At 37.7% G+C, this 63727-nt stretch overlaps 7 non-coding genes across 7 annotated transcripts; 3 read left to right on the top strand and 4 right to left on the bottom strand.

The window, feature by feature from the left end:
- Positions 1 to 12245: 12245 nt before the first annotated feature.
- TRNAA-UGC (transfer RNA alanine (anticodon UGC)) lies at positions 12246 to 12317 on the bottom strand. The gene has a single exon. It is a non-coding gene; the product is annotated as a tRNA-Ala (tRNA).
- Positions 12318 to 12904: 587 nt separating this feature from the next.
- TRNAK-CUU (transfer RNA lysine (anticodon CUU)) lies at positions 12905 to 12977 on the top strand. Its single transcript has one exon. It is a non-coding gene; the product is annotated as a tRNA-Lys (tRNA).
- Positions 12978 to 18961: 5984 nt separating this feature from the next.
- TRNAF-GAA (transfer RNA phenylalanine (anticodon GAA)) lies at positions 18962 to 19034 on the bottom strand. The gene has a single exon. It is a non-coding gene; the product is annotated as a tRNA-Phe (tRNA).
- A 10142-nt stretch (positions 19035 to 29176) lies between these two features.
- On the top strand, positions 29177 to 29248 carry TRNAW-CCA (transfer RNA tryptophan (anticodon CCA)). The gene has a single exon. It is a non-coding gene; the product is annotated as a tRNA-Trp (tRNA).
- Positions 29249 to 35587: 6339 nt separating this feature from the next.
- Positions 35588 to 35669, bottom strand: TRNAS-AGA (transfer RNA serine (anticodon AGA)). Its single transcript has one exon. It is a non-coding gene; the product is annotated as a tRNA-Ser (tRNA).
- A 449-nt stretch (positions 35670 to 36118) lies between these two features.
- TRNAT-AGU (transfer RNA threonine (anticodon AGU)) lies at positions 36119 to 36192 on the top strand. Its single transcript has one exon. It is a non-coding gene; the product is annotated as a tRNA-Thr (tRNA).
- A 9650-nt stretch (positions 36193 to 45842) lies between these two features.
- Positions 45843 to 45913, bottom strand: TRNAG-GCC (transfer RNA glycine (anticodon GCC)). The gene has a single exon. It is a non-coding gene; the product is annotated as a tRNA-Gly (tRNA).
- Positions 45914 to 63727: the final 17814 nt, after the last annotated feature.

The following is a 63727-nucleotide window of genomic DNA, read 5'->3' as shown; positions in this document are numbered from 1 at the left end:
AATACGCATTAACCTGAAGAAGGAGGCAGTCTTGACCTCTGAAACGTTGTTTTGATCGACAAATCGTACTCACATACGTAAGTAATTGATCTTGGATCTTTTTAAAGTTCTTCATTATATGGGGATCTTGAGGCAATATATTTTTTAATGAAATTCCAGTTCTTCTTTTGAAATGCTAATTCATCAATGGGCTGTAATTAAATAATCAATTTTTGGTCAGGTGTTCGTTATGTTAGACTTTGTGATATTGGGTCCACCAACAAGCTCAAGTTCCCAGCAGCAGCTTGGTGTAGAGGTTTTAAGAGCCGCAGGTTACCAACCCCATAAAATTTCGTGATATGAGTTGGGGTCCTGCCATCAGTTTTATGTTTGTCAATTATTTATTATTTGTTTTCCCTTCAATGCTTTGTTGTTGGGTGTTCTTACCACAAAAATCTTACAAATTTGCTTTTACTTCTCATATCGTCCTGCATATTTTAGAAGTTGGCCTACATAGCATACACACTGAAAAGTTATTTGATTGTCTCAAGTAGCAAACATCCACAGAATGTTCAAAAGCAATGGAATTTACAACAGACAACAGGTCAGGTGGCTTGTGTCAGGTTCCTGTTCTCTCTCTCTCTCTCTCTCTCTCTCTCTCTCTCTCTCTCTCTCTCTCTCTCTCTTCTCTCTCTCTCTCTCTCTCTCTCTCTCTCTCTCTCTCTCTCTCTCTCTCTCTCTCTCTCTCTCTCTCTCTCTCTCTCTCTCTCTCTCTCTCTCTCTCTCTCTCTCTCTCTCTCTCTCTCTCTCTCTCTCTCTCTCTCTCTCTCTCTCTCTCTCTCTCTCTCTCTCTCTCTCTCTCTCTCTCTCTCTCTCTCTCTCTCTCTCTCTCTCTCTCTCTCTCTCTCTCTCTCTCTCTCTCTCTCTCTCTCTCTCTCTCTCTCTCTCTCTCTCTCTCTCTCTCTCTCTCTCTCTCTCTCTCTCTCTCTCTCTCTCTCTCTCTCTCTCTCTCTCTCTCTCTCTCTCTCTCTCCCCCCCCTACCTACCTTTCCCTGCCATGCCCAAATTTTTGACTTTTTCACTTTACTTCTGTAATAAAATATGTACACTTATGTTCCGTAACAACATTTTGCAAATATGAGATCGATCTTTATTAGAACAAATCCAAATTCTTGGTACTTGCTTTCCATAAATTTATTTTGTTGTAGTACTATACAATGCGAGTAAGCAATCATTGCTCCAATCATTTCCAATGGAAATAAAAGTGCTTTCAAGAGTTGCATTCATTTGCACTTGTGGTTCTACATTTAAACACCAGGTTGTGTATCAGTCAATTTGGTTTGAAACTATTTTAAGAGATGGCACACTGATCAATTTCCATGCTTCAGCATTGCCAGCTAGCTATTTTGAAATGCCATGTCGTGATTAGGTAACTAACTGTAGCTTATTTTTCATATTGAAAGATCCAGTGCTGGTTAAAACTGGTGATTATATCCAACTAACTACAGGGTGGTGCATATTGTATCTACCAATTTGAGTTGGCAACCCTGTCAGAATTCACGAGCACATGTGTGGCATACCTACATCTGCGGTGATCTCTCTCTCTCTCTCTACCTTTCCCTGCCATGCCCAAATTTTTGACTTTTTCACTTTACTTCTCTAATAAAATATGTACACTTATGTTCCGTAACAACATTTTGCAAATATGAGATCGATCTTTATTAGAACAAATCCAAATTCTTGGTACTTGCTTTCCATAAATTTATTTTGTTGTAGTACTATACAATGCGAGTAAGCAATCATTGCTCCAATCATTTCCAATGGAAATAAAAGTGCTTTCAAGAGTTGCATTCATTTGCACTTGGGTTCTACATTTAAACACCAGGTTGTGTATCAGTCAATTTGGTTTGAAACTATTTTAAGAGATGGCACACTGATCAATTTCCATGCTTCAGCATTGCCAGCTAGCTATTTTGAAATGCCATGTCGTGATTAGGTAACTAACTGTAGCTTATTTTCATATTGAAAGATCCAGTGCTGGTTAAAACTGGTGATTATATCCAACTAACTACAGGGTGTGCCATATTGTATCTACCAATTTGAGTTGGCAACCCTGTCAGAATTCACGAGCACATGTGTGGCATACCTACATCTGCGGTGAGTTGTGAGTCAGACAATTAGTATACCATGGAGCATTGGCTGGTGCACAAATTGATTCTGGTGGTGGAAGCCGTCATTGAAACAGGCACCGGACACTGCCGTGGAACAATGAAGATTGCCATGCACCTGTTCCAGAGACACACAGCATTCTGAGATGGGTTACACAGTGGAGAGCCAAGGGTGATGTGAACTGTTACTACAAGCACTCGCCGTCTTTTCGTTGTCATTTGAAGTTGGTAGATACAATATGAGTCAGCCTGTAATTAACAGAAAGATAACAAGATACAGTAAAACCTCGATATGCCGGACTTAGCTTAATCCGGACAGGCAAAAAAACAACAACAGAATGTAAGGTTTTAAATGTGGCTAGAAGTTAACAAGAGAACTTCCCAAAGAAAAGGCAGTCAACCACTGATGAAATTCTGTTTCCTGCAGACTTTGTACTGTACTGTATAGTGTATTTAGGCCTATGCCCTTCAAATACACCATAATAAACATGTTTTGTTGCTATAAACTGAGTTTTAATGTACTTTCTACTGTTGTTTTAGGTTATTTGAGTTAATCCGGACTTTCATTAACCTTTTGCTGCCCAAGCTTCTCGAACGAGATACCCAAATGTAACCCTCACTGTCCCAAGCATCTGGATCGAGATGCTGTGTCAAGGTCGTAGTTTTTACGTTATAACTTTTCTATTTTTGGCTAGAATTTCGATTTTATTTTTTTATATTGTTCCTAACACATGTATTTAACAGAAATGGTTTTTTGCATTTTTTTTTTTGTCTTCATGAAAATGGGAGGAAAAGGTACTTCTCATTTGCAGCTCTTTTCAACGTCAAATTTTTGCCGACAAAGGAAGACCGGCTTTGTTGTTCTAAAGCAATGCTTTTCACTCCCTCCTGCTAAGTGCATTCGAAGGAAGCTTGTTTATCAGTATCCGATGTCAAAATGAAAGTTTTCTGTGAGGGCACAAGCAGGGGGTGGGGGAGAGGGAAGACTGGTTGTTGAATCTGCGTTGTGAGAATGGAATTTCGAAGCGCGCTGAAGGAAACCTTTGTTTTTTTTTAGCACAAGTGTCCCCAAGTGGCAACAGCATTGTCTAAAAATAGAATTTCAAGCAGCTGCAAGAATTGGCGCACATTTTTCACTACGTTCTAGCTTTTCGTCCGTGAATGTTGTGTGTAGGTGTCATTTTGTGCCCAAGTGCAAGGACATTTTTTGGGTGAAGTGACAATTTTTTAAAATAATTTTTGGGGGTTTTCTCCCTTCCCCCTCCATATATACACACGCCAAATTTGCATAAATTTGGCATAAATTTTGCATTTTGACATTTTTTTCAGGGGGGAACACCATTTTTTTAAAGAAAAGTATTTTTGAGGGGATTTCCCCCCTTTCCCCTCCATATGTACGCCGAATGTGCATGAATTATATATCTTCTGAATCTGTGATTCATTCTGCGTACAACGGTATATCGTTCATATCTCCAGGGCAAATAGTCTCTGAGCTAAAGTCATTTCAAGGTACCGCTGCATTTTGAAGCTTGAATCAGTGGCTGCCGACCATTCCTTTTGGGGGTACAACTCAAGTTACATTGGTCATATGATAATAATGCAAATATTTTTGTGTTCCTTACATGTCAGCGATAATTTCTATGTGCATTTTGAACTTTTCATATCTTTTTTTCGGGGGTGGATGGGGGGGGGGAGAAACCCCATTTTTTTAAAAAAGTATTTTCAGGGGATTTACCCCCTTTCCCCCTCCATATATGCGCCGAATGTGCATGAATTATATATCTTCTGAATCTGTGATTCATTCTGCGTACAACGGTATATCGTTCATATCTCCAGGGCAAATAGTCTCTGAGCGAAAGTCATTTCAAGGTACCGCTGCATTTTGAAGCTTGAATCAGTGGCTGCCGACCATTCCTTTTGGAGGTACAACTCAAGTTACATTGGTCATATGATAATAATGCAAATATTCTTGTGTTCCTTACATGTCAGCGATAATTTCTATGTGCATTTTGAACTTTTCATATCCTTTTTTTCGGGGGGTGGGGGGGAGAAACCCAATTTTTTAAAATAAAATCCGGGGATTTCCCCTCTTTTCCCCTCCATATATGCGCCGAATGTGCATGAATTATATATCGTCTGAATCTGTGATTCATTCTGCGTACAACGGTATATCGTTCATATCTCCAGGGCAATAGTCTCTGAGCTAAAGTCATTTCAAGGTACCGCTGCATTTTGAAGCTTGAATCAGTGGCGTGCCGACAATTCCTTTTGGGGGTATAACTCAAGTTACATTGGTCATATGATGATAATGCAAATATTTTTGTGTTCCTTACATGTTAGCGATCATTTCCATGTGCATGTCGACACTGTCATGTACTTTTTGCTTGAGGGGAGGTTGGGGAACAAAATTTTTTCCCGAAATTTTGGAATTTTGAGAGTTAGCCCCCTCCCCCCACCACATATACGCCAAATTTGCAAAAATTTCATATAGTCTGAATCTCTGGTTCATTCCGCGTACAACGGTATATCACTCATCTCTCTAGGGCAATTAGCCTCCGATCTACACTCATTTAATTGAAGCTCTGCATTTTGCTCAAAATCGGCTCGGGACAAAGAGGCTTACATGTGAAAAAGGCCTTGGGCAGCAAAAGGTTAAACCAGTCAACTTATCCCCCCATTAATCTGGATTAATGAGGTTTTACTGTATTGAAAAACTGGCCCTCATTGTATTTGACAGGATGGGCAAAGTCAGTATTTTGTATGCAAATAACAAGTCTTAGTGATATTCAGTCAACTTACATTAGTTTTCTTGCTGCTGTGAAAATTGTGAGGAGGCCACAAGTTAGGCTGTCAGCTCTGTGGCTCAGCTCATTACCAAAGGCCCTGGTTGAGCCACACTTTTCACATAACTTTTCAGCAAGATATGATATGTACTTAATTTACTCTTTTCAGTTACAACCGAGACTGGCGGTATCACACGGAGGAGAAAGTGTGGATAACGAGGGCACCTGGAATGGCACTTGTAGAGAAAACAACAACGTACGAGCGGGGTACATATTATTTCTTCGATGCTCAGAACTGGCGGAAAGTGGCAAAGGAGTTTCATTTAGACTACAATAAGTTGGAAGACCGGCCTCATCTCCCTCCAACGTTCCATCACAATGCTGCCCCAGTGCCGGCAGTATGACGAGGATGGCTTGCAAGAGGGGAATGAATGAAGACTGAAACATCCACAGCCTTAGGACATGATATGGAGTATAGGAAGTCACCTAGAGTTGTGCCTCTGTAATGGAGATCTGGTGTGCTTTGCCCAAGTCAGTATTTTTTCTGCACAAACCATGTGGTTGTTTAGGTTGGGTGTGATTAAAAGACTATACACTCCAAGTCCGTTAAAGGGCTTATGGACTAAACTCTCTCATTGGGATGTAAGTGGATCCTCATTGTGTGAGGCTCACAACCTTGTTTTGAGATTTGTATGTAAGTGAGCTGAGCAAGGAAATCATCAGCCGTTGTATAAATGAATTTAAAAACAATTGAAAAAACCCAAAAATAATAAATGGTCTTTCTTTTAATTTCTATACTTATTCATTTTTCACTGCGCTATTGAGATGAAAATTGTCCACATTTATTGTGCTATTTTTATCCCTGAAACCATGGTGATATAGCAGAGTCACAAGCAATACCCGATGAAATTGTCATCGTCAGCGATGAGATTTTGCATATCGCTGGTGAACGTTTCCTGTAAAGTCCGCGCGTTCATTATATCCCCAGCGGTTAACAAAGGGAGCGGTACTCTTTGTTAAAAGAAACACCCAAGCTGGCGGTTTTCTTTTGAAGTAGAAGCAACAAACTGGAGTAGGAAAGCGATGTTGCCAAATTGAAGAGATAAATAGGAAAAGCAGAAGGAAATTGTAAGGAAAAAAGAAAAAGAAAGAGAAACAAGATTAAAGAATATGGAAAGAGAAAATAAATACAGATAAAGATTAAAAAGGAAGTGTTTAAGGGTATTATCGAAAGGGGGGGGGGGAATATCCAACTCTTACATATTGGGATTCTGAATTAAATGTGTTAAATACTCAAATTGAGTTTTATAAACCCACTCAAAAATACTATTTATATGCATATTCACATATTTTAATTTACTACATTTAACCAATCAATGTGCTAGCTTTAAGTTTTTTTGAAAATCGAACAATCAAAAAATATGGACAATGTAACATGGTATTTCATTCAAATAGACATCAACTATTACACATTCATCCAAACTATTTTCGGGGGTTTATGAACGATTTTAAGGGTGGTCTTGAGTGATGGGCACCCCTGTTTAGGGAATAAGGGCAGATCAAGTATAGAGTTCTGTAAAGCTAAGAGAAAGTTACTTTCGGTAGACACACTGTCGTAATTAAATACTTTGTGGGGATTACGATATGGTTTGAGGGCGCGAATGATGTTTTTGGGGGGCACATGATATAATCTGGGGGGACGCATGACATGATATTTGGGGGGAATGCGCCATTGGCTTTGAGGGGGGTGGGCACCTGTGCTCTCCATGAAGGAAATAATATTCTGCAGTATTGTCTTCATACTTAGGATTTTCACTAGCAGCCGTGAGTGATAACTTGCATTATGCAAAGTCTAAGAAAAAAACTAAAAGCACAACACTATAACAAAACAACAAAACAGCACCATAACGCAACACAACTAGTTAAAAAGAATCAACCCCGCACGTGGTTATGGAGCAAAAATAATGAGAGGCGCCTTTCAACTACAAGAAATGTAAGTAAAGAAAATGTGGCAACAACGTCTGAGTGCACGCGTTTGTCGGGAGCGGCTTGGCTATTGTTTGCTTTGTTGTCAGTGTTAAGTTTTATAAAAGGGTTGCCGATGGGGACATAATGAACGCGCGGACTTTACACGACGGTCGTTACATGTTTGCTTTTGATGCAGACTTAGGCGGTATGGTTTCATGTTTAGCCATTTTCGTAGAACACTCCATAATGTTGTCTTTGGAACGTTTCGTTCCTTGGATCCAGCAAGAATCCATTTTTTTCGGGCTCCATAGATAGGTTTCACGAACTCGCTCCACATCATGTTCCGACACTGATGGTCGACCACTGCTTTTGCCTTTGCAAATGCAACATTTTTCTTTGAACTGTGCATACCACCTTCTAATCGAATTGTCTGACGGTGCATCTTTTCGATATCGCGCAGAAAAATGTTGTTGCACAACTGTAACGGACCTCGTTGGGTGATATTCAAGTACACAGAATGCCTTCTCACTAGTAATATCCGCCATTTTGGAAAACTGCCATCTGGCGGCAGAATCGGGGAAACAGAGATCAAAACAAATAAGGAACAAAACATGAGTTTCTCAACAATATCGTGCATTTGTGTTCACCGTGTCATTCACCCAGATCGATTACAACAATGAGGAAACCCCGACAATCATTTACGAAAACCGGTATAATGTTTCTGAATTTTATTTTGTACACTATAATACCATTTGAAAACTCCCACAAAAAACTGTAATCTTAGTCCTTAATTATGTACACAAAGATAGCATTTCATTCTCAAATTAGCTTTGTTCTTGCTATCAGAAAGTAATAATAATAATAGTAATAATTACGAATGAACCGACATGAAATTTTTGCTGAAAATGATAAAATACAAAAACAAAATTGCAAATGTTCCTTGAAGAACATGTATGTATGTAACCAGGTGATTGCAATGCAAAGGAAATGCATATTTAGACATCTACGAGCAGGGTATCTACCAGTCAAGAATGTTAAGAAATCAACAGGTAGGTCAAGAAAGTCAAGAAATTATGCTTGTGGTCAAGAATTTTTCCTATTTTTTGCAGTATAGTGAATTTACGAGTACATTGTTATATACCTGTACTGGGATTTGATGAAATTGAATATTTGGAAATCTAAAATTGTATTGAGTTGTGGTTAAGATTTTTTCACTTTGTTTCTTAAGAGTTACATTCTTTCATGCGTGAGGTTAGTCTTAGTATTAAGTAAAGGAATGTGGCCATTCCCCATCCGGATGAAGTCTAAAGCATTATTTTTTACATGCATTAACAATTAAAGCAAGTCTGAATCTCTTGTTAAAGTGCAGCTTCAGTTTTCATCTTAACCAGCCTTGTAGGATTTTTCATTGAATAAAAGCATCTATTTTCTTAATTTCAAACTATACCTAAGTAAGGGGCGATTAAATACTTGTTAAGAAGAAGGGGGAAAAGGTCGAGAAAAAGTCAAGAATTTTGGATTTGTTATTTTGGTGTAGACAGCCTGACGAGGCACATCCCGAAAGAAGTACCATTTGAAATAATAAAAGAAGGTACTGAACAAAACCTTTTCTACTCTAAAAGTACATACTTTGAGCTGTTTTTGTAGCTCATGACATTGAGGCACTTATCGTACCAGGAGACAAGTTGTTGTATTGGACTAAATTACAAGCTACATTGTGCGCACAAAGAATGTGTACCCCGTATGTTATTAGAAAAGTAGAACTTATCTCTTAGGAATCCAAAATATTTGTATGTGTCCTTCTATAGCTCAATGCTCCGTTAATACTATCCAACATTCTTGGGGTCACTTTCTGGAAGACTCCATGCATCACATTTTTAAATTCATCGTTTGGTAAATAACGGTGTTAGTGAGTTATCTGGTGTGGTTAGATCAGGGCTTTGGAAGAGGAGTTGGATAATTGTCCAATCCAGCGAATCTTAAAGACTGTTTTCACCAGGCGTGGAACAGCCAATGCAAAGTGGGCCGGCATCCCATCGTGCTGAATTCAAACACAGTTCAGAATTTCCACGTCTCAGACTTGCGGGATGAGCACAAGTTCGATGATACATTTGTTTCATTTGGAGATAACTTACATTATCAATAGTATCAGCAAAAAAATATGGACCAGATACATTGCGATCATTCCAAGCCAGATGTAATGATTTAGTGTTTTTTTAAGTCCACTTTATGCACAGCAAGGCTAATCGGGACTGGACCTACAGTTTAAAGTGGAATCCGAACCACTATGTGCCTCCACCGGGTATCGAACCCGGGACCCCTTGATTACAAGGCGACGACGCTACCACTGCGCCATCGGGGAGGCCTGCCAGATGTAATGAGGTGGATGATGACGCTCACTTGCTTCGAAAAAAATTGGATTTTATTTTTCCCAAATCGCGCAGCTGATAATTTGATGCACATGAACCCACACAGCGGACACCAAAATGCTCCTCAATTTTGTGACTACTTGTGTCGGCCATAGCTTTCACTCCATTTGCTGTGACTGTCAGACAAACAATGAACTCAAAATTGTAGTGCATCAATAGAGGACAGCACCTATGTAGAAACATGTGTCAAGGTCATGTGAAAGTCAACAGCATGAAGGAGGCTGGTCTACACCTATATTACTCATGTGCACGCTGTACTTATAAAAAATATCAGATTGATAATATTACTGATAAAACCGATACACCATATTACTATATTGACCAATACCAAATACCGATTAATCTCACCCACTGCTACTAATAATAAAGAAGGTGTGTATTGTATAGGTATGAGGAAATGGAAAAGGCCATTGTAAAATATATTGAAAAGTAGGGCTAGCCAATACCACTGGGAACCGATACCGATGCTGATTCTCTTACCGATCCCGATACTTGAAATTTGCAATAATTAAAATTTGTTCAGAATATTGATTTATGTTGGTGTGTAAATATTCTCCATTTATGTGCATGAATTTGCCAAGAAATTTGCTTTAGAATATTCAAGAATTGTACAATAATAATGAAATAAATGTTATCTAATCAGAAAATACCATTTTTCTTGCAAAATTGGTGCAAGATAAAAATAAAGTTTGAATTGTGCATAATTTCCAGGATAAACATTTTTGCGGACTCCATGAAAGATCAATATGCCAGAAAAGTATTGGCTGGTATCGGTAGATGAATTCCAACCAATACTTTGTGATACCGATGCACCGGCATCGGCTCAGCTCTTTTAAAATTGTGATATACTCTGGAGAAAAGAGAGCATTCTGGAAAAACTCTGTGCAAATACATTTAAAGAGTCCATGGGGAACCTGATAATATGCTATGGGAAAACGCGTGTGTTGGTAATTAGAAGTAGAAGAAAATTTCTTTTTTTCAGTAAAAAATAATTTTTCTTCCTTTCCCCAATGGTACTGATGTATTCACATAGTAAAGTTTGTGTAAATTTTCCAAATGTCATACTAAAATCTCGAGTAAAACATCTAGTCTTGATATCAATTTTCATTTTGACTCGTAACACACCTGAAAGCTCATGAGTCAATACAAATGTGAATGTCAAGAACATTAATTGACTCATAATGTGGTGACAAAGTTGCACATGTCATTTTTCTCAGACTCTCCCTATTCCAATGTTTAACCTTTAGAGAAATAGCGGTAAACCTGTGTTACCCGCATATGTATTCCATTGCTACGTTTATATCCATTTATTAACAAACTCAATTTGATAATGTTGATTTATTTTAAATACGGTCCAGGGACCTTTTTCAGGATCAGTTTAAATAGGATCCAAGTTCCGTATTCAAATGAAACAATACGCAACTTGGAGCGAATTTAAATTGTGCGAGAAAAAAGGTTTTGGTCTTGTTAGGGAACCCATTAGGATGTATCGGTTCCTGGATCTTGAACAATTCTAAGGGGGGGGGGGAGTTAATGGTCCAGTAATTGTAAATAAATTCAATTCCCAAACAGGAGAGAAAATCAACAAGTATAAATGGGTTCTAGACCGTAAAGAACCTTTTTATGTTCAAAGTATTTCAATTCGGTCCAGGAACCTTTTCTCCTGATGAATTTAAATACGGTCTAGAAACCTTTTTTCTTGCTGAATTGAAATACAGTTCAGGAAACTTTTTTCCCACTCAGTTTATCACAGTATGGTGGCTTGAAACAGTGTGTGTGTGTGTGTGACTCGATTATTCTAAAAACTAAAATTTAAGTTCGATTAACAGGAATTTGTTAATAAAAAAAAAGATAAGCACACTTGAGTTATTTTAAACAAAGCATCATTATTCCTCTTGCAAATTACCTGCATACACATCTGACACTGAATAGAAATAAGTTAAAATGAAAAGGTAAAAGATTTCATAACCCTAACTGCTTGATATTTTATATAAGGCTGTATTTGGCAACACTGGAGCGAGGGAACTTGACTCATTGTATTTTTGTTCTGTAACAGTAGGTTGCATTAAATTGTTTAAATTGCCATAGTACCTAAGTGAGCATTTAAACAGTTCATCACTTTCAAGGTTACCTCAAGGAAACTGAAAATGAAGGCAAGAAGTGAGAAGGAAAATGTAGGTAATTATCAGCATTGCTGTTGTGCAGGTTACGTCCATGTGCATTTCAAGTCTGGTTGCAAATATTTGTTCTTTTGCACTGCACTCAATAAGTAAGATTCTATGTAGATCACAACATATGGGTCCATTACAATGTTGTGTATCATTTTGATTCTGGCAATGACATGTCGTGGGAGGCTGGGGGGTAAAAATCCTCCCTCCTGAACAACTTCCATAAAGTAAAACAGGCGCAAAAAAACAAAAACAAACAACATGGCTTGGCTGCTACAAAAATTGTGGCATCATAACTACGCCTCTTATGCTCTGTGCTCTATACCCTAGTGGCTGATTTAGGAATTATGTTTGGGAGGGGTGAAATGTAGATGAGATCTTATTTGCTTCAAGGATAGATAAATGCATCCAACAATGGTGAATATTAGACAACAGACCTACACATTATATATATATATATATATATATATATATATATATATATATATTTATTTATTCCTATGTTGCATGACTTTTATTACTACTACTTAATCTGCCCTGTGTGAAAGATGACATTTTTATAATTGACGTTTTCCATGCCCTTTCACCGAGGGTGTACGAAAAAAAAGATTTATATGGGGTTATGTTAAAGATGTATGAAATGAACAACTGTGTCGTCTTGTTTTCGAACGCTGTCTTTCATTTTCTTGCAGCAACTACCAGTGAGATTTGGTAGTTTCAATAATGAAGAAGACCAGCGAATATAAAAAGTGGAGATGCCGGGGATCGAACCCGGGGCCTTTCACATGCAAAGCGAACGCTCTACCACTGAGCTACATCCCCTTGATAACATATAATACCTTGTATGGTGTTACACCATTAGCTGCTATTTTAGTTGTATACACCTGGATAGAAATAACTGCTTCGGATCATTTTCTTTCCACCAAGAAAAGGAAACATGCTCTCACTTTCTAAACATGTCGTTAATATAATATCCCATCACATATTTTACAACACAGATGTAGAAAAATACAAGAGACTAGGAATGCAAATAAATCAAATCGCTGTATTACGCCAGCACTCCAGTTACTTGTTTGTGTTTAAGATAACTTGGAACATAAATTTAAAAACAAGACAATTCCTACCAGTTAGAGATAATAGAATATTATTCTCTATCCCGATGAAAGTATACTATCAGTACAGAGTGCTTTCAGCATTCGTGTCATCTCATCACATGCTTGAACTTCTTGAATTCATTCATGTTACCACAATATGAAAATAAACCACTGCATTATGGAATTTATTTCTGCACCATCACACATTTCATTTTGTAAATAACTAATTTAATCAAATCTCTGGAACGTGATACACCAAATTCAGCTTTCCAGGGAGCTAGTACAAATAACGTATTTTCGAAAAATTTCAACTCAGCCCGGCTAGCTCAGTCGGTAGAGCATGAGACTCTTAATCTCAGGGTCGTGGGTTCGAGCCCCACGTTGGGCGTACTTTTTTTTCTGTATATGGTAGTTTTTGTTTGTGTAACCAAAATCGAGTGGTAATTGAAATAATTGCTGTAATCTACTTATAAGAAATCACATGCCTTATTTGCATTTAACTTTCGTAACTTTATGGAACTCAATTAACAAATCCTTGTCCGAAAAAGACGATGATAGATGATACAGGATGCTTACGCACCCTATGGTTTTAATTTGGAACCCCTTTTTTCAAACACCATTATTAACACTTGTAGTGTCAAGGTATGTTATGACTTATTAAACCAAGTTTGTCATGTTGAGCGTATAATGTTAGGTATTGTTGGGGACCGCTATTAATGTGTACAACAGGCAAGCCTTTGATCCTAATCTGAAATTGAAGCCGCATTTGCTTCCCTGTAGTGACGTCGGTCTCTACAAGGATCAGCGACTTTTGTGTTTCTTTCGTAGTTATTCTTGTTAAGAATTGTTTCTTCATATGATTATTCAACTAGCCCTTTTATGGTTTTCGATAATTGTCTACAGCTTAGTGTAAGTTGTTTTATATTTTACTTTTTAAGCATTATTTGATAATGGCAAGGATGATCTACGTAATATTTTATGTTTTTACATTTCATTACGTAGTTCAATACGGTTGTAATTAGTGTGTGTACGCTTCAATTGTATGACCATTTTCTTGGAGTGTAAGACACAGTATATCATGCCATTGGCCTGCATTGAACAAGCCTTGTTCGTTTCAAATTACAAAACATGTGGTTCTTGGTTGTGGCAAGAGCAAGCTAAAATTAAGCTCCGGTTCGGTGTCCTCAGTCCTGAAAGTTTCCGGATTCGTGTCCCCTCCCTGGGCCAATGGCGGATCCTGAAGTTACAGTTGAGAGGGGCTAATTTCAGTCAGTTATCTCACCTCACCGATGATAATCAATTCTAAGCTACACTTATACTGTTTTATACAAACAATATGTGGTTTCGTTAGCACGAACCAACTATGTTGTAAAGATTAGCTGGGTTTTTTTTTTGTCAAAAATAGGGCCAGGGCTGGTAATAAGTGGTTATTATTGTATGTCGTCATTATCAAAATTTCTCCCATAGTCATGGTAAACTAAATGGTCAGATATTAGGAGTGAAATGAATGAACAAAGAAAGAAAGACACATTCTCTACATGGATCTTGGGTTCGATCCCCATTGAGGCATATTGCACAGTGGTTCGGATCCAAATTTAAACTAGGTCCAGTTCCGATTAGCCTATCATGAGCAAAAATTGGACTTAAATTAAACTTTAAAAAATTGTCTCGAGCCTCTTAAACTTGGCGATAGAAGACAGAACAATGAAGTCTTCAAAAATATTAGGCATAATAGTATATCCAAAAACCTGGCGGTTGGGAAGGGCGATCGCCTCGATCACCCTCCCCGCCTGGCAAGAGTGTTCTTTGTGAGTGCCCCTTCACATATGTCCTCCTCCGTCTAGGGCGCTTGCTTTGGACTCTGACTGCGGGGCGGCATGGGTTCGAGTCCACCTCGGTTCAGTCTCTGGATTTTCGGTTGTGTGTAAGACCGGTGGCAACCCACCATCGTGAGGAAGTGAGTAGCGTAAGTCGGTCTGGAAAATCTCCTATAACGGCTGAGGGTTCGACGTGCTGACCCCACGCCACTCCACACCTCTACGTAGGATTGTGGGGGGGAGACTGGCAGTTTCATGTTTTCTTTTTTCAACATCTCCCCCCCCCCAGCACCCCTAAACGATTAATCCCAGCGACGCCACTGGATACACTGGAATTTATTACTCATCATATTATTTAAATGTAGTACCCTTTGTACAGTCATGGAAAAAGTACCCCTTCCCCCCATAGAGCCTTAATACCAGTATGGCCATGCGGTCTAAGGCGCTATGCTTTGGACTCGACTGCGGGAGTCCACCTGGGTTCAGTCTCCCGGTTTTCGGCCTGTGTATACAATCGGTGGCAACCTACCGTCTTGAGGAAATTGGGGAGCTACGAGCAGTGATGTGCCGTACACTATAAGTTTACGTCTACATGCGTTGTCTACACCTAATCTACGCGTAGATTACATTGGGTTGTAGTTTACATAGACTACGTAGACAATCTAAAGTGCATTAAAATTAATTTTCAAGGCTTTCATGAAAGGCAAGTGACATTTTCAACTATATTGGTTCCTAACGAACTGAATACAGATCCTATTTACAACAAAATTTCTCTTCTCTTCTGTCATCAACTATGGAAAAAGATCAATAGTATGGAAAAAAAAAAACAACAGATGGCAGTCGTGAGGCAAAATTAGTCTTTTCCCATAAAACGCTAGAATATTTCCTATGTTAGGTTCTTTCCTAGGTGAGAAATTGTTGGAATTTGGAAGGGAGCGTTTGAAAAGCTCTCGACACACATCAGCAACTGATACGCAGTATAATTTTGTTTTACTTCCACGGCGCCCTTTGCTAAGTTATTACCTTTCGCCATGTTGTTTATATAGATTACGTCATCTACGTGTATAAAATAGTCTACGTGTAGAATGTAGACTATCGTTGTTTACGCGTAAACGCACACCACTGGCTACGAGTGAGTAGCGTAACCCGGCCACGGATATCTCCTATAACGGCTGGGGGTTCGACTTGCTGCCCCACGTCACCCAAAGATCCGTTACTAATCCCCCCAATTCATCCATTCCTCCATTCATGCAATCCATCTATTCCAATCCATCCTTTCAACCATCTGGTTGAAGATCTCCACACCTCTAGGTAGGATTCTGGGAGGGAGACTGGCAGTCGGGAGATAGGCCAAGGCCCTTCCAGGGCTGTCGAGCCACGGTTTATTATTATTAATATAATGGTTAACTGAAAAATTTGTAACGCGAGAGAAAAAGCTAACTTTGGCAACTCCTTTGCTAGACTATAGAGCCACGGGTTATTTATATATTATATTTATTATTACTTGTTTTCTGTGTCGTACGTACAATATGAAGTTGATTTAATTCCGCAGAACTTACATAAAGATAAGGTTTAGTTTGTGATTATACAGTGTTCCGTTGGCATCAACTGCGAAAATTTATGCGTACTGAACCTATACTAGTAATATGGAATCCTAATTTCAGGAGTACGAATGCTTATAATGTGCTCAGTGAAGCTGCCCTCACGGTGTTACCTACTAGGACAAACAGAATATCAGCAACACTGCATTTCCTCCAGGTTTGGAAATTTGTGGTGTGCCAGCATTTTTTCTAAGGATTGGTGCAGAGAGAAATCTATTGCATTACACATTCTGCATATTTTGTACGAAACATATACGAGTATTATCCTTTTTTTCTTCGACAAGAGTAAGTGAAATTCCTGACTTTCTTTTCTGGATAGAATGCTGATGGTCTTGTCGATTCATCCAACATCGTAGCGTAAACAGCAAGTCTAAAAAACTATATATGTAAAGTAAGTGTTCCTTGTCAAATTGTATGAATTAAAATGATGGTTACATGTTGTCTTTGTGAAATAGTTTTACAGTTTTACTTTCACTAGAAACGGAATTATTTATGTCTATCGTGGAGGGGGATTCCCTGGCTTCCCCTCTGTGAAAACTTGTCTGTCTAGGTAGTAAGGTGACTCGCCAGTTTCGGGGTCCTAAATCTGGTGTGATTCTTGTGTAGCTATCATATTTGCGAAGGAAAATGCCTGATTGGACTAGACAGCAAGATTTGATTGACTTCTTGCTCTCAAATTCGTTTTCACAGTGTTCGTTTGAATACTTATGTTTTATAGGCAAAAATGTGAATTTACAAGAGCTATACGAGACGAAGGTAAGGAAGTTTTTCTCTTAATGGTACTCTAAGTACAGTACAACTGGCTAACTGTGTACGATGAACGAATGTACTGTTTCGTGTGTAGTGTATTTTGTTTGGTGGTGAATCTCAGTAGACAAAGGAAGGTATAATTTTATTCGTGAAGCTAAGAAACGTCATCAGGCTTCTGAAAAGCAAATCAGAAACAATGAACGCTTTCATTTCCTAGGTAGCACGCCAAGAAAATGTGCTTTTTCTGAAAGCCTTCGTTTACAAATACTAAAAGTACAAGTTGTGTGCTTTCGTTACCAAGATATCGCGTTCGTTCTAAGATGACGATTCTGTCAACAAGGGGAATTACCTCGAGGTTCTGAACCTACTCTCTCAAGAGCAAACAGCTGAAGAGAGAGCATCTTGATTTTTATTGTTTTCAAGGGAAACAGCAGTGAAATTCAAAATGATTTGATTGAGCGTGTGATCTTTGTGCTAAACGAAAATATTAAATCAGAGCTGGCTCGAGCACAATTCTGCTGAGCGTTTAATCTGAGGCTATGCGTGGGCGACGCAGTGCAGAAAAAGTTTATGGGTTTCCATGATGTCTCGCGAGATGAAAAGGCCAGGGGGATATCAGCTGTTGTTTATTTATGAATGAATGGTGTGAAAAAATGCTCGTGTGTCAAACATATGGTGAGCTGTTGGTCTCCTCGTTACAAATATATGCACTGACGTAGAACAGTCGTTATTACGCCCTGTCTATTTGTTGTTTTGTCGTTATTATTATTATGCTCGTCATCATCCTTATCTTAGGAAAATGCTTATTACTTGAAACATCAGATAAAGAAAATTGGGTAGATAAGATGAGGAGGCGATGATCCAGGGCGACGAGGCAAGTGGAACGCCAAACGACCAAAAAGTTGGATAAATGTACATGTTGTCGCGGGATGGCCAAACGGATCCGGATCCGGATTCAAAAGTTACGGATCTGGATCCGGATCCGAAAAAGCCGGATCCGGATCCGAGAGTTTCGTATCTCAATCCCATTATAATATTACCACACCTTAAAAGGTATTATGATCTTCGATTACAAAGAAATTTTTCATTAGTTAGTCCTACAAGAATTTTTTCAAGTGTTGTTCCTAAAATATTTTGCTACGCATCGGCTATCACACTCGTGCACAAAAATAATCTTACTTGTTTAACATAAAATGTCAGAGGTGATTTTGTAAATGCCATTGAAACGAATATGTATTCATTCGAATGTATTGGAAATGAAAACACACATAAATGTGAGATATTTCATTCCAGGATGAAACCTTTAACACATATAACAAAATAAAAATGTTATACAAAAATTATACAATTGTTCTACAGTTACAGTTTTACAAATTAAAATAAAACATTATACAGGGTGGCTCAATAAGTCACTTAACACCCTCAGTACAAGGCCACTGCGGCATGGAATGTGAAAATGGCGATGACCAATCATTGCCTGGCCAAGGGGGAACCACATTGACGCCACCCACACGGTCGGCGGCCATCTTGATGTGGGTGGATCTGGATCTGGCCATCCCTAGACACCTTCATTTTGCAAAGAATTTCATCTTAAATGTTCTTACTTTTTTTTACTCCACCAACACCATCGTTTTAGTAAAAGTTACATCGACTTTACACTGATTGTCTAAAAATAGTTATATTCTAATACGATTTTTTATAATAATGTGATATGCAAAAGAATGCAAGATCACGGCTTACGACAAATTGCCCCGGAAAGATCATATAATCATGTCGCTTCGTTTTTATTGTTGTTTCTGTGCTCCAGTGGAAGATTTAGGACATAAGTCAAGTAAATCAGTGTCACACTAAAACCTATTCAGCCAGTTCATGATGAAAAGTATAATAATAATAATAATAATCCTTAGCGCGACAGCCCATGAAGGGCCTTGGCTTACCTACCGACTGCCGGTCTCCCTCCCACGATTTCCTTCGTCACCTCTAAGCGTGGAGATCTTCAACCAGTATTGGAATAGTTGGGGGGTCAGCCCGACGTATCCCCAGCCGTTATAGTAGGTCGTCTCGACCGGATTACGCTCACTCACTCGGAGCTCCCCAATTTCCTCACGATGGCAACAAGAAGAAAATGCGACATTAAAAATCAGAAATTGACAAAATGTGCAAACAAGAGGGATGAGATACGGGAAGAGAAAAATGAAAACTATTGCCGGAACCCGGGATCGAACCAGGGACCTTTAGATCTTCAGTCTAACGCTCTCCCAACTGAGCTATTCCGGCGGTGGGGGTTGGGGGATCGAATTAGTACATTTTGAAAGGGCCATGTTACATGCATTTTTTTCCGCCAGTTGTGCGTATCGATGGTGACCTGGGGGGGAGGATCAAAGACAAGACACTCTCTGACCTCAGATCCAGATTTAGGCATATAGTAGGCCCCAGTGGCGTGTCCAAGGGGAGGTTGGTTGGGGTTTTAAAAACCTCCGTTGGCCCGGCATTCCTAAAAAAAAAATAAACATCAAAGGCAGGAATAGATGGCAAAATGAATACTGACTACCAAACAATTATAGATAACCCCCCTTTCCTTTTTAAAATCCTGGGCACGCTACTTGTAGGTCCAGTAGGCCGGCATCTATGGTATGCACGAATTGAAGGGCGGCAAAATTACCCTATCAGAATAAGATTTGGATATGAGAATTTTCTAACTGGGGGATAGCATCACTCCACGTTCCCCCCACTTTCAGCACTCCTGTACCCCTCCCCATGGACGTCCGCAGGATTTTTTCCAGGGAGGGGCAAGGAAGGTGGTTTTTTCAAGGGGACAAACAAGGCACATTTTCCTCAATAATAGTGTTGTTCCCTCAAAAAACATTGCTTACATTTGAATTTATCATATTCATGCAATAATTAACACATATTATTGTGGCTGTAATTAAAACTATATGTGAAAAATATATAATTTTTGGTTGGCCCCCCTTGTCCCTCTTCCGGACGCCCATACCCCTCCCCCGAACATAAATCATGCCGGCGGTGTTGATATCAGACTATCTAATATAAGTGGAACAAAAGGAGATTTTCAGGGAACTTGTTGTATCCCCATCTGTATTCCACCTACACCTGTCAGTGGCGCAACCACAGGGGGCACCCCCAACCTTGGATGGAAATTAGATCTAGGGGGCAAGGGGGCAAACATTGACGGCCAAGTGTTCCTGTAGGGGGCAATTACCGCCCACAACTTCAAATTTGATGCAAATATAAATACTTTTCGTAAAATTTTCTTGCTCCGAATACCTTCTTTTGTTAGCCTTATAAAGTTTAGGACTGTAGTTAGGGGACGGCGGGAGTCGGCTCTGGACGCCGAACGATCTAAATGAAAATTTGTTGTAAAATTGATTGATTTGTGGTTTTAAGTCCACTTTATGCACAGAAAGGCTAATCGGAACTGGACCTACAGTTTAAAGTGGGATCCGAACTACTGTGCCATGTGGCTCCACTGGGTATCGAACCCGGGACCCCTTAATCATAAGGCTACGATGTTACCACTACACCATCAAGCTTTATTAGCTCAATATGGTTACCAACAATTTTCAGCAGTTGAAATGGTAGACCTGATTTTAGAATCAGTAGTCATTCACAATCGAACATATCGCAGATAGGTTTGCAGGGAGAATAGCACAGTAAAATAAAGTTATAGGACGAAAATTGTAACGCTATAGCAGCAGTAAAATTCTGAGTCTAAATGTCTACAGTATATTATGAAGAGTGAACACCGTAACTACAATATATAGTAAGTAAATACTAAGGGTGTTCAGACGGAAACAGAGAACTGAGCAGTAGACTGTACTTACGTACTGTACATAATTTAGTATAAATGATATTATTTACAATTAAGAGTAAATATGTAACTCCATATGCACGGTTCATCTACTGGCCATTTACCGACAGGTTCATTGTGAAAATTGTAGTAACTACGCTTTCTTCAAGAAAATTCCCAAAGGCTTAACACTTATAGTAGATACACTTTTATTGCCTTTTTCTCCGAAATTTCATTTATATCATGGAAGTCCAATTCACGAAGAAGTTCATGTTCAATGCTTAATAAACAAAGATTGGATAAACGATTCTGTCGCATGGCAGCACGAAGCCTGTTTTTCACTAATTTCATTTTTGAGAAAGATCTTTCTCCGCTGCAGTTCGTTACCAATAACACCAAATACATTCTAAAGAGAATTTCGACATTGGGAAATGTACTGCGAAACGGGTCCTTACATACAATATTATACATAGACAGTTCCATTGGGATGTCTTCCTGATGTTTGACATTGCTGCTGTTTACTAGGTGTTCAAACTGTATCAGCTCATTCTCTAGCGAGGGTTCCAGATCCTCCTCGTAGATGCTCACAAGCTCGCGAGCTGCAGATTTAATTTATGATGGAGTTGCCACTGCAAGTTCGTTTCTTTGCGACAGTTTCATAGGGAAAAATCCTGTCTGCGAGTGATGAAGTGATTTGATTAATCACTGGTAGAAAACTTTCCACTCTGAAATGTTCACTAGGCGAGAGGTGGATTTGAGTTTCATAGTCAAGAGGATTCAGTCGGACGTTTCTCACCCGCTGACGTGAGTGTTCCTTATTGTAATCTTCTTCTTCTGGCTATCTCCTCATATTCAGAAAACGAGTTCCTTTTTGATTCTACGAACTTCTTTGAAGATCTCAAAATGTCAATGGCAGACTGAAGAACTAACCTTAGATCCTAGAGTGTTTTGCTCGTGGCATCAAATTTCTCTAAAATGTCATTCCAGAAGACGGCTAACAATGCGATTTCCAGGGACAACATCTGCCATGAGAGCCCGATCGCTTAACTTCTTACAATACCCTTCTTTTCTTTGTCATTGCCTATTTCGACAAGAGCTTCCTTAAATTTTTCATAACCTTGGTCTATGGCTTTTGTGGCATCTGCTCTACATGCCCACCGAGTCTCACTTAAACTCTTGGGAACATAGTATTTCCCTTCTGCTTGTCTTAACTTATCCACCAATGTTTGATAACGGTGAGATGATGCTGTGAAGAACATATAATGCCGTTTTACAAATGAACAGCTGCAGGACGTGCATTAGCCGCTGCTTTCCCTACCAGATTCAAATATAGTGGGCACACAGCTGTGGCGCCAGGATTCTGTATTCATCTAGGGGTAGGGAAAGAAATTTAGGGGGTGCGATTCTAAAAATAAGAAAAACATGAAACACGCATGCAACCTTTCAAGACTGGGGGAGCCAGGTGCCAAAAAGGGGGGGGGGGGAAGACCAGTTTACTTTCCCGTAGTAGATAAGGTTAGCATAGTGCGGGGGCAAAAATAGCAAAAAGCGTTGGGCAACTGCATCCCTAATCGGCGCCACTGATTAACATAAATTACTGACTGAAATTAAAATATGTGTGTTAAATATGTAACTTTAGATTGACATTCATTTTCCAGGGATGCGGCCCCCTCCCTTGCCCTCCCCCTGGACGTCCATGATGATATGTACTGTATTCAGTCTTCTACTCCCTGAAAATGGCCATACAGTTTAAACATTCAGATACACGTTGCAGTCTTATTGAACTATGTAATGAAATACAAAATAAAATCATCCTGCCCTTAAAAACACATTTTTTGAACCTTTTCAATGTAACCAATGAAGGCACAAAATATATAGTATATTATAGCCTACCTTCCGTCTGCCACAAGACAAAACGCGAAGAGCACAACAACTGCGTCATCTTTAAAATCCCTTCTGCCGCACTATCCCCAACAACGAACTGTAAACTATTTTCGTGAACATTGGGCCTCTTCCTAACAGTTTTTGAAAAAGCTTGAAATGGACGTTTACTATATATGTTACGTGGAACATATACATAGAACGTTTCATGTTACAACTCGCATTAAATAATTTCCAGAGCACGACCTGGTGATACCTTAAAAGCAGCTGAAATTTTGCTCCAGTGTAAGGAAGAACAAGTAGGCGGAAAACAAACCGTGTATGAACATTTCAAAAGAGAAAAAAAAAAACATAACTCACATTAAGCTATAGGCAATTATACAAAAGCCACGAACAGAACACTTGAAGAAACAAAAGAAGAAAAAATTCATAACAACAATACTGACGAAAGAAAGAAAAGGGCTGCTGATCTTTATAGAGGCTTCCGCCAGTACAGAAAAGTATCGACACCTCTTTCAGTGCTTGCCTGTTGCATACAATAATAACGGTCTTACTTCAGTACCTATCATTCGGCGCTCAATATGACAACATGACATAATATTACATATTAATGTTGGAGTTTTCAGTTGAACGTAAGGGGTGCGGAAGAAAATTAAGGGGCGCACAAGCACCGCCTCACGCCCCCCTGGCACCGCCCTTGTGGGCACAACATGGTACTAGCTCTGCTATTTTATTTCTTTCGTTGATGAGAGCTTGCATGCCTTTATACTTTCCACACATATTCGCAGCATTATCGTACGATTTGCCACGACAGTCACAAATATCAATCTTATGACGGTCTAAAAACTCTACCACAATTTGGTAAAAAGGTCAGGAATCTTTCTTTTGGAGATAACCCTTCCATATAAAATACAACTTCTTATGTAATTTTTCACAAGCATAGCCAGCTGGTTAAAAGATTTTTTTTTGGTGGAGGCCCTTCAGAGCTTCCTTTTGGTGGGGGCCCCAGGGCAATTTCCCCAGTTGCCCATAGGTTAATCCGGCCCTGTTCCATAATGTGAAACATATATTGTGCATGAAAGTTATACATGTTAATGTAAAAAAGAATTATATTCGGAATGCATTTATGAAGCATTTTATGTCTTTCAAAAATAGTTTGTGTACTTGTTTTCCATTATTAATGTGAAATTGAATGTGCTGAAAAAATAATTCAAATCGTTTGTTGAATTGAATTGAATTGAATTGAATTGACTTTATTGCTGGGCGAGGTTCAGCTGTTGCTGGTCTACCACCTAACCCCAAAAAGTACAGATTAAAATTAAAATAAAATAAAATTCAAGATTACAAAGAAAATGAACAAGAAAGTACAATAAAATACAAATGGAATAAAATCTCATACAATAGAACAAATAAAAACTAAAAATTAAAATGAAATTCAGATTACAAAGAAATTGATCAAGAAAGTACAATAAAATACAATAGGAATAAAATAATATACATTGGAACAATATTAGCAGTGAATTAGATAGTAAAGTAACTGAAGTCGAGAAAGTTGATAGTAAGAAAAAAATAAATTCTGGCAACTCACAGTATTTATCATTATTCATAAGTTGATTTACCCTGCTTCTGATCGTTAATCAGTGATTCACGGAGCATATCGCGAAAACGTCGTAAGTTTTGATTTTTGGTTAGATTTGGTAGTGCATTCCAGGCTGTGGGTGCTGCTTAACTGAAAGAGGCCTGATAAGCTGAAGTTCTGCAACGAGGTAAGCTGAAACTGGTAGCGTTTCTGGTTGAATGCGAATGAAGTTTGCTTCTGAAGCTTAATTTCGAAAAGAGGTAGTTTGGGCTTTTGCTATTAATTATGTTGTGCAGTGTACAAAACAAGTGCAGTTTTCTCTGTCGTGCCATGGAGAGGATTCCGTGCTCATTAAGCACGGGGAGAATATGTTCACACTTTTTTGTTCTATATACATATCTAATGCATGCGTTTTGAACTTTCTGTATTTTTATTGCAAGCTTTTTTGTTATTCTTAGCCCGTAAACGACGTCACAATAGTCAAATAGGGGGAAGATAAGAGACTGCACTAGGTTTAATTTTATCTTAGGAGAGAGGAAGTCTACCAGAAGATAGAGGCTTTTTAATATCGAATACGCCTTGCCACATTGTTGTATCACGTGCTCAGACCAATCGAGCCGCTGGTTCATGATCAGTCCTAGGTTTTTTACTGTTTCAGAAAATTTAATACGCTGTGTGTGAAGAATTATTTCGCATTCATTGATGTCAATATGTTTCAAGAGACTGCCTGTTCCGATAATTGTAAATATTGATTTGTTTGAATTTATTACTAACCCATTTGATGCGCACCAATCGCTTATGTTCTTCAAATCTCGAACACAAATGCTTTAGCACCAACTTCTACCCGCTTTTGCATAATTTACGAGGGTAATAACGTCTTTGATACTACTACTACTACTACTACTATAAAAAATAATAATGATGTTGGTCCCGGGTTCGAATTCTGGCTTGGGCATATATGTTTGTGAGTGTGCATTCATCAATTTCATCTCATCACTCATTCCCATCTCTGCAAAGTAGCCAAAAGTGGCACAATAAGCGAAGTAAAATAAAGCAAGTCAATAATAATAATAATAATAGTAATAATAATGTTATTATTATTATTATTATTATTATTGGTACTTTTATCCGGGTATTTGCCCCCCCCCCCCAGACAAAAATTCCTGGTTGCGCCTCTGCACCTGCCATCCCAATTTTGCAACTAGACTCAAAAAGTATCAAAATACATCCAATCCCATTCTCTTTGACTAGACTCGTCCATTTAGCACATGCGCACTTGGTGTCCACGTTTGATATGCACATATTAGAAATAGCTGCACTGCTTATGCTTGGTTTTTCTTCACTCGTTGCCACTGAGCTCAGAACCAAAGGATGGATAAATGGGGGAAAGAAAAAAATATATATATTATTGAAAAAGGGAGCCATTGAACGTACTGACAGAAATGCTTGACCTTGGAGATTTGAAATAAATAAATATCTCTTTCGACGAGTTTCCTTTGTGGAACCATTCATACGTTGACGATGACGAATCATACGCCCTGGTGGAAATAGCAGAGAAACCATTCTGTAGTGCATAGAGAGAGAGAGAGAGAGAGAGAGAGAGAGAGAGAGAGAGAGATCCAAATTTCCCCCCCCAAATCTTGCTATTTTTTCTTTTACAAAGTCCCGTTGATATAGGTAGAGATAATAATAACTTATTTGTGTTGTTATTAGTATACGTTGAATGTGCGATATGCATTTTGATGTGAAGGGGAGGAATTAAGTATGAGAGAATATGACATATGTTTACTTTTTCGTGTTGCTCTGTGTAGTTCGATGATGCACATCAAATTCAGTTACTTATAACTTCTGCTTTTCTACATTACAAATTTCCAGGTGTTAATCACAAGAGACTCATTACAAAATTTTGCTTGAAAGGATTATATAAGGGCAAATTTCATGGTGAAAGTTACATTTCAGTATTTCAGAAAAATCTTTGGTGGTACAGCAAAAGTAATATCATATCGAACTCTAGAGGTCCAAATTTTTAAGAGGAACTCTCATTCATGCAGGAAACAGAAAAAGTAAGAAAATTGTTGCACAATGTAATCAGCAACCAAGTAGCCTTCCAAACGCTTTTCACTTTATAAAATTGCTCCGAGTTCTTCAATAGAGCACATATCCTCTCCTGACCCTGAGCACAGTCTCAATTTCTAATACAACATTATTCAACTCGGCCCGTAGCTAGAATTGATCTCCAAGGAGGAGCTCACGGGTTATCGAGGGGCTTTGAATGCTGGTTGATCTCCACGCTTTTACCAGTGACGTGCACTGAGGAGTAGCTAATCTAGCAGAGATAGATCAATCAATCTCAAATCTCTAATTATTTTGAAATCACAATATTTATTGTTTTGTTGAAGCCACAGTTCATATGCAACACTTTTTTTCACGCGCTTCTCGTCCCTCGGTGCGTTCAGCGGCCTAGCTCGCTCTTTCTCCGCCTCACAGTTCCAGGTAGAAACGGGTTTTCGAAGGGAAAGGGAAGATTTCTGCCTCTACTTCCCTTGCCCCCTCGCCCCCGCTGCAATGGTTGAAAGCCCGTGCTTTCAGGTCCTCCAGTCTATCTCCTATAGGACAGATAGGGGATTGGTTTCCCTTCGATTTCTTTGAAATCTTCTAAAGAACTAAGGGGAAATTATTCTGCAGTACTTCTGTCCTCTGTATTTACACTACTTTTTACACGTTGGACAATATGTATGTATAATATGGGATGTGCTTTTATCATTTATGCAATTGGAACGTCTTATGTGCAGACAAAATTTTATGCTTTTTTTAAAAAATATGGAATATATAATGGTTAAATAACAAATATGTGCTCACACTCTCTCTTGCTCTCGTTTTAGTAGTGTTTTATTTAAATATACTAATCTCTTGGCCTCCAATAAAAAAATGGATAAGCTAAACAATCATAAATACGGATGTACTTATTTGGGCAAGAGAACGCGCGTTCTAATTCTTGTTGTTGGTTTGGTTTATTTTACTTCGCTTTTCTGCCACATTTGGTTATCGCGAAAATGAGGATGAGTGATGATATAATGAAATTGATGAAAGGACCTCGCAAAGAACAATTCAGGCCGGGATTCGTGACGAGCGTGCATTCTTGTTCTTATGTGTTGTATTCTGCCTGCAGTGAATAATGAGAAAATTAGAAATGAAAAATGTATCCCAGAACTCAAAAAGCAAAATGAATATCATTGAAGAAAGTAGAAAAATGGTTTGTTTAAAGTTGTGTTTTGTTACCCATCGCTTTTTCTAGCTGTATAGATTTAATCGGAATAAGTATCTAAGAGCTTGGAAAGTCGAAGGGACAATCATAAACAGAGAATTCTACACTCCTGATTTCACAGTGCCCTGCAGACGCACTGGGAAGAAATTATTTGTATTTTCTTCTCTCTTCCATCGTTTTACCTAATTTCTGCCATGACGATGAACGTTGATTAAATTAAACGGGTGAAGAGTGGTTGCAAATAAACACTCATGCAAAGGCCAGGGCTCGAGCTCGGATCCTTCAGTAACGAGATCGTGAGATGGAGAAATTACGGAAATCAAACAATACAATTTTTTTGAAAAAACGAATGATGGTATTTCAAAAATTCAACTGAAAATTACTACTCAGGAAGAATGCAGTTTGCTTTACCGATACACACGTATCCGAATGGTTTGCGCCTTCCTCACATGTTTGTTGTCGGCCGACCTCCGCGGGGGAGTGGAAGTGGTCCCGGATCTGTACCCGATGGAGGCATATAGTGGTTCGGATCCCACATTAAACTATAGGTCTAGTCCCGATTAGCCTTTCTGTGTATAAAGTGGACTTAAAACGTCAAATCAACCAACCGTGGGGGAGTGGTTACCACAGCGCGCTACAACACCAGGAGTTCCTGGTTCGAACCCCTACCTGGACATGGGTGTTCTTTGTGTTTGTCCCTTCATTAATTTTGTCGTATCATCTTCGCGATTAACCAAATGTATCAAAAAAGCGAATCAAATCAAATCATTCATTGATTGATTGTTTGATTTGGTTTATTTTACTTCGCTTTCCGCCATATTTGGCTAATCGCGAAGACGAGATGATAAAATTGATGAAGGGACACACACACAGAGATCACCCATTGCCAAGCCCAGATTCAAACCCGGCATCTCTGGCTCAGTAGTCAAATCAAATCGTTTTTGATTTTCGAAAGTGGGTGGAAGTTATGTGTACAATTTTTTGTAGTCATTCCTAACTTTGCAATTTTTCCTGTATTTGACGTTCTTCTTTTAGGAATACTGGGCCCTAAAAGGGGGGGGGATTATGACCCGTTGGGCACGCCACTCATTGCTACCCCAAGTGTCGACGTCACCGCACGTCACTGGCTTTTACGCATAGAGTTATTTGTGAACCAAGTCCATTGTTCAAAAGTTTAACAGTACTAAATGAAAGTAAATTATGTGTATGTGTGTGTGTGGAGGGTTCTCAATAAGTTAATATAAAATATAAAAATTTACAAATACTACCGTTTCTTTTCTATATCTTCTTCTCTTGAAGTGTGACTTCTGTTCATAAACAAGATGAAAGAATATAATAGCTCACTGCTGTTCATGTTCTGTGAATTTATCCTTCACCAAATTGTGAGCAAAATAACAATATACTATCTACATTTTCACTCTTCACAGCAAACAAATTATGATAAATAGTTTTACTTAATTTCAAGGGAACTGAGGGCAAAGCCAGGTGTCCTCGGCCCCACCCCCCCACCTGACTACAGACGTGCTTCAACTCACAAGGCTTATTTTCACATTTATACGAAACAAGAAGATCGTTTACTTTAATTGTTTAAATAATATAAATATTGTCACAATAATGTAAAATCCAGTGCTAAAGTGGTAACGAACACTCGGAAACTATAATCCTATAATGTTAAAATTTCATCTTCATATACCTAATAGTTTGCGTGAGAAAGGAACATGAAGTTGGGACAATTAGGCTAACATTGTCCCAATAGCCAATTGAAACTCCCGTTAAGCCATACCCAAATATATTAATCTACGCACACCTATACCAGTACGAAAATAACAGAAAAAACAGTTGCACGACTAGCTCTAATGCTGAATTTAGAAAACGATACAGCACCTGACCTCGTGGCGCAACGGTAGCGCGTCTGACTCCAGATCAGAAGGTTGCGTGTTCAAATCACGTCGGGGTCAATTAGTTTTTTATGAGCATTTTTTTTTGCAAGAGTTTTTATAAGAATTTTTTGCATTTTGGAAATAATTGCTTATGTACTTTTCTCGTTTTGCGTGAGAAATTATATTTCCGTTTTCAAATTATTGTTCCAGTTGCATTAGCATATAACCTTTCACTGTTTCAATGCATCTCATTTAGTCGTTTATCCTTTAGCTGTTGTTACGTTCACCAGTGGCGTCTTCTAAAAATTTGATCTGGTTTACCGCATCAATTCTAATTTATTATTTATTATACACCCATCTAATTACATAAAATGAAACCATGCAAGTAAGAAAAAAAAAAGACGGAAGTCCAACTTCAAATTTTCTATCCACATGAAAAAAGTTAGTTTATCGGCTGTAAACATGGTAACATGGGTGAAGTTCACAATATTTTTTTGTTTTTAATTTCAGGCTTATTCCGTTTCTTGATTAGTCCTTATGTCCCGAATTCGGTTGTAACGTATATTGTTCAGTTTCCTAATTATTCAAATCCCATTTCTTCCTACTTAGGAAGTTACGTTTCATGATATCCTTGTCCAGTGGCGGCGATTAGGGGGGAGGGGGAATATTTCCCCCACAACATGGTAAACATTATCTACCAAGGGAAAGAAAGTTGTCCTTGTTCCCCCTCAGTTTTTACACCTTGCACCCCCAGTTTAGGAACCCAATCGCCGCCACTGTCCTTGTCTCATGAACAGAGGCGCAACCACGAATTTTTGTCTGGTGGGGCTAGTACCAAGATAAAAGTACCAATAATAATAATAATAATAATAACAAGAATGACATTATTATTATTATTATTATTACTAGTGGTAGTAGTAGTAGTAGTATCCTAGTATTATCAAAGACGTTATTATCCTCATAAAAACTCAAAAAGGAGGTAGAAGTCGATTCTAAAGCATTTGGAACAATCGATTTTAAATATTTTTTCAACATGTTCAATTTCACATTAGCTAATAATGGAAAAGAAACACAAACAGTATTTTTGAATGGCAGAAAATGAATGATAGATACTTTGCGAAGATAATTCTTTTTTACCCCCCTGTGGTTGCGCCACTGCTCATAAAATAAATGTTACCCTGAATTCCCCTAGTCTCTCAGCGAGCCCCTTTCAATAAGCCAGCGTAGAGGTGTGAAGTTCTTCAACCGGTAATGGGGTGACGTGGAGTCAGCACGTCGAAGCCCCAGCCGTTATAGGAGATATCCGTTACCGGGTTACGCTACTCACTCGTAGCTCCCCAATTTCCTCACGATGGCGGATAGCCACAGGTCCTATACACAGGCCGTAATAATAGCAGGTGCAACCATCACGGGTAGTGAGTAAATGAGAAGTGAGAAGCGAAAAAGGGCATTGTTTCTAGTGTAGGGAAACTTACAACGTGCGAAATGGACATGAGGATAATGTTTGTGAAATCAATGACTTGCGATGAACCACTAGGCAGTGGCGAAATAGCCGAACGAAAACGCAAGTGTGAAAAATGCATACAAAGTGGTAATCCACCGTAAAATATGTTTAGGATTAACGGTATCGGTTTGTAAACAAGGGCCCGCTTTAGAATTCCAATAGCTCTGGGTCTCACTTTGAACTATCGGTTCGGCCCCTATTCGTGCGCGAATTGGACTTAAAACGGGTGTTGCCATAAATCCTTGAATGGGACAACACAATAGCCTAGGTTGTATGGTTCTCTTGTCAGATTTGGTTCTGAACTTTCCACGCTACCATTTACATCGGGTGATTGAGAGACTATTACTACAAGTATCCAGTTTGCTTTAATCTGATTTATGCTCACATAGATAGACTAACCAGGAATGAATCTAAAGTTTGAAATTGGTCGCGAGTCATTGTGTGGCTGATTATTTTGCGTTAGCCTGCCAGTTCCCAGTTCGGTTGGGGGTATTATCGAGGAGAAAATTACAAAAATCAATCTTGTATTTAATTCGCATGTTAATTATGCAAGGGTTGCCTACTCTGACTTTTTGTACAGAGTTTTAGGATCAACTTAGCGAATGATAAAGATGCTTATCATGCAAATCCACGCTTTTCCTGTGTCTCGCTTGCACAGCTCCTTAGCTTGCTCTGCCTTCGCTGTGGTAAAACAGCACCAGTGTTGCAAACTATAACTTTTCATTTCTAAGAGTTCAAATGTGGTTGGGTCTAATTTACGGTTCACGTGTATTTTATTAGAGGTTCAAATAGTTTCAGTTGTTTCAATAGTTTTATTTTCCGTAGTTTCTACACATAAATGAGCCGTGGTGGACCTTTGATTAGGGGACGAACTTTGCTGAAGTCCATATTATGCTTTGATAACCTAATCAGAACTGGACCTTCAGTTTAAAGTGAAATAGGAACCATTTTACAGTCACGAACACTTCTGGGTTGTAGCAACCATACTGACTCTCAGTAAGATCATTACAACCCAGAAGCTTCCATGGCTGTACAATGCATTTTGGTTAGGTACAATTTATCGTCCTTATGTCTAAACGTCTGTTATCTCGATCAACCCAAGAGAATAAAAGCGACGTAAAATTACCGAAAGAAAGAAAGAAATGTCTAACATCTTCAACGGCCTGCTTTAGCTGCGGAGAAATAGCAAAACTATGAAGTAAAAGTTTTGAATACATCATTCTCTCTCTATCTTACTGTATTCATAGTGTCATTGAACCTTACTATCTATATATGTATAAAATAATGTATAAACACGAATCAAATTTATCCAACTAGCGATAAAACCTATACGTACTTTAGAAACTTATGAGAGCAAAACAATCATATGTTTGTAGATTCCAAAATGCAGAATTTATTGTGGAATAATAAACACGAGACAATGGTTAAAAATTCAGTTTGCACAAATTGACTTTACACACAAAATACTGGGTTCAGATACTGTCTAATGCATGTGATAAGTCATGAAGCAATCTATCCTGCATTCGAGCTTTCGTATTACAGTGGGCACCTGCAAATCTCCTCCTCTTCTGATCAGGGATTTTCTGAATGAAATGATCAAAGTCAGTCAAAATGCAAGTTCCTTGGGTGACAGAGTAACTTTTGAGTTACACTGACCTGAAATATTTCTCTGCAAAAATTTAGATGTGTGGTGTCATTTCTTTGTGTATGCGAATGTTTATGCGATATTAGCCAATATTTTGATCCATTCTATCTCTGCCTTCCATGTATCTGTTGTACTCTGTAAGAAAAGATGGACAATGAACTTGATTATGTTCCCTTTTACTTCTTGAGAATACCTCTTCACATTTGTAACAGGATTCACACCAAAGATAATTGACGGTGCACATACCACGGAATTGTCATTCCTCTTCCTACTACTACAAAAAAAAAACACCTTCCTTATAAATGGCGGAGTAAAATTGCCCCTTTCAGCCTTCAATATTTTAATCTTGCTCTGGACAGTTCTTCGGGATTCGATTTTCTCGTATTGTTCCGGTGCCGCCATAGCCGTTGTTCCGGAATTGAATTATCATGTTGAAACTTGTGAATAAGTTGTCAAAGTAGAAATGAAATAGCAAGTGTCTCACTTCAGGGAACATATTGTTTATTATTTCTATAAGTGATGCTGTTGCCTTGCCAAAGATTTTCCCTATCAGAATTATCCGTTACCGACTTTCTTTTTCACTAATAGCACAATGAATAAGATAATAACTATAATATCGACAAGAAAAATAATAATGGTAATTTTTAGAATAATAAATATATTTTTATATAATTTATAATTATTTGACAGTACTTGTCCATATTACATTTCCTTTTGTCTGTTGAGCTATAATATAAATATAATTATACAGGAAGATGTGGTACTTCACTGGGAATCGAACTCATCATTTTTAACACGTGGAGAAATACCTGATCATCTTTGTTACAATAACAATTGGCAGCAATAATATGAATCCCCAGTAAACATTTCGGTTACAAGAAATGAAATGTGAAGAGAAATGCTCTCATTGGTACGCTACAGTTTGTGCACAAATCAACTCCCTGCTAACAATGATCAGTAAACAATACAAAGGAAACAGTCTGCTTACAATTACAGAATATATTTGTTACTGATCCATTATTGATAGAGTTATACTTACTCTTCATCCATGATGCGTCGAACAATAATAGGGTGACCATAATATTTTGACTCCAAAACGGGACATCAAAAGGATGTCAGCTTACCCCCACCCCTTTTTCCTGAAAATTCGGATATGACTAATTATAAGATAATTCTTATTTCTAACGTATTAATATTAAATAATAATACGTTAATAATAACAATTATTAGCATATTACTTATTATTTTATAATTATTAATTTAATAAATATTATTTAAGCATGGATCACATAAGCAATAAATGAAATATTATCTCCGGTTTTCAAAATATATTAATTATTATACTCTCGGTAGGGAGTGTTTCCTCTCCCTTCTGATCAACCTTTGATGCTAGTCCCACGATGAAGTTGAGGAATGCCAACAGTATTCATCAGAACCAGGCACGTAGCCAGCGGGAGGGCTAGGGGGGCTGAAGCCTCACCCGAAATCCTACAAATATTTAATTTAAATGGAGTATAGTTGTATTTAATTTTACTTCCTTAGCAGGATTAAACATTAGAACGAAAAAAGTTTAGTGTCTAATAGAGGAACCAGGTTATATTTTTATAATAATATAAATAATAATCTTGTGCGTAACAGCCCATGATGGGCCTTGGCTCACCTACCGACTGCCGGTCTGCCTCCCACGCTTTCCTTCGTCACCTCTAAGCGTGGAGATCTTCAACCAGGATTGGAATATCCGGGTGGTCAGCCCGATGTATCCCCAGCATATTTTTATCTTCTACCAAAGAGTAAAAGGGTCCACAGCTTCCAAAATTTATAGTCTTCTTTGTGAGAGGTCACACAATATAAACTTTTAAATCCTTTTTTGAACGGAATGTGTAAAAGTTAATAACTAAATACAATAACTATGAATTACTGTTCAAAATGTAAGAACATAATGGACAACAGTTGTGTTGGACATTCACTCATACGGTGGATTGAGTAGCAAAGTCACTCCATTTACATAATGATAAAAATAACAATAAATTTGGACTAAAATTGGTTTATTTTTAATAACTTATAATAGTTATTATTGTAAAATGACAATTATAAACGTGGTAATAATTATTAGTATTTCTACTAATGAAGGTTTATCAGTGCCCCTCTACAAGTATTTCTGGCGACGTCTGTGCTGAAAAGGGATCGCCCCGCCCCCCGAAATAAAATCCTGGCTACGGGCTTGATCAGAACAGCTATATTCTTAACCAACTATTCAGAAAACTCCCCACAAATCTGACACAACGATTTGTCCTTTGAGTTTGTGTCAAGACAGTATTGAAACTTACATGTGTGCTATTCCACTGCTCTACACAAAAAATACAACCCGCGACGCGAGCTAACTTAAACAGTAAACTGCTGTCTGCTCAAACGTTCTCCACGATAATGGAACATTTTGATTGTTATGAAGTGCTTGAAACGCAGACCAAATTCTATCAACTTTGTTTTTTTAAAAAAAAAAGTGTAAAGTGCTCCCCTGTGCATAGCACCACGCCATGAAGGCGTATAGGGGGTGTGGGGGTAACGCCCCACACTTTCTTGATCCGGCCGTGAGTGGGGCTGATGTGATCAGCATCACGCCCCTGACCGCCTTTACCCCCCAGGGTTTCCCCCAGGTACCCATGTTATTCGAAGCTGGGAAGTCGCCGAACTCCCATACCTTTATTTAACGGGACAAATTGTGCTTTTAAATAATATCGACGGGACGTATGGTCACCCTAAACAATAAGGATTAAAATATTACATCTCAATAATAATAATAATAATAATAATCCGTCGTGCAACAGCCCATGAAGGGCCTAGGCATACCTACCGACTGCCGGTCTCCCTCCCACGCTTTCCTTCGTCACCTCTAAGCGTGGAGATCTTCAACCAGTATTGGAATAGTCGGGGGGTCAGCCCGACGTATCCCCAGCCGTTATAGTAGATTTACATGACCGGATTGCGCTCACTCACTCGGAGCTCCCCAATTTCCTCACGATGGTGGGTTGCCGTCACTAAGCACCCACCTCCACAAATATTGCTCTAAATCTGAATGTTTAACATTATGTTCTTAACTTGTGTTTCAAGTGTTTGTAAAATTCTCGTCTTGCGCAATACTTTTGTTAGAATTATATAATACAATAATAATAATAATAATCCTTTGCCCTACAGCCCATGAAGGTCCTTGGCTTACCTAGAATTATATAATACTACAGAAAATGACAACAAAATAAAAAGGAAAAACATGCGCAGTCGGTAGGATTCGAACCTACGCTCCCAGAGGGAATCTGATTTCTAGTCAGACGCCTTAACCACTCGGCCACGACTGCTTGAAGACTTTGTGTTACTCAAAGTACGCGAGTAGAAGAGTAGGTCCATTTCGTAGATATTGATTAATGATATTGATTAATGTAGGCGTTGCTGTTATGGTCCTCTGAACGTTGGTATGTTCATCTGAATAAGAATTGTTCTTCAACAAATAACAGAAACGTCGAGTTTTAGCACATATACTACATGGAACAAGCCACAAAGTTGACACAATTCTGTACCTACTACGCCTTTCAACGGTAGACTTATATTTACTCATGAATTTGAAAAGAGGTTGTATTCTGTGTAGATTTGTACAAATAAATATTTTAATACATTATAGTGATTCAATTTTAGTCTTTTGTATGTTGAAAAATAGCAATCGTTGAAGAAAACGGCAAGTTTCGACCGATTAGAATCCATATTTCTTCCGCTGCACTCATGTAGCTGAATTTGGAATGGCACAGACGTCGGCGCCGTGGCTTAGTTGGTTAAAGCGCCTGTCTAGTAAACAGGAGATCGAGGGTTCGAATCCCTCCGGTGCCTAAGTCGAATGACTACATTTTTTGTCCGTTTACTCCTGGTTTAGATAATGTTCATCGTAATGTTTTACCATTTTTAAAAATATTACACGTGAAACCGAATCGTCAGCGGATAAAATAAATACTTGTTAATAGTTTGGCATATCACTGTGTATTCAACAAAGTGTTACGTAGAGCATGACAGCTTTGGCATACTTTTACAAAGTGGTCTGTTTAATACCTATGAATTTCATAACGGGTAGTTGTAACTTGGCTTTCTAACAGCCTGTACTGCATTTTATATCGGGCGTCTGATGTTCTTTGCAAACTTGCAAAGGGATTCGAGTGCATCATTGCTTTCATACATGTTACATAAAATATGGATAAAAAATCCCCACCAAAAATTTCCAAAGTTGGGGAGCTTCGAATGAGTAAGCATAATTCGGTCCCGGAAACCTACTATAATGGCTGGGGATACGTCGGGCTGACCCCCCAACTATTCCAATACTGGTTGCAGATCTCAACGCTTAGAGGTGACGAAAGAAAGGGTGGGAGGGAGACCGGCAGTCTGTAGGTAAGCCAATGCCCTTCAGGGCTGTTGCGCGAAGGATTAAGGAGTATAGTAAAAATATCACATGTTTCAGTATAGGGTGTATGAACCAATTTCCCACTGCCATACAGCTACATTTTTTAAAAATTGTCCTAAAACACTCACAAATTACCACTAATATGAGTACGCATAATATTATTAGAAATGTTGAATAAGTGGGAGAAGAATTACTATGATGTTCATCCACTTTTAGTTCACAGAATTTGTACGAAGACCAGAATTCTTGTCGAGAAGGCATATGGGTCAGACCATATCGAATGTTCCAGCACTGGTTACTTGACTAGGGCTGCGGTAGGGGGCCATTCTTTTCTCTTTTTCTTCCTTCTCCCTGTTCTTAAAAATTTTCAATGTTTATGTTGTTCTAACACATATACAAGGATAGTTCAAAGCAGGCATTATTTTTCTAAAACTCGACTGTGTTTAAAAATGGTGACCATTTTGTTGTTTCTTGCAGACAGTTGTGATAATTATGATAGCTCAGCTAAGAATAATGATAGAAAGCTGTGGTAAACAACATTGTTTTCGATACATTTAAAGCATTATTTTATGTTCTGTGCCTTTTGGTAACATCTCAAATGAGAATGGCTGAAATTTAAGACCAAAATTTATGTTCAATTTTGAACAAAAATCAAAGTTGAGAATTTTTTTTAGTACGGAAATAATATAATATCAGAGCACTATATTTTTTTTTGCATAAATATACATCCAAACTCCAAAGTATGGCAGAAAATATTTCAGGTCTGCTAATGGTTTCTTCTTTTAGTTCAAGCTCTTTGAAAGCGCTTGACTTTCATTTTTTAATAAAATTTCATCAGCCCCTATCTATCTGATGGGCGAACTAAAAAGAATTATATTTACAGTGTAAAGTGTACTCTGAGAGTGCCTCTAAAAGAATTCGAGATAACCGGTTGAAGATTCCACACCTTTAGGTAGGATTGTGGGAGGGAGACTGGCAGTTGGTAAGATTAATGTATGTATTAATAATTATTATCATCAATTAATTGTTATTATGGCATGAACAGTTGAAGAGATGATATAAGAATAGATATAGAAACTCGTATTTATTTTCTAGGCTAGTTTATTTCTAGGTAAGATCAATAAAATGTCTACATAAACAGCTTCCCTACCAAAGAAATTAATGTTAAAACAATTTTAATTGGGTTGCTAAAGGGTTGTTAGGTCAGCTGATGAAAAGTATAGTACCTCATCATTTTTTATGCGTATTATTATTAGTAGTAGTAGCTAGTAGTACTTATAAATTTTTACAGGCACTGTGAACGCAAAATTTCTACAATCAGAATCGAATTCCTTTAGGTTTATGCATATTTTCAGCGGGAATAAATTTTATTTTGGAGTTCATAATTTTTTCGGGAGGATGGGTCCGGACACCCTCAATCCCCCCGCTCTAAATACGTCCTTGTTGCCACAGTTTTTACTTTGGTTATTGTATTCGAACACTATCTGAACTATATATGAGTTATTAACAATATAAATAACAAACCGCCTTGCCTTGTTTTAAATATAGGGCATAAAAATAAACGTAATTTTACATGGGAGGATTCACGCTTCGGTTTGAACCCCCTCCCCCCTCTCCATCCCGACACCTATGCAATAGTGTTCATTCATATCAACAGTTAACTATCTGCTTGTGTGTTACAAACTTCGTGGTTTTGCGACAATTCTACAGCTATGACGGGACTGAATTGAAATCACTCACGTAAGCACCACGAAAAGATAGACGTAGGTGAAGCATTTGTACGAAACGCAGTCAGTATTGAAGATGTTGAAAAGGCAATCAAAAAGTTAAAACCAAAGAAATCCTGTGGCCCTGACGGCATTCCGCCGTACGTGTTAAAAGGTTGTGCAAGCTTATTAGCCGTACCCTTAATGAAAATATTCAATCTTTCCCTAGCTACGCCTGTATTTCCCATGAAATGGAAAACATATACAGTGCGTCCCGTACCCAAAAATAGTGCCACCGGTGACATTGAAGAGCATAGGCCCATAGCTTTATTGTCTGCGCCCGCAAAAGTTTTCGAATGTCTTACTTATCAAAGATTGTTGTCTCACATATCCCCAGTAATATCTGCAAACCAACACGGCTTCGCCCCGGGTAGGTCCACTGTTACGAACCTGTCCCTCCAAAGTCATTTCGTTGCAACTAATCTAGAAGAAAGAAAGCAAGTAGATGTCATCTATACAGATATATCCTAACCTAGGCCTTCGATAGAATAAACCACGATATTTTGTTGAGTAAACTCTCGTGTTACGACCTCTCCAAACCAGCACTAAATTTCTTTGCTTCTTATCTGAAAGATCGTAAGCAGAACATATCTTATAATGGAATTTTAACAGAAGAGTTCGCAGTTTCCTCAGGAGTCCCCCAGGGTTCGAATATCGGACCTCTGTTGTTTTTAATTCTAATCAATGACTTACCAAAGTACCTGTGTGACTCATTCAGACTCTTATACGCGGATGACGTAAAATTCGGTAGGACTATTTGTAATATTGATGACTGCAAATCCTTACAAAATGAAATCAATACAGTAACAAAATGGTGCAGAATAAATTATCTTAATCTGAACATAGAAAAATGCTGCGCGATGACATACTCGCGCAACAGAAAGTAAATTGAATTCAATTACAAAATAAATAACACAAACCAGGGGTGCCGACTTGCCAAAATTATTGGGGGGGGGGCTCTGATCGCTGAAATAAATTAATGAATGACTCACTCTCTCCCTTTTTAAGTTTTGGCCTCAGTGTTCGGAATCTCATAAAAGCTCATGAATTCCTCAAAAATATCAAAATTTTTATTCACAGTTCGAATGCAGAATAGTAATTGTCCACGGATGGATATGTCACAAATTTCGTCAACCATAATAGCAAAATATTCCAGACTTTTAATATCTGCTACCACGGAGCGCAAAACAGATCTCCCTAACATATCAATGATCTCGTTCTGAATGTCATGTGAGAGCCATTTGTAGCCCGAACGTCCCACCCACTACCATAGTTCATGCACATCGTCTTTTGAAACTCTTTTTAGTAAAAATTTTAACAATACTCATAATTACATACTTAGCATATAGTAATAAGTCATGTGTTTTGCTGTCTCTGGTCATACCCCCCCCCCCCAAAGTTGATGGTTTAGCGGTCTTATTATAGCCCCAGTGGCGATGCTAGATAAAGGGCAACTAGGGCACTGCCCCACAACAATTTTAACATAAAAAGTCAAAAGTTCATCTGAAGAGACGATCGGTATATAACTATTTTTTCCCTCAACTCCTACGTTGCTGCAACCAGACGTACAGGGTGTGTATCCTATGCGAGGCTAATGTATTTCTGCGTCCTGTTGGAGAGAGTAAGATGTCAGCTCTGCCCTGAGACGTGACGTCACTGACTGATCCAAAGCTTTACAGCATAGGCAAGGGACGGTGTACCCTCTCACAATGGAAAAGCGCAAAATTCGTAGCCGTCTCTGGGCAGAGAACAAGGTGCCCTGCCCATTCATGTTTGTCTCATTCACCGTTCAGTGTTTCCAACTCTTGGCAGGCACTTCTTTCGTTCTTCCAGCCTTCGTACTTTCACCTTCCTCAGTAAGATGCAGCAATAAGCTAGAAAAAAATCCCTCGAATGCTTTCGTCGCGCTTGTTCCGGCGACCTGAAAAGTTGACAACACTTTTTATTGCACAAACTAGTCCCTCGGTCGGCGTTTTCAAAAAGATCCTCCTTCCTTTCCATTGTATACGGATTTGGATTTGAGTTAGTGTGTGAGTTTGCGTTGCGTTCCATCTGTGTGCGTATTGATCGCTTATGAAATAATTAGTTTTATTCGCGAGTGAAAGAGTTTATAGTTGTTACTGTACGTGTGTATTTATTTATGTGGTTGTGTCTGTGTTCCAGACAACTTGACATGCAGATTATCTTCGTAAGTATAAACGAACTTTTTTGGGGGTACATGGACAATGAAAAGTGTTGTAACTGAACTTAACGGTGCATCATCTTCCTAGTTAGTTATTGATATTAGATCGGAATTTGTTAAATTTCATTCCAAATAGTGACCCCTTGTTCTAACAATTTACTTACTCTATGTCAAGAAACTCTTCTCAAAAACCTTAAAAAAAATTAGAGGTTATCTGCCCCCCCTTCCCACCCAAAAGAAAAATGTGCCCTGCCTGTCTGGAAAGGCACGCGCCGCCCCTGCTTAGCCCCCCAAATTGATGGTCTAGAACATTTCAAATGTGTATTTAAACTTAAGTTCATGTGGCACAATTCAGAGTAACTTTAGAAGAGAAGCAAAATAATACATTAGATCCTCTTAAGCAAAATTATTTGGGGGCTCTGCCCCCACATCGTTAACATGGGGGGGGGGGGGGTCGAGGCCCCCAAGCCCCATGGAGTCGGCGCCTATGACACAAACATTAAAAGGATTAACCAACCAGATGAGAGATCTAGGAGTTACATTTGATTCAAAACTTACATTTGCAACACATGTTGAAAGGGTCGTAAATGAGACACACAGGAACCTAGAGAACGCAATGAGTAAAGAGTTTATGAACAATGAAATAATGAAAATAATATTTAACGCTTTAGTCCGAAGCAAAGTAGAATATGCAGCAGAAAATATGGGCTCCTCAGGACAAAAAGTACACGCATAAAATAGACGCCACTTATAAAGAAACAGGCATATATCCCCGATACGAATCATACACTTCCCTCTGTAAACACCACAACCTGCCTTCTCTCAGCAAAAGAAGGAAGATGCAATTGCTCTGTTTCTTATACAAAATCATGAACAATAATATTCAAGTGCAACATCTTCTAGAACAAATACACATACGTGTTTCTATCTCCAAAACACGATCCAAAGGGGGCCTCTTTTACTTTAGTAACAGAAGATCGAACATTATAAATAAATCACCTATCAGGAGAATGTGTGAACTGTACAACAGATGTTCCGAAAGGGAACCAAAATTAGATATATTTCACATGCCTATTGGGACATTCAAAAATGTTATTCAAGGAATGGAAGAATAAATGTCAACAATGTAAACATAAAACATAATTTTTGTAAATATATATTTCGTAGTTTATACTCAATTACATATATGTGTCCTTTATTACACACATAATTAATGTATTTCTTCAAGGTAAATAACTTATACCCTTGATTTATACTGTGTTTATTTTATTTCCATATGTTATGTAATTTATAATATATTAGTATCTCCTTATATACGTGTATATATATATATATATATATATATATATATATATATATATATATATGTATGTGTGTGTGTGTGTGTGTGTGTGTGTGTGTGTGTGAGTGTGTGTGTGTGTGTGTGTGTGTGTGTGTGTACATGGTGGTAAAGATCTGAAATACTGAGTGTAAAGGTAAATACGTTGTGCATTGTACTTAATAATTGAAATATTGTATTCATGTAGGCTATTTTTGTAGATAATAGTTAGATATTTTATTCCACACTCTTCAATTAACATGTATTATTATAACTCGGTTTGTTAACTGTTGTATACACATATAATTTAGCGTTGACATGTTTTATGTTTATTTACATTTCTGCACAATAATATTTCTTATCAATCTGTAAATTTACAAACTCAAATCAAGAAATATAGAACACTGTAATTGGGCATTCGCTTGTTGTGTTTAATAATAAATAAATAAATCACCAGAATATTTTGTAGGTTTATATAAAATAGATCTGAATAGCAGAAATAACAATAAGAATGTAGTATTAACAAATAATAAACTATTATTTTAATAAGAATGTAGTATTAACAAATAATAAACTATTATTTTATTGTGGAGTTATTGTTATATCTTTGAGGGGAGACTTCCACTCGATTCACCAGATAAATGAGTAAGAAATTGACTTTTGTTTATCTTTAAGATTTCATACCGTTAATATGAATTGAATAGTTGTTATGAACGTCTAAACACCTCGTTCAAGAAATATTTTGTAAATTTGGGTGAATGTAGACTTGAAATTTACATTGAGTAACATCTCACGTAATATAGTTTCTGTAATTTTGAAAGCCCATGGAACCATTCAGTCCTTGCATGAGATGTTCTGCTATTTCACACTAAATTATTCGAATTAAATTGTTCTGAATTATTTGATTATCAAAATTTTTTGTCCATATATTCCCTAGACATAAGAATATTAGAGCAGGAAATTGTTCGTTTTGGTTTTGACCAGGATTTCAGGGCCTTGTAAACCCTGTAGCTCAAATATATTTTTAAGAGTATAACATACGAAACAAGCACGCTTACATTTTAGCTCATAATTTGCAGAAATCGACATTATAATGAGAGAAGAAATATTTTCTTGAATCCTCGGCCTTTTATGAAACTCTTTACGCCTACTTTGAGAAAATAAGAGATCAGTAACATAACTAACATGCTCTGCGTCCCCAGGGAACTTTCGGTTGTGCGCCTCAACTTTTTTTTAAAAAAAATATTGATTCACGCCTGCATTTATATTATACTGCACCTATATGTACTACACTTGCAGTTATTTGGTCTGAAACTTTCTCCCCTACCAGGATATTTTCTTCAGCTTCTTAAATATGGACGCACCTTGTTACAACTGACATTTCATCAATTTTAGTAATATCTTGGGCTGTACATAAAATAAGGGAAGGGTGCAATGGTGCCTTTAGAACTTAATCTATTATGCCACTCAACACCTGTTTTGAAGCCAGTGTAATAAGTCCATGTTGAATAGTAGGACCTAAGTATTTTGTCTCGGTTTTCTAATTTTCAATATGAGTTTTAAGAAGTTGGGCATATCTCGCCAAGTCGCTGATGTTAAGAAAATTACCAGAAGTACTTTGAACTTCGTTACATCTTCTCGATGTCCCCCTGAGAGCCAAATTATAGATGGAATGTTTTATTACATCTAAAATTATTTCAGTTGTAGCACTACTGCTGCCAGGTTTAACAAAGGAATGGAACTTAGGATATTTCTTTGCCTTTTCTTCCTCTTCTTTTTTCCTTTTTCGAAATTCAACACCACCAGACGTTTGCTTCAAAACCTTTCTCAATTCATAAACAATAACAACTATAGATCCACCAAGCTTTCTGAAACCTCGGAAAATATGCGAACTAACCAGCCTCCCCCACCCCCTTCTTTCATCCCCGGTGTTTGCTCTGGCGCTGGTCAGGCAAGGACCTTCCCACTTCCGCTGACACAGTGTTGCTAATTTTACTCTCTTCAAGAATTCGAGGAGTGTTGTTGATGTGCGTAGACGTGTTTTTGAGTAAGTGTAAAGTATCGAAAGTTGTGCACAGCAGTGAGCGAAATTTGCTACTACGAATCATCGAGAAGTGTGAAGAAGAGAAAAGAGAAGGGTGGAATTATCCTCGCGATCAACCCCTAAAGAGAGCAGTATATCTAACGGGCGCTGCGACGCCAAGGTTCCCGGGTTCGAATTCCGGTCGGGCTTGGTTGTTTGTGAATGTCCTTTCATCAATTTCATCACTCATCCCAATCTTCGCAAATTAGCCAAGAGGCACAAAACGTGAAGTAAAATAAACTAAATCAAATCAAATCAAAATATCTAACGGGACGGTCGGAGTCATTGCTTAAAAAACTGAAAAGAGAGAAAAAAGATTTGCAAACCCCTGACCAGAAATTGTCCATGAAATGTACGTAGTGAAAAGAGAAGTTCCTACAATATTGAAACTTTTAGCTATTGCTAAGGAAGAAATTAATTATCATGGGGGGCGAGAAACATTACGGAAAATTATGAAACAAATAGGCTTTAAATTTTAAAAAATGTAGAAACTCTCGCTTAGCTCTGGTTGAACGAAGCAACATTGTGGTTTGGAGAGCAAGATATCTTCGTGCGATCAACAGATTCCGCAACGAAGGGAGGCCTGTTGTTTACATTGATGAAACTTGGATTCATGCTTTTTTCTTTTTTTTTTTACATATATTTTTTTTATAGTTTACATAATTTAGAATATTAATCTTATGTGTTTAAATTGTTGATATCCTTCTGCGAGACAGCTGGCGTTTTTAACTTTAGTGTCCCCCTCCCTCCTCTCTCTTATGCTATGTTATTTGAATTACCACGTCTAGAAACGTATTTGTTTACTTGCAAACCTTTCACGTCACACGCCCACTTCTAGATTTGGCAACACAGGAGGAAAACACGTGTTTCTGCCATCCCTTCCCTTGCCCAGAGTTCCCGAGCTCCCCTCCTAAACATTCGACACTAGCGCCACTTGTTTCTGCCCAGGGTTTCAAATAAGTTGGTAGATCTATACCTAAGAAACTTAACAACACACGGTAGCAGCATAGTTTCGGCAGTGGGGAGGGGAGTGAAAGCGTTGACAGCGCATTTTCTTGCCTGTTGTCTACCCTTCGGCGACGTAATCAACGACTTGAACTATTCAACTAATACAAGTTTTCTTCTAATCTGGTAATTTGCTTTCTACTTTTCTAGAGATTTAGAATTTTCTGTTTGCAGTTGTAGGGGTAAAAAGTACATGTTTCGTTGAAAATATATTTTAAGTCCGAAAGGAAAATTTTTGCGAACTACGCCCCCGAATCTCGTGCTCCCCCACCAGTTTCAGATGTTTTAAATGGTTTCCTTGTTATTATTGTAGCATGTATTTAAAAATTCTATCAGTATTATAACCCGTGGTTCTACAGCCCGTATGGGGCTTGGCCTATCTCCCGACTGCCAGTCTCCCTCCCACAATCTTACCTAGAGGTGTGGACTTCTTCAACCAGTAATGAGGCGACGTGGGGTCAGCATGTCGAACCCCCAGCCGTTGTAGGAGATTTTATGGCCGGGTTACGCTACTCACTCGTAGCTCCGCAATTTCCATTCGGTGATGATTTATGTACAATTTTATATATCTATCTTGTAAATTCATGGTTGTAAGAATATATGGAATTAGTGAAATTGATATCAACTTTACTTCCTATTGCATAACCATAAATAATTTTTGGAGATTTCAACTTTCGTTGCTTCCGACTACAATTGAACAAAAAGGTGATGAAAAGCAAACAAAAAAAATACATTGCATCGGCCGGGAATCGAACCCGGGCCGCCCGCGTGGCAGGCGAGCATTCTACCACTGAACCACCGATGCGATACATGGACTTCTGAATTTGGGCTATGAAGTGATACATTCACTAACATTATTGACATTTGGAAAGATACTTGCCGCTTTCAGTATTGCATCATGATTTCTGCTGTTTGTCTTTAAGAGCATGAGGAGCAGTTTCCGCGAGGCTCTTCCACATTGGGTGCTAACTCGGGAGAATTTCTGTCCCCAGGCAGGCGGAGCTTACGCTGGCATGGTTGCCGCTGCGTCTGACATTTTTGTTTGCCGCGGTCGGAAAAGAAGCAAGAAAGCCGACTCCCGTGTTGCTCCAACAATGCTTGACCTAAGGTGTAACAAAACGGATTTCATTTTAAATGTGTAAACTAACTATTGACTTCACAAACGATGTGGTTTAATGTTGTATATTACTTCAATTATAAGCAGAGATCCGGCAGCACCCGCGATGCTGGGCGCGTGCATTAAAGCATACGTTGCATTGTGAATTACAGAATTTTTATTGGACCTTTTCCTTTCACTGAGTTGCCTGACATGCTCTTCAAAATGTGCGCAAATGTCGTGACCATGAGAATAAGTAATATTCTCGAATGTAATTACTTGCATTTGCAAATTCTGACCTACTCAATCATTTCCTACAAATTATTTTTTTAGTGAAAGAACAAGAATAATATGAAAAACTAAATATGCTGACCAAGGCAGTAATTTATTTTATTATAAAACATAAACTAACGTAACGTTTCAACCTTCTAGCAAGGTCTTCTTCAGACTCTGTATCAAGTACAAAAGTAACCAGATACAACAAGAAGGGTAATATATATACACAAACATTACTCCCTCCAGACTATTTAGAAAGTTGTTAGGAACTTTCTAGCAGATGACTTTCACTTTCCAACTTTACTTTCACCTAAAAGGCTAAACACAATTGCTTCCATATAGAATGTGGTTGGACTTTTTAATCTCACGCTCTTTTCCCTTCATTTTTCTTCCTTCTCCTCTCCTCTTTTTCTCTTGTCCTTTCCACTCTTTCCAACATCTTCTTCCATTCTTTGTTTAACTTCAGTCCCCCATTCCAGTTCATTGTGTCTTCTTCGCCTTTCTTCTCTATTTCCTTGGCTTCCTTCCATTTTCTCACTAGCATTCTCTTCTCCCTTCCTAGAGAATGCTAGTGAGAAAATGGAAGGAAGCCAAGGAAATAGAGAAGAAAGGCGAAGAAGACACAATGAACTGGAATGGGGGACTGAAGTTAAACAAAGAATGGAAGAAGATGTTTGAAAGAGTGGAAAGGACAAGAGAAAAAGAGGAGAGGAGAAGAAGAAAAATGAAGGAAAAGAGCGTGAGATTAAAAAGTCCAACACATTCTATATGGAAGCAATTGTGTTTAGCCTTTTAGGTGAAAGTAAAGTTGGAAAGTGAAAGTCATCTGCTAGAAAGTTCCTAACAACTTTCTAATAGTCTGGAGGGAGTAATGTTTGTGTATATATATTACCCTTCTTGTTGTATCTGGTTACTTTTGTACTTGATACAGAGTCTGAAGAAGACCTTGCTAGAAGGTTGAAACGTTACGTTAGTTTATGTTTTATAATAAAATAAATTACTGCCTTGGTCAGCATATTTAGTTTTTCATATCATGGAAACAAGGCTTAATGGAGTTATAAGAATAATATGAATAAAAATATGACACTCGGCGGAATAAAATCCACAGCTTATTGCAAAGTATGATTGAATGAGTGGCGCAACCACAGTGGGGTCAGTGGGCATCGCACCATTAACCTTAGATTGAAATAAATTATCTGGAGAACAGGCAAGAGGGGGAAAACAATGAAGTAAGAAGTAGGACTAATAAAAAAATCTAAGAGTAGCCTCACGAAAGAGGAAATTCTAGATGGAATTAGTTTTATGGAAAACTGACGCCGAATATCGACTGTCTCGTTCATAGGACTAAGTGCAACTTGATTTGCACCAGTCGATTTGCACCAGTCACTGAACGAAAGCAAACTCATACAGGAACAAGCTTCGAATTTTATACAAGCATTTTTATCTTTCTCTTCATCGTTTTAATCATATATGATATCTACTATTTCTTATATAATCTCTACGTGTGTGGTAGTTTTATATTTGCGTATTTCGTAGTCTGGTAGGCAATTCTTCATTTTTCATTACAATTTTCTGCCTTTAAATATAATTGTGTATGAATGAATGATTACTGATTTTTATCCGCTATTACAGATACTCGCACTCGACCCCCTCCCCAAAGGGCATCCGCAGGTAGAGCAAAAAAGGGTAAATTTTCCCCATGGAATTAAAAATTTACACCAATAAGTCGGTCTAAATAATCAATTTTAACCTAGAATTTGGTAATTTGCTTTTGCTCGCTACGCTCGTGCCTTCTATGTTTCTACGAGTCACTAGAAAATGAAAAATATATATATAGTTACAATTTTGTAGCTCATTTTGACCATAACAGAATTTCTACAGATTACAATGAAAATATTTGTCATTATTAAAATGATCTTTACCATCTTCCAAAAATAGATTTAAAATGTCCTTACTTGCTCCGCTCGCAAAGCATGTTTTTGTGAACTAATTTTCCCTAAATAATGGCAATAAAACACTAATAACAATGTTGTTAATAATAATAATAATAGAATGTACGTGCATATAGCATCATGCCGTGAAGGCACGTTTAGGGGACGTGGTGACAGGGTCCCACACATTCTCGATCTCGGCCATTTTGGAGGTGATGTCATCAGCACCAATCTCCGGCCGCCTATCTCCCTCCCCCCCCCCCCCCGTTCCATGGTTGATCCCAGGTACACATTGATTTGAGGCTGGGTGAGCCTCGCTGCCGCCTTATGGGGCTAAAAGGCAGGGAAAATTCCGACTTTAGATCACCCACCCCGAGAATCGAACCCGGTCTCCCAAGTGGCAGTCAGACACCCTGCCGACTGCAATAATAAAGCACATAATTTACATAATGTACATTACTTAAATTAGTACTGACAAGCGATTATGGTCACAAATTTATCATTGGATTAAAAGAAATCATGAAGATTTTTCAAACGTACACGTAAATAATACAAGTCTATAAAACAGTTATATCCTGGTTGTCAAATATGAGATCTACAGTATATTGTGAAATAACACTATATTCATACAAATGATTACAATTTTGTAACAATTATAACGACCCTGCGTGGTCACCACATTTAACGATCCTGCGTGATCGCCGTATTCTGTAATGTATAATTATTAATGCTTGCGAAATGCCCTGCGAGGCTTATACTTTTGATTTATCTTTATCTAATTTTGACTGCATTGTTGTTAAGCATGAAACAGTAATTGTTGCTTAATATCTTCTCAATTTTGGCTAGCAGTAGCTTAATTTCCTTTATTTTCCTTTCCCTGTAAGCTGCCGCTCTAGCCGCGTCGCGGCGAAGACGACTAGGAGTTTTCCTATTTTTGGTTTTCTTTGTCGTTCTAAAATCCACAGTCGATTTACAATCCATAATCTGTCCTTTCTATTAACCTTTGTAACTGTAACTTGTAAGTGGGGCAGTCCTTGCCATTATAAGCCCAACACAGATGTTTCTGCCGTGCGATGCGCGACACAACTCAAGAAGCAGTGTTGCTAATGGAGCAGAAAAAAAATGCTGGAGTGCGCCGATGCACAGCTGTTGCGTACAACAAGAAAATTAGAGAATTTAGGTCTAACGTTGAGTTTTAAACGTCATGCATTATACCAGGACTAGGAGTATTAATATGTACTAACAAGTGGCTTTGTATGTAGCTACATACATATGGTCTAAATATTCGCAAAATATGGACTAACACATACGTAAAATTACCAAAAATGCTGCAAAGAAGACTTCTTCATAGTGATTCCTTATTTGAGTGCTTTCAAACAAAATAAACACTTTATTATTTTCCATTGCATTAATGTACTGGTGGCGTTCTAACTGTTCACTCCCAAAACCAGTCTACACTGGTACGGGACTGCAACGACAGATAATACACGACCGACACTACCACTGCTTTGAGAAATGATCATAGGCCGACTCCATGGGGCTTGGGGCTTGGGGGGGGGGGGGGCTCGAGCCCACACCAGTGTCAATCATGTGGGGGCTGAGTCCCCCAAATAATTTTGCTTAAGAGGATCTAATGTATTATTTTGCTTCTCTTGTAAAGTTTACTCTGAATTATGCCACATGAACTTAACTTTAAATACACATTTGAAATGTTTTAGACCATCAAATTTAGGGGGCTGAGACCGCTAAACCATCAACTTTGGCCGGGGGCTATGAACGGAGACAGCAAAACACATGAGTTATTACTATATACTAAGTATATAATTATGAGTATTGTTAACATTTTTACTAAAAAGAGTTTCAAAATAACGAGGTGATATGACAATTATACCAGTATGTTGTTTAGTGAATTCTGAACAATTTGAGGTCGTAAACACGACTTTCAGGCAATATTTATATGTACGATATTTAGTTAACCTCTTCCTCTAATCCAAAGAATAGGGGAAAATAATTCTAAAGTCTTTAAGTTTATTTAACACTGGCTTGCAGTAAAGTACGCAAGGAAAGCTTATGAAAAGTCTGTATTGCGAAAGCTGGAACAGCTATGATGAAAGGCATTATTGCTAAAGCACGGCGAGCTATGTGTTTATTTATTATTACAAAATTAAATTTAAAAAGTAAAATATTGTAGCAAGAACAAAAAAGTAAAACTATTTGCCTACGATTTGTGTTAGCATTTATGTAAATAATGAAATAAAACTCTTAAATATTCGCTACTTTTATGGGTACGTCAACACTAAGGTTCTTTGCACCCGTCACATGCCCTTTCTTTACAAGTCTGTTGCGGACATTAAAACACACACATGCCCTCGCCGGGACTCGAACCCGACACCTCCGGATCAAAGCGAATTGAGCCGACCACTCAACACGCTCGGCTACCGAGGCCTGCATAAAACTGTTATGTTTTCCTGTTAATGTAAATAAATAGCCTACTTTTAAATAAAAATGTTAATTGTTATCTAACAAACAAATGAGCAGACACACGCTTTTCATGTTACATTTCATTTGCATGAGGAATATAGTAGCTGCTTAAAAACTGCTATACGAAGACGTAATTTTTATTTTTTTAAAAAAGGGAGGGAGTGAGTCATTCATTCATTTATTTCAGTGATCAGACCCCCCAATAATTTTGACAAGTCGGCGCCCGATCACAGAGAGGCAGTATTATTGCCCCTCTGTGATCGGCGACAGTCGGTTGCCTTTGTTGTACATTTACAAACGATGCCGGCTTCCACAAGAATACATATATTGCCACTAGAAGATAAGCTGCGCGTCTTTTTTTTTTTTTTTTTTTTGCTATGAAAGCAAAGCATGGCAATTTTAACTCAGGAAACAATATGCATGGCATTAAGCAGCAAAAATGACAGCCTCCTCAATTCAATTTCTACAAGAACACGTGCCGGAGCTAAGAGTTGAAATGCTCATGGAGCCACATAATTTATTTCTTTTGAACAATTCCAAAATTATGAAATATGAACAATGTGTGAATTTTCCCAGTTTGGATATGCAAGGTTTTTGATTTCAAGTTTGACGGAACTGGAGGCATTATGGAATTTAACGTTCATTAACAAACACACACTTTCACATACGCACACGCAATTAACGCACACAACGTCAAACCGGTCAAATACTTAGTATGAAATAGAAATATGGCGCTTAGAATCCAACAAAACTTAACATCACTTTAACTGCCTTTCTCCTTCAGTGACAGAAATAGTGATTCATTATTACTGTTGGCAACACTAGTTACTAGCTAGCCAATGAACATGCACTGCATAAAAGAAGCAACCACTTCGTCATGGTATATTGCCACATTACCGTCCCTGCCGAAAGGTGTGAACCGCGAGCTGGAGCGCTATTCAATTGTTTTCAATTATGTTTGCGCGACTGTGTCCAGGAATGGAATGACAATATGGCAACAATGGCGAAGGTTGGCGAGCAGCGTAGAACACGTGATGCTAAGAGAGAGTGAGACTAAACGAAAATTGGTATGTGCGGAACGGCAAAGATATGTGTGATGCACTTCTACATTATTTTTTCTTTTCATGCAAGGAATGCATATTTTTGGACCATCTTTTTTAGGACACTGCTCCTCCTTAGAATGGCTTTCCAGGCCACAATGGGCGCAGATTTCCTTTCCTTTACAAAACCGGCTCAAATGTCCATAGTCGCAACATTTATTACACTTTGGGACGACAATGTAATCTTTAATGGATAAGGACAGGAATGCGACGAAGACTTTTTCATTTTTGAAAAGGATTTTTTCTTAAATCTGGAGCCTCCTCGAAAACACAGTGGCAGGTTGCCCTATTTCGTGGACCAGTCTTGAACTTCAAGTGAAACTTTTTAATGAATTCCTCCCAGGACATCTTGTCTTCTAAGTTTAATAAATATATATCCTCGTACAGATCAGTTTCTTCCTTTTGTGCAGGGAGCTCTGCCCTGATTTTATGTTTGGCTAGTTCCCCATGGTTAATTATTTTGTCCGCATCTTTTGTATCTGTCTCCACAATCAGCATTTTGTTTGTTTGTCACATTTGTTTAATCCTTATCCCGTCTCTGATGGGATTTATCACGTTTGCATCTTATGTCTGTTCTCATCTGAAATGAAGACAGTTTATTTCAAATTTTGAACAGTTTTTTGAATTTGAGCTGCCCTTCCTGTTTGCACGATAGCTGGTGACGCCGCTGTTTGTTCGTATGATGGTTTAGCGTTGCCTTCTATCTTCGCTGCACTTTGAAGTAAGTGACAGGCGGTTTTTAATGATTTGTTTTCAGCCACCGTCTCTTGATGAACCTGACCCATTTTGGCTACTATTTCGAGGATTGTTGATTTATTTTCAGGAGGGATGTTTCTATCTTTAGCTATAATGGTATTTAATTCGAGGGATAGCTTGATAAACAAGTCCAGTTGGATATCAGCTGTATCTGGGATATTATCCACTGCAATATTCATTGTATCTTGACCAGCAGGAGCACCAACACTTGGGGAAGGGGGGTCTGGGAGCCGTCACTCCTCACTAAGTTTTTTCTCTTCCTGGGATCCTCTAGAGTTTCTGGGGATCGTTTCCTTTTATCGTTCATCGCATTACACGCGAGTAAGTTCAAACCGGACCCACCAGGCACCCACCTGTCCTCCCTTTCTTTGCTTAACCCTGCAAGCCCTGAGAAACTTTGAGTACATGTCTACGGCTGGTTACAAGCTAGCGTAAATGGGTACACTTTTGCATCGCCTACTGGTGTAGTGTTTAGCGTGCAGGCAGGAACGTTGCACAATAGATGTTTACAATCACCCGAAATGGACATGTTATAAATAGACAATCTTGAATATTATTAATTTCTTGACGACATTATAGTATGACAGTGATGGATCAACTTTTGCCATGAGTATACATTTTGCATGTCACGTGATATTGTTATATTAGCTGCGTCGCCCCAACCGCTCTTACCTCCCCAGCATAGGCGTGCTCAGACCCTCTGATTAGGAGTTACAAAAGTCTTGATAGAAGTTCAGTTGGAGCGAAGGAAAAACCTCATTCCATGTCGCTGTTTAATATGTGTCATATACCCCCAATGTAGAAATGGAACTAATATTTACTTAGTAAAGAAAAGCCGAATCTATACAATTTTTACGCTCCTCTTAAACTAAATCTTTCACTACATACACGATTGCAAATTAAAGGAGCAATATATATATATATATATATATATATATATATATATATATATATATATATAATCAAGGACGTATTTGGGCGGTCCGAACCCCCCCCCCCAAAGACTACCAAGTACTAAAATTAAATATTGAAATAATAAAATTAAAATTAAATAATGAAAATAATAAAACTAAAATTAAAAAAAAATGTTAAATAATAATGTTAAATTATATTGTGGTATAATCGAGGGTTATTTATTTCAGTCGAACTAATTGGAAGACAAGCATTATATTGGGATCATAGGACTGAATGACAGTAACAAATAAGATCTTTTACCAGGAACTTTACTTTTCGTCAACTGAATCTAACACCTTTTTTGATATTCAATAAATATTCCATTCTTTATCTATTTGACATTAATTTCCTTGCCAGGCAGTTCTTTTTGCAAAAAGCTAGATAATAATAATAATAATAATAATAATAATAATAATAATAATAAAAATCGTCGTTATTAGAGTGAGCGTTATATCATTAGCCTTATACCGTCTTTTTACATATTCATGTAGTAAAAATACAATAATTAATTTGAATATTTTAATTAATACTATGATTAATTATAAGTATTATAATATAATTATAATTATTCTGATGTAAACATTATTATTATTATTATCAAACCCTTTGTTCGGTATATTTCTAGATACGTACCTGATATATATATATATATATATATATATATATATATATATATATATATATATATATATATATATGCCACTTTAAACTGTAGGTCCAGTCCCAATTAGCCTTACTGTGCATAAAGTGGACGTAAAACAACAAATCAACCAAATCATATATATATATATATATAAATATCGGATGGCGTAAACACTTTGTTTCAACCAAATGAACTCCTACAGTCTTACGAAAACATCATATACGAAGTTAGTCTTCTTTCACTTGCTACAAGTGTTTCAAACACCTCCGCTAGTTCACAAACCTGCGCGGCAAGGGTATCTCATGTTGCCGCAATTTAGTTTTTACATGCGACATCTTAGAGAACACTATCACATGAACAACTTGTCAAGGAGAAAAACATAAAAATAAAACATCTTCAGCACTTTACAAAAATTCTGTATGTTGCTGTTGAGGTAGTATACGAATCATTCACCACTTAAGGAATTCCTCATGGAAGTCGATTTAGAATTATATGGAAGTCCGACCTGAGATCTTGTCAGCTTGCCTAATGCATTCGCCACATTTACTGAAACGTACATCGAGGGAGTCAAGGAAGGTGCGAAGTGTTTGTAGTATGGCTCTTTCTTTCTTGCTCTGGTTCGGAATTAAGATTATTTGTTTTAATTGGGATTAAATATACCCTTCCGATTGACCGATGAAAAATAGCTATGAACCTACATACTGCACCCCCATAGGTACGTGGTACACCATACATCAAGTAGTTTAATTAACTAACTAACTCTCTAGCCTTCTTAAACCCGAAGGTTCATGGCTGCAGCAACACAGGCCTTCCATCTGTCCCTATCTTGAGCAAGATCTATATACTCTTTTCCATCCCTACCGATTTCCTTTAGGTCCATCTCAACGTTGTCCCTCCATCTTCGTCTTGGCCTTCCTACAGGTCTCTTACCATCAGGTTTCCCAACAAGAATCCTGTAAACTCCTCTTTCCTCTCCCATTCGTGCCACATGGCCTGCCCACCTAAGTCTTCTTGATTTAATTATTCTAATAATATCTGGACATGAATACAAATTATGTAGTTCTAAATTATGTAACCTTCTCCACTCACCTGTCTCCTCATCCCTTTTAGGTCCAAATATTTTCCTAAGAATCTTATTTTCAAATACTCTCAATTTATGTTCCTCTTTTAATGTAAGGGACCAAGTTTCACACCCGTATAATACTACAGGCAAAATTACTGTTTTGTATATTTTAACTTTTAGTTTCTTAGATATTAAACGAGAAGACAAAAGTTTATGAAGAGAGAAGTAACATGCATTTCCTGAATTAAGCCTACTTTTTATTTCCTCTTTAATATAATTTTCATTTGTTAATATTACTCCTAAGTATTTGAATTTGGAAACTGGTTCAAACGAGTTGTTATCAATAATTAGATTTTGATTATTACCTAACACTTGGTTTCGGCCTGTAAGCATATATTTAGTTTTCTCTTTGTTAACTTCCAAACCTATCTCTTTAGCAGTTTTGAAAAATATTTTAGCATTATTCTTAATCGTATTTATATCATCCCCCAGTAAGTCTACATCATCTGCATATGCTAACAACTGAGTCACACCATTTAATTTTAGTCCTTCTTTAGTTTCTTTTACCTTCCGAACAGCATATTCTAAGGCAAAATTAAAGAGCAATGGAGATAATGCATCTCCTTGTTTTAACCCATCATGAATTATAAATTTGTCAGACATATTATTACCCACACGAATTTTACTTTCTGTTTCACTGGTGCATATTTTTATCATACTAACAAGCTTCTTAGGTATTCCAAACTCTACTAATATATTATATAATTTATCTCTTTTGACCGAATCATATGCTTTTTTGAAATCAATGAATAGCTGATGGACATTTTGATTATATTCCCACTTTTTTTCAAGTGTCTGTCTGATGTGAAAAATTTGATCTGTAGTTGATCTGTTACGTTTAAATCCACATTGATAATCACCTATAATTTCATTAGCATATGGGGTTAATGTTGTTAAAAGAATGTTAGACAATATTTTGTTTGTTGTTGAGAGTAGAGAAATTCCACGGTAATTATTGCAGTTCATTTTATCACCTTTTTTAAACACAGGAACAATTATGGAATCTTTCCACTGTTGAGGGATTTCTTCTTTATTCCATATTAAACAAATTAATTTATGAATTTGACATATTAATGAATTTCCACCATATTTAATTAACTCAGCTGGTATTAAATCAATGCCAGGTGCTTTGTTATTCTTAAGCCTTTTAATAGCATCTTTAACTTCAGTCAAGTTAGGTTCTGGAACTAAAGGTTCTGCTGTGTGGACTTCATTTACTTCTGATTTATCTCCTACATGGACATTTAAAAGGTCATTAAAGTAGTTCTTCCATCTATTTAGAATATCGCTTGGGTCAGCTAGAAAATCACCGTCTTTATCTTTTATCAAGTTTACTTTAGGTTGCCACCCCTTTCTAAATTCATTTACACCTTTATATAAATCTCTGATATTTTTATTTTTGCTGTTTGTTTCAATTTTGTTAATTTTGCTTTTCAAGTAATCTCTTTTTTTACTTCTAAACATTTATTTATTTATTTATTTATTTATTTATTGAACTCAACAGGTACATACCTAATTACAGAGCCCATATGAAGGATACATAGTCATTACAATTACATATATTTCTGTAATATAGAGATAGAAATTATATATATATATATATATAAATATTAAAAATATTTTTTTATATATACACTTTATCACACAATTTAAATACGAACTTATGTGTTTAAGCTTAGGCCATTGTGTTAATACTGGCTTTACTGAAGTCTCTTAGGTTCATAGAAAAGATGTCAATGGTGTTATTCTTGATTAGCAAGTTATTGTAACTGGTGCACATTCTCCACAATGGAGATTTCTTTTTAATTTCGGATCTAGCCTTCTTTATAAGAAAAACTTCATTCTTTAGTCTAGTTTTCGACGACGGGATTCGAAAATTAATCAGGCAGAGTAGATGTTCAGCATCTATTTCGTGATTTAACAATTTCCACAAGAATACTATTTCATGCAACCTTCTTCTGTGACACAGTTTTGTAAACCGACATTCATATATTAGGTTGTCGTAGTGTTCAAATGTGGGGTAAACTTTCTGAAATTTGTATTTTAAAAATCTAAGAAATCTCGATTGGACTCTTTCAATTGCTACACTGTACTTTGCTGTGTCTGTATTCCATATAACAGATGCATATTCGAGTTTGGGTCTTACATATGAATAATACAAAACTTTTAGTGTCTCTATACTCTTGAAATTCCTCCCCATTCTAAGAATAAACCCAAGGTTCTTGAACGCTCCACTAATTATTTGTTCTACATGTTTATTAAAAGTAAGATTTGAATCAAAAATAACCCCTAAATCCTTGACTGTGAAATTTCTTGCTAGAGTATTGTTGTATATTTGATACTGAAATTCAACTGGGTTTTTCTTTCGAGTATATATTACATAATGACATTTACTGATATTTAGTGTTAAATCATTGATTTTTGTCCACGTTTCTAACTTTGTAACATCATTTTGAAGTTGCACACTGTCATCTTGTTTGCTTATAAAGGTAAAGTGTTCCCCTGTGCATAGCACCACGCCATGAAGGCGTATAGGGGGTGTGGGGGTAACGCCCCACACTTTCTTGATCCGGTCGTGAGTGGGGGTGATGTGATCAGCATCACGCCCCTGACCGCCTTTACCCCCCAGGGTTTCCCCCAGGTACCCATGTTATTCGACGCTGGGCCGCTTCCACCGTTAGAAAAGTTCCCGGATTTGAACCGGCCGGGGATCGAACCCGGGACCTTTAGCATGGTAGTCAGACGCGTTACCGACTGAGCCACCGCTTTCCTGTAAAATTTCAGGTCATCTGCAAACAGCAATTTGTGTGAGTTTTCAAATGAATCCGGCAAATCGTTAATAAGTAATGTGAAAAGAAGTGGCCCAAGGTTAGACCCCTGAGGTACTCCTGAGGTGACTCTTATCTCGTCGGATGTGTGGCCTTTATACGTTACGTACTGCTTACGGTTCTGCAAATAGGAAGCGAACAGTTGACGCAGTGGTTCAGAAATATTGAAGCATGCTAATTTACTTAATAGAATATCGTGGTTAACCAGGTCGAACGCTTTGCAAAAGTCGGTATATATTACGTCAACCTGACCTCCTTCGTCCAATGTTGAACTAATAAAATTGGTAATATCGGAGAGATTGGTCAACACCGATCTACGTGGTACAAAGCCATGCTGAAACGATGATATTACAGGTTTTACGTGGGTAAATATGTAACGGTGCATGATTTTTTCGAATATTTTTGCTGGGGCTGATAATATACTTATTGGTCGGTAGTTTTGTACGTCATTAGTGTTATTGCTTTTGGGAAGTGGACAAATTGCCGTGGCTTTCCATTTTTCAGGAAATTTGTGTTTTGCAAGAATTAAATTGAAAATGAGATATAACGGGTATTTCAATATATTACTGCAACCTTTAACTACATAGGGCGGTATCTTGTCCGGTCCGGCTGATTTCTTAGGTTTTAATTTTTTAATTGCTTTTTCTACGTCTTCAATTTGTATCTCTGTAATATTAAGATTATCCAAAGTTTCATATTGTTTATGGTTAGGCAATACTTTCATGTCATATCTAGGGGGATCTTTTTTATACACCGACTGAAAATGCTGTGCAAAAGCTTCGACTACTGATAGTCGGTCTGACAACACTTTATCTTTGAAAAGTACAGGATCTTTGTTACTTTTCCTGCGTTTATTTGTAACAAACGACCAAAACTGGGTGCTATCTTTTGCAATATTTATTTCCGAATTGGCAACATAACTGTTGTATGCATCAATAATTTCTTTCCTCACTATTGTTCGAAATTCGCTAAATTTATTGTAGTGGTATCGAAAGTCTCCCGCCTGTTTTTTCCACTTCTTGTGGTGATAATGTTTCCTATTTATATTTTTAATAATGCTGCTCGTAAACCAACACGGGTATTGTCTTTTGCGGCTTTTCTTTAAGGGGATACATTCATCGAATATTTTATATATAATTTCATAAAACACGTCTGTAGCTTGATCAACGTCATTCTTTGTTTTGAATACATCCCAGTTCGTGTTAAGTAGCTTGAGATAGATTGATGGAAAGTCGGCTTTACTAAAGTTGTACTGTAGCTTATTACGAGTTTTGTCGCGGGTTTCTTTGACATAATTAATATCTACTAGCAGCGAGGGATGGTGTGTGTCTTCAGGAACTAGTGGCTGTGTGTTTCGTGTTACTGTTATTCCCTGCCCATTTATCAAAAACAAATCGAGTGTTTTCCCATTGCTATTTTTAATGTCGTTCAAGCTTTTTAGTTGATATACATTAATAAAGTTGTTTAAATCGAAATACGTTGTTGCTGATGAACTAGTTAGATTGTAATTGCTACCAGTTATATCTGTCAGATTAAAGTCCCCACCTATCAGGAGTTTAGCGTCACCAGGTTGACAGTGCTTTTCTATGAACCTAAAGAATAAAGTGTATGTGTCTTTGTTACTACCAGGTGCAATGTACACAACGCAAATATATACAGTTCCTAATCCATTTAACCATAGTTTAATCAAAATGCAGTCTATATTCGGATGTAAACACGGCGAATCTATTAATGCACTCTTGACGTTTGATTTCACTGCAATGATTACACCACCACCCATTGTTTTACCAGACACTTTTTTGCTTCGGTCCCCCCTATATACAACATATCTTTCATCGAAAAGTTCACTATTCTCGTGGGAATCTGCTAACCAACTTTCAGTTATCATTATTGCACTAAAGTTATTACAAAGGACATTCGTGTAAAATTCTCTTGTTTTGGTTCGGAGACCCCTAACATTTTGGTAACATAATTGAAACAACGAAGTGTCAAGTTCTTCTGAAATACATTTGGAGTTGCCTGTACTTACTTGGCCGTTATTTTTGGTGAGATCTCTTTTGTCACCGGGTTTGCTGACCTCTAGCCTGGTAGGTGGAGGGAAATCTTCTATTGTGCCTCGGGGGTAAGTTATTGTGACTCGTCGAGGGAGGGGGAGGATTGAACTCTCTTCTGTCCTCGATTCCTGCTGCATACCTGCGGGCGCCGTTCTGCATCGCTGATTGTGGTGCGTCTAGTTTCCTTGTTGCTTCACTGTATGATTTCCTATTCTTGGTTTGAGCTTTTTGGGGGGAAGGGGGTGGATGCTGATCAGCAAAGTTCTGTGACGATGATGGTGCTGGTTCTGTAGGTGATTCAACGGGGTGAAGGGGCTGGGTGCGGAGATGTTCAGTTTCTCGACCGGCACTAGGAGAGACGACACACTTGTCGTTAACTAAATGATTTGAAGTTTGAGAATTGGCAACACTTTCACTTATTACGTCACACGCTGCACAAGGAAGTCCATTTTCACTCAAATAACTTAAAGTGTACGATCTGCCTTCTATCACCAACTTATCAAACCTCATGACTGCATATAGGTTCTGTTCTCTTGCCTGTTGCAAATAGTTTGCCAATTCCCTCCGGGTTTCGCGCACGCCCCTTGAAAAATCCTCATGCACACTAATTCCTGTTCCTCTAAATAAGCGAGCCCTTGCAAGAATCGACTGCTTGAGTTTATAGTTAGAAAATTTAACTATTATTGGTCTCTTAGACCCAGTCCCTAGCCTGTGAGCTCTATCTATATCGAAATCACCGGTGTCTATTTCCAATAGGTCCCACAAAGCATCCCGCACTAGACGTTCCGAGCATTCCCACGTTTCACCTTGCATTTCGTTGAACCCTCTAAATATCAAATTATCTCTCCTCGATCGGTTTTCGAGATCGTCTAATTTGTACTCACAAAACTGAAGTTTTTCCTTTAACATGGCGTTTTCTACCTTTAATTCTCGCAGTTCCATTGTTAACGACCTTACGTCATCTTGGACGTTTGATGTTGTTCGAGCCATATTGTCAAGTTTTCCGTCAATCGATTGCAACTTTTGGATAATATCGTCAGTAGTGTATGGACCGGGATTCTGTTCCACACCCGAAATAATCAATGTCATTATGATCACCAATCCCAGGAAGAACAAGCCGCTTAGATTGAGAACAGTTTTTGCTTCCACTTTTGTCACTGGCAACTTCCTGGCCGATGCATTCCAAGCACCGATCGCACAACGCCACTGCTCTAAGGAATTTCCCATGCGGTTAACTTCTCGCTTTATTGTATTATAATTGCTTAGATTTGTATCATCCGAGTTATTTAACCACCTAAGTCTAGCCTGATTTCTTATTTCTATTAGATTATGACATTCATTATCAAACCATGGCTTACTTTTTCTTGGTTTATGGTATCCTATAGTTTCTTTAGCTGCTGATTCTATTGCATTACGTATGTGCTCCCAATTCTTATTTACGTCTGTTTCATTTATATTTTCATCATCATTTAAATCCTGGAAAACCTCAAATCTATTTGACAGTTTAATTTGGTAATCTTTCTTAATTCTTTCATCAGCAAACTTTCCTGTATCAAATTTTATAACTTTTAGATTTTGTTGCTTATGATTTATCACTGAGAGTCTTTCTCTTAATTTAGCAATTACTAAATAATGGTCACTGGCACAGTCAGCACCTCTATGTGTACGAACGTCAATTATACTAGTATGCCTTCTCTTATCAATGAGAATATGGTCTATCTGATTATGAGTTTTACCATCTGGAGAAGACCAGGTATATTTATGGATATCTTTATGTTTAAAAGTGGTACTTTTCACAATTAAATTCTTTGAGGTTGCAAAAGTAATCAATCTTATACCATTATCATTACTTAATTCATGAAGACTTTCTTTACCAATCGTGGGTTTAAATGTCTCCTCTTTGCCAATCTGTGCATTACAGTCACCTAACAGAATTTTCATATCATACTGAGAAAATTTATCAAAGACCTGTTCTAACTCTGTATAAAAATCATCTTTAGTATTATCATCTTTATCTTCCGTTGGTGCATTTATGTTTATTAAAATAATTTTACACCACCTACCCTGTAAAACTGCATATGATATCCTATCATTAATAAATTCTATTGTTTTAAGAGCCGAGATAATTCTATTATTTATGAAAAAGCCTGTTCCAAAATTATGATTTTCAGTACCACCATAGAAAAAAGTATAATTTTTAGTTTTACAATTCCCTTCTCCTGGCCACCTAACTTCCTGGACAGCTACTACATCTAATTTATACTTCACTATCTCATTAACTGTACACTGAAATGCCCCAGGCCGGTAAAGGAGTAGTTTAATTACTAGAACATAAAGTTCACTGGATAGGATTGGATGACAGTTTAACAAAACTTCAATTTAGTATTAGAACAATAATATTATATATACATAAACTGTCATTAATAAGTATGACCTCAACGATAACATTAATATATAAATCAAGATAATTTTCAATAGTCATCCTTAACTAATTGACTTTCTCTCCTTTTGCTGACTAATTGGTATCATTATTCATCCATGTTTACCTGATTACCTAAGAGAATATTTCTTTTTTAAATTTCCCCCTTCTTCTACTTGTCTGTAATGACGATCACTCGGTAAAGATCAACAACCAAATTAATATAATACTACGAACAACTCTACAAAATTAAATAAAATACTATTAAACTAATTCTCTACGAAAGAAATGAAATTAAACTATCACCACTACGTTCGTCTAAGTCCCCTGTTGACCTCTCCCGTCACGTCGAGTGCCCTGTTGGATTGTGATTTTGAACGTGTGCCAGTTGGAAGTGGAGTGTGTCGGTTCAGGATTCTTACATCCAACCGGCAAACTGAATGACGTAACCTGTGATCAGTGCCATCGATTGGCTTTTACCTTAACCATACCTTTCCTTCATTCAGAGAGAGAGAAACCAAAATCTTACACAGGCTATAAACTGCCCTCCACCAATACTTGAACATTACCTGTGGAGGATTTTAACACATATATACAACAATATTGATCACTTACAATAAACAAAATAACACAGTTAGATACTGTAGTTGCTTCTCACAAATATCCTTCAATTTCCTTAGAATTCTTTTTTCATTAGATGTTGATTGTCGACATTTCTGTACCATTGAGGAATACCTGTCAATACAAAACAAACAACAGTATCTCAACTCACATTTTACAACACATATTCAAGAATATATATATGATGATTATGAACATGAAATCACACCATTGTTTAAACTGACTCACTTCCTGGCTACTCTATACAGTTTTATCTGATCAATATGACAACGTTTTTCAATAGATGGATTTTCAACCTTCTCTAACAATACAGAAACTGGGGTTAAAAACTTCTTGA

The sequence above is a fragment of the Lepisma saccharinum genome, chromosome 3, assembly GCF_977018435.1.
Source record: "Lepisma saccharinum chromosome 3, izLepSacc3.1, whole genome shotgun sequence".
Lineage (NCBI taxonomy): Eukaryota > Metazoa > Arthropoda > Insecta > Zygentoma > Lepismatidae > Lepisma > Lepisma saccharinum.
This window is presented reverse-complemented; position numbering and strand designations above follow the sequence as displayed.